The 72,089-nt window shown below is 39.0% G+C and overlaps 3 protein-coding genes across 3 annotated transcripts; 1 reads left to right on the top strand and 2 right to left on the bottom strand.

Moving 5' to 3' along the window:
• The first annotated feature begins 29,878 nt into the window (after nt 1-29,878).
• LOC111901895 (uncharacterized) lies at nt 29,879-33,003 on the top strand. Its single transcript, XM_052771205.1, has 13 exons — nt 29,879-30,055; nt 30,205-30,273; nt 30,400-30,474; nt 30,559-30,627; nt 30,732-30,875; nt 30,968-31,003; nt 31,076-31,200; nt 31,452-31,503; nt 31,597-32,175; nt 32,257-32,342; nt 32,455-32,604; nt 32,720-32,840; nt 32,944-33,003. The coding sequence occupies exons 1-13, from the start codon at nt 29,879-29,881 to the stop codon at nt 33,001-33,003; spliced, it is 1,743 nt and encodes a 580-aa protein (XP_052627165.1).
• Nucleotides 33,004-36,386: 3,383 nt separating this feature from the next.
• On the bottom strand, nt 36,387-40,184 carry LOC111901857 (uncharacterized). The gene is made up of 12 exons (XM_023897718.3): nt 39,668-40,184; nt 39,293-39,466; nt 39,143-39,211; nt 38,879-39,034; nt 38,621-38,671; nt 38,352-38,473; nt 38,176-38,238; nt 38,019-38,070; nt 37,330-37,922; nt 37,039-37,245; nt 36,699-36,819; nt 36,387-36,629 (listed from the first exon to the last, which is right to left on the bottom strand). The coding sequence occupies exons 1-12, from the start codon at nt 40,061-40,063 to the stop codon at nt 36,558-36,560; spliced, it is 2,076 nt and encodes a 691-aa protein (XP_023753486.1). The 5' UTR covers nt 40,064-40,184; the 3' UTR covers nt 36,387-36,557.
• Nucleotides 40,185-55,010: 14,826 nt separating this feature from the next.
• On the bottom strand, nt 55,011-56,069 carry LOC111901858 (uncharacterized). Its single transcript, XM_023897720.3, has 3 exons — nt 55,630-56,069; nt 55,335-55,556; nt 55,011-55,238 (listed from the first exon to the last, which is right to left on the bottom strand). The coding sequence occupies exons 1-3, from the start codon at nt 55,837-55,839 to the stop codon at nt 55,209-55,211; spliced, it is 462 nt and encodes a 153-aa protein (XP_023753488.1). The 5' UTR covers nt 55,840-56,069; the 3' UTR covers nt 55,011-55,208.
• Nucleotides 56,070-72,089: the final 16,020 nt, after the last annotated feature.

The following is a 72,089-nucleotide window of genomic DNA, read 5'->3' as shown; positions in this document are numbered from 1 at the left end:
AACTCACTATGTGACTTAGAAAGTGATTGAAAAATTAACTTTCTCAAGACTTTGACACCCAACTCTCTCGGCTTGTTAATATGTGACTTCATCTCCAAGATGTGAGCACACATAGACCTTGCTTGCCAATAGGGATTTAGCGACTTTGAACTATTCAAGAACTTGTAGGTTAGGGAGAATAATTGGAGGAGGTGGAGGAAGTGAAGTATGATTTCCATGCCTATTAATGCACGACAAAGGGATTGATCTTTCACCTTGATTGCCATTTGGGATATCATCTTCTTTAGGAAAGCTCTATCCAAAAGGATGAGGAAGACCATAGTTGTCTGAACTTTAGACATCTATGAGAGAGAAATTCAAGTTTCAGTTGATTTAAGTCCTTAACATAACACCCAATATGGAATATTAAGGCTATGACCCAACAAACTATTTTACAACTTGGAAGAGGGATGTCGTAATCCAAGCTACAAAATATTTGAAGGTAGGTAAATGAAGATTTACCAATTTCCACCATGAAAAACAAAATAAATTATTAAGTTTTAATTGGATTTGAAACTCCTAGATCTTTTGAGATTCATTGAACTTTCAATGGCATGTTTAAATCTCGATTGTGCCCTTTCAAGTTTGTGACTGGGATGCTGAGGATCACAAACAAGGTGTGAATAACCATGCAAATTGACTTGGTACCCTTAATTTTATCACCCAATCAATGTGTCGGTTAACCACACACACTCCACCGATCTATGATAAAACTTAAGTCACCCTTTGTCATGCATTGTCAGTCTCATGTTAGTGTGTCGGTTAACCAGACACGCTCCACTAACGACTTAACAAGGTGCAAAGTGTAATTTCATGGGATAGCACCAAATTCACATTTTCCTAAGTAACTAAGATTGGGAATTTATAAGTTTTTAGTTACTTAGTATTTATCATTATACTTTTAATGAAGGGACAATTATAGTCCTTTCCTACCCGTTCGGCTAACGACCCTCCACCAGTCAAAGAAGCGGTGGGTGATAGTGGACACCCACTAAACTGCCATTTTATAGGCAGTAACCTTATACCCCCCCCCCCTTTCCCTTAGAGACTGGCTTCATGAATAAGGCCTACTAACGGTAAGATTGACTTTACTCTTATACATATATATATATATATATATATATATATATATATATATATATATATATATATATATATATATATAATCATTAACTTTTAATATTATAATAATATAAGGGTCGGATTTTAAACTATTAAAATTCTAGGGTTTGATTTGGAATTAAAGTATACATGGGGAGGTAACTTTGCAAATTCCAAAACTTGAGGGCAAGTTTTGAAACTTTTCAAAACTCTTAGATTTTCATAACTTGTGAGTTTAATATAGGTTTTTAAAACTTTTAATGAAGAGACTCTTGAACATCCATAACTTGAGGACAAGTTATGGAGTTCATAAAACTATTTATGAAGAAAAGACTCTTGAAGTTTCTTAACCTATGGTTTTAATAACCTTTTTTAATGAGACTTTTCATATAAATTGAGGATAAGTTACAAAAACACATATTATGAATAACTTTTAGATTAATTTGGATTGAAAACAATTATCACAAACATGTTTAGCAATATTCATAATCTTGATTAAACGCATATGAATAAGACAATTCAAATCAAACAATTTTCATGTAATTAGCCTAATCATTAAACTAATACAAAACATGAAACTTTTGACAATTATCTTTTGAATTGGATTATAATGATCATTACCACATCAAAAACAGGTTTATATGTTCAAAAACAGCTTATAGTAATGTTCCTTGTCCAATTCCAGCCAAGAAACCTGAAAATATGCATTATGGGAGACAAACTCGTCGAGTTCATCAAGAAACTCGTCGACTTCATGCTTTAACACATGAACTTGTCGAGTTTCATGTCTGGGCAGATTCTTGGCGTCGAAAAATGTGTTACATCAAGTATAATTGAAAACAACCCTAGGCTCTGATACCACTGTTAGATTTTGAGCATTCTACAACATCCTATGGTGTTCATGAAACCCTAAATACCTTGGATCTATGTTTTCACTAATTATACATGCAAAGTGTTTCCAAGGTATTAAGCATATAACTAGCATACAAAGATGTAAACTACACAAGATACTAGTTAGTGTAACATACCTTTTCATATGGCAGGAAGTCTTGATGCATTTGGCCTTAAGAGCTTAGCCCCAATAGTGTGGAAGCCTCAAGTGGAATCACAACACATCAAGGAAAAAGGTAGGACTTGAGAGAGAATCTCCATGCACTCCAAGAACATGCACCCACACACTTGGGTAGGCGGTTTTTAGGTCATCATATATGTATGTATATGTGTTGAATTCTAAGAGTCATGGGTAAAACCCAAACCCATACCCATGGGTTTTATGATCCATGGTTCATTTGGCCCAACTCTTTATGTATCCATACATAAACTTGGTCCAACATGGATCATAAGCCCAAGACATATAAATATAACTAATTAACATAATTAGTCACCATACATTTAATTAGTCTCTTTTTGATCACTAAATCAATTCCAAATTAATTCTTGATCAATACTTATTAAAACCATATGATTTCATATTAATATATTAGTACTTATAATATATTAATAAATCATATATAACCTTCTCTCAAGATTCCATCCTAACAAATTGTCCTGATGATATGCAACCCAAATGGACCATGCTACTCTCGGGTCAAGTACATACCAATAACAGTTATGGGCTTAGACATCTAATCCAACAGATACCACGTAAAGTTTCTAACTTTATGTCTATACATGTCAATAAGGGGAAAAACACACAATCATAGCTTCTTAAGGGATTTAGGGCATGAAGGAAAGCCATAACTTGATAAAGATGGCAACTTTAATTCAAAGGAGGCCCTGAGATGTCCAGATCTGAAGTCATAGCTTCATGACATGCTCAAATCCAAGAATGGTCCCAAAATGAGCTAATAATGACCATAAATTCCTACATGAAGAGATCTAGAAAATAAATGACCAAGGTATTAACTTTATACCTCAATATGGCTGCCACAACAGTGAAAACTCCGGATCTACAGCCTCTCCCTTCAGCTATGCACCTCCTCCTTCAAGCCTTCTACAAACAAACACCAAAAATGCACTCTTTAAGCTCTCACACACTCAAAATGGTAGGAAAAGCACGAACTAGGGTTTCTCTGGACAAAGGGTGATGAGGGAGGCTAATAATGAGGTTTAAGGCCTTTAAATAGGGTACAAACCCTAAAAATTAGGATTTTCCTTTTCAGTGTCTACTCGTCGAGTTGGGGTTCCCCAACTCGTCAAGTTGAGTCCTTAAACCCGCATCCAAAAGAATTCCTACATGACGAGTTGGAGCTCCCCAACTCATCGAGTTCCGGCCCAAAACCCTAAAATATTGAGAAATAAGTAATACCTGGACTAAGTGTTAAAAATCTCCCCCACTTGAACTAGACTTCGTCCTCGAAGTTTGTTGATGAAAAAAGGTCCGGGTAATGCTCTCGCATCTCATCTTCCGGCTCCCATGTCCATTCCGAGCCTTTCTGGTGCTGCCATTGCACCTTCACTAGCTTCACATCTTTGTTACGAAAAACCTTAGTTTTCTTATCCAAAACTGCAACGGGCCTCTCAATGTTGTTCAGGCTCTCATCCACCTGAATGTCATCCAAAGAAATAACCGTGGCCTCGTCTTTTGTAACATCCACAAATAATCGGTATGACTTGAACCCCTTTAAATTAGATTTTTTGCATTATTAGTCCCTTAGTATGCTGGGCGTACTTAGGTGTACGCTTAGCATACTAGGACCTTTATTGGTCACGGATGTTTGGAGGTACGTTGGGCGTACCATGGATTGCGTGGGGCGTACGTGCCAGGGATCAAAAAAAAACCCTAATTTTGGACTTGAGGCCTATATAAACGACTTTAAGCCCTTGAGACTAAACCCTAGAGAGACTCCACTGCCCTTGAACGTCATTTCATTGCTGAAAGCCTTGAGAAATCATTTTTGAGCTTTAAAAGTGTGCATTTGTGATCTTTAGTGTTCATTTCAAGGAGAAGAGTTGGTCAAGCAAGCTTGGATCAAGAGGGTGCTTCAACATCTTGCATCATAATCATCTTACAAAGCTCTTAGAGGTAAAAAGCTTGCATCTTTCCTCTTTTCTCTTTAGATCTAGCTAGGGTTTTTATAGTTGGTCCCTTTGATGGATTTTTGGCCACATTTGTTGGCTAGATCATCCCCATCCAATAATAAGGTCAGATCTAAGGTCCTTAAGCCATTTAGGAGCGTAAAAATAAGAGCTTGGTGGAGGTCTTGACCTTTTGCATGAGTTAAAGACTTTGGAAAGGTCTTAATGATGACTTTGGAGGTTTAATGGATATGCAAAGGCATAAAGTTAGCAACTTTATGCCTTAGGTGGTGTTAATGGACTCAGATCTAGATTCTGGACGTAAAAGAATGGAATAATAATAACTTAAGGGGGAAAGTGCTTAACTGAGACTTACGTCGGGCGTACTCTGAGTATGCTACACATAACCCTTGAAAACCCGGTACGATGCGCATACCTGAAGGGTACGTTGGGCATACGCGGGGCAGTTTGGGCCGTTCTTGTTTTGGGCTATCAAACTTTTGGGCCTCTTTTGGGTTGTTGGGCCTGATTGGATTCTGTGAGTTAGAGGCCTTTTTATCGGTTTGGACCATGGACTTATTGATTGGGCCTTTTGGGCCAAGGGGGGCCATTAAGGATATTGGGCTTAGATATTGGGCTTAGATCTTGGGCCCATTTGCAATGAAAGGGTGATTAGGCCTTTAGGGTAGGGTTTAAAGGTTGGGACCTCCCTTCGGATAAATTTTGGACCAATCATTGATGGTATTATTATTGTTATTATTCAGTTCGGGAGGTTGCGGGTCATTAAGAGTGCAGTATTCGTATTCTTCGGACGGAGGTGAGTCTTCTCATCATACCCGTGGGTCTACGGCACCAAGTCCGGCCCATTATGTGTTTATGGTATATGTGCAATCACTTTGTGTTTTGATATGTAATGTGATCGTATGTTTTGCATGAAGACCCCGAGGAGAGCCCGTGGCATTGGATGTAAGACCATGTGGGGTAGCCCATGGCAGTCCTAGGTAAAGACCATGTAGGGTAGCCCATGTCATTGGATGTAAGACCATGTGGGGTAGCCCATGGCAGTCCTATGTAAAGTCCATGTGGGGTAGCCCATGGCATTCTTGTTGGTTCTATGTATGCATTGCCTATGTGATATGTTTGTAGCTTGATTTTGGTACTAGGATATGTGTATGTGTGGTGTGTAGTATGCTCTGGGGAACTCACTAAGCATTTTGCTTACAGGTTGTTGAATTGTTTCAGGTACATCGGAGTCGAAAGGCAAGGGCAAGGCGTGATGGCGCGGCGTGCACTCTATCTATCTCTCTTTTTCACTATTATGTTTGGGGACACACTTTGATAATTTATATAATGTAATGGATGATGTTTTAAACTAAATGTGGGGTTGACGGTTTTACGTCAATGTGTTATTTAAATTAAATGAATTTTTTTGTTGTAAAACTTGGGCTATTACAAGTTGGTATCAGAGCCTTGGTTTGAGGGATTCAGGCACACTCTCAAGTGTGCCGGGACTCAAACTAAGGAATGGTAGAAATGTTTTTAAAATAATAACCTAAAAACGAAAAGATGAGAGTGCAACGCGCGTGATCAGTAGAGCCAGGTAAGTAGTTCCCCTATATGCTTACCATGTTATACTAATTCTGAACCATGTTCATTATGTGGAATTTCCTATGTGTATGCTTTTAAAATTATATACGGTTAGGAGCTTATAGCCTCAAAATGATTGATTTGGCCTTATTTCCTGTTCCTTATTTGGTTGTGGTCTTAGGGTAGAATCTTTTATTTGAAAGTCTATTTGATCCCTTCTCTGTGTATAATTTGCATGCATAAGAGCAACCTGTTATGATGACGTGATTGCTTTGGGTAGAGGAACTTTTAGGATGGTCTGAGATGGTGATGTGCGGTAAATGCGGTGTATGGTTTGGTTATGGGACGAACTGGAGTTATCGGATTGAGCAGTGGAGAAAGGTACAGGTAGGTGTGGAAGGTAGTATTGCGCCCGTTCTACTGGAATCATAGGATGTGTACCCAAAGCACTGATGGATCCAACAACCCCAAGGTGGACCGGTGTAAGGTCAAACCTTGAAATATGATAATGTTTAAAACAGACTCAGCATCAACACATATCTAAGTATCAGCACCAGCGTGTCAACTGCTCAGTTTGTAATAGTTTAGTTTGTTTAGTGCATTGTAACAAATCTTGTATTTATCGTGTTTCCTTAGTTATCTTAACTAGTTAGCTAGCGTATCCCTGAATTGTAGGGATTGTCTAGAATAGCAGTATATAATCTCTTGTAAAGGTTTGTGAATGGTCACGCCTTTCACAAACCCTAATCGCTGCTTTGTGCACACGATAATCTCTTTGTGAGATTATCTTTCTTAGTGAAAGTTTTTCTTCGTGAATTTCTCTTGTTCTTGTTTACCATCATTGTTTGATATATTGATTGATCTAAAGGCCTCTTCAATTGGTATCAGAGCGGGTTTCTCTTATCAAACAAATGGCCTCATCTTCTTCTTCGTCAAATTCATCAAATCATCCTTCTGCTAAAATTCCTCCTTTTGATGAAACAAACTTTGCTATGTGGAAAATAAAGGCTCTATATGCCTTAGAGTCAGTAGATGAAGACATGTTGGACATCGTTGAGAATGGTCCTTATGTTCCGATGTATCAGCCCCTTAAAAATAATGTTCCTGATGGTACTATGAAGAAAACTCCCAAAGAAAACTGGACGGCAGATGACAAGAGAAAACATGGTCTAGATGTTCGTGCTCGTGCCGCAATCAGCTACTCTCTGCCATACAACATCTTTGGGCTAGTTCAAAATTGCATCTCAGCAAAAGAGATGATGGATACTCTGACTGTATCTTTTGAAGGCACTGAAGAAGTCAAGGCTACTCAAATAAATGATCTTAACTGAAGGTATGAACATTTTTTTGCTAAGAAAGGTGAAACCTTGACTCAAACCTTTAACAGATTCAATACTCTTGTTAATGATCTTCGGAGACTAGATCAGTTGAAGCATAGAACTGTCCTAGTGCAGAAGTTTTTGGATTCTCTGGGTGTAGGTTGGGATAATCATGTTGATGTGCTGAAAAACAGTGAGAAGATCAACTTTATGGACTTACAAAGTCTCTATGGAAATCTTCGATACTATGAAGAATCCAAGCTTCAAAGAAAGGAACTGATGAAAGATTCTCAGCGTGAATCATCTGTAGCTTTGTTCTCCAACAAAAAGCTAGTGTCAGATTTAGACACTGAAAGTAATTCAGATACTGATTCATCTAAAACTGACACTGATGATCTTGAAAAAGTTGTGGCTAGTGCAGCTTTGATTGTAAAGACTTTTGAAAAATCAGGTCGAAATTTCTCAAAGTTTCAAAAGAAGATGGGTGGAAAGTTCTCAAAAAGATCAGGAGCTGATAAAAGGCATGGTGCTGATAAGAAAGAGAAGGCTCGGTGCTTTAACTGTGGGAGCACTGATCATTTTGCAAAGGAATGTAAACAAAAGAAACAAGGCTCAGATGAATACTGGAAGCAGAAGTTCAACAAGCTGATTGAGAAGCTGAAAGCTGAGAACTTGGAACATAAAGTGCTTGTGGCTGAAGAAGAAAAATGGAAAACTGATGAAGAGTCATCAGATGATGAAGTCAAGTTTCTAATGGTAAAGATAGAAGACCCGTATGTTTCTAATAAAGACAAAAGTACATTTGATGCTGATATGTCTGATGCTGTTGAAAATTCCAGGAAGCACAACACTGACTCTTCTTCAATGTATCAGGTTAAAAACTTTGTTTCCTATTCAATGAATGAAAAAATCAAAATGTTTGAGTATTTGGGTGTCATTAATTCTAAGAAGAATCAAACTATAAGAACTTTGCAAAATCAAATTGATCTTCTTGAAACTGATATATCCATGAAAAATAGCATTATTGAGTCCACTCAGGAAAATCTTAGAATTACTAGTCTGTCAAATTCTTCTTTGTCTGCTGAAATTGACAAAGTTAAAAATCTTTTGATCAAAGAACAAACTGTGCTTCACACTTGGGCAAAATCCCATAAGAATGCAAATTATATTATTTCAGCTCAAATTCCACATTCATGTGAGAAAATTCTTGGGGGTAACTTTGCAGAAGCTGAAAAAGTTTTTAAATCACAAGAAAATGATTCTGAGTTCTATTCCATGAATGAGATGAAAAACAATTTCAAAAATAAGTTTGTCAGTAACTCTTTTATTAATCAAAGTTTAATTGATGAATACTGTATTACTAATTCTGATGGTATTACTGAGTGTAATGTTGAAATTACTGGAATTGATCCTACCTCTTATCCTGCACATCTTGTAAGACCAACTCCTCTAACTGAGAATATTATTGCTTTTCCTATCTCAAATGGTGTGTTTCATGCTGTTCATGAACAACTTAAGCATTTCCCTGATTGCAATCCATCTGTGAATGAGTCAAAATCAGACACTGATAGCTCATCATCTAACACTGATCAAACTCCTTCTGACACTGAATTCAGTTGTGACTCAATGATAAACAAAAGGACTCAAAGCTCTCTTGGTGAATCTTATATGTCAAAATGTGTTAAATCAAAAAATTTGCTCACCAAGAAGAACTTTGGTACTAGAGTTTGTTACAGATGTGGTGATTCCTCTCACAAGATCAGTGAATGTTCTTTTGATAAATCATCCTCAAGAGCTGAAAATATTAAAGTTAGAAATGAAAAATGGACTCTTAAATCAAATTCTTTAAACTGTCTTCCTAAGGAGTGTTATAATCTATTATCAAATAACTTTGTGAATGACCCATCTTCGAATGGGTCAGTGTGTTCTAACTAGTTTCTTAGCACAGCAGGGTCAGGAGCATCTTTGGTACTTAGACAGTGGTTGCTCAAGGCATATGACAGGATCAAAGTCTCTCCTGGAAGATTATGTCAAGAAAACTGGTCCTGCAGTTATTTATGGAGACAATGGAAAGGGGTTCACTAAGGGATATGGAAATATCAAATGCAATAATGTGGTTTTTCAAAACGTTTCATATGTAAAGGGTCTCAAACACAACCTTATTTCTATCAGTCAATTGTGTGATGCTGACTATGAAGTTCACTTTACAAAGAAGGAAGGCAGAGTTGTAAACACTGACAAGAACATCGTACTTTCAGCAAGTAGAAAAGATGATATATATGTTCTTGACATGTTCTCAAGTGACAAGGCACTGATGCAATGCTTCTTTTCAAAGTCTCAGACGAATCTTAGCTGGATTTGGCACAAAAGGTTTTCTCATCTGAACTTCAAGAATCTATCCAAGATATCTAATCAAGATCTAGTTAGAGGGCTCCCAAAATTCAGCGTTGTGAAAGACAAGATGTGCTCAGCTTGTGAACAAGGAAAACAAACCAAGTCCTCGTTCAAACCCAAGTTATGTTCCAGCATATCAGTCCCTCTTCATTTACTCCACATGGACTTGTTTGGACCTATTCCTGTTCGTTCACTAGGTGGAAATAAGTATACTCTAATGGTTGTTGATGAGTTCACTCGATTTACATGGGTAGTTTTCTTGAAGAAGAAAAGTCATGCTGCACAGGAAATTATCTCACTGATTCGTAAAAATGAGACACTGACAGGTCTCAAAGTTAAGAAACTAAGAAGTGATCATGGTACTGAGTTCCGAAACTCAACTCTTGAAGAATTTTGTGATCACAAAGGAATTGGACAAAACTTCTCAGCTCCTCGTACTCCTCAGCAGGATGGAGTTGCTGAACGAAGAAATAGAACACTGATTGAGGCAGGAAGGACCTTGATGATCCATGTTGGTCTTCCTATGTCATTTTGGGCTGAAGCTGTTAATACAGCGTGTTTTACTCAGAATCGATCTCTAATTCACAGGATTCACAAGAGGACACCATATGAAATGCTGAAAGATCGAAAGCCAGACGTATCCTTTTTTCACGTGTTCGCATGCATTTGTTATATTCTAAATCAGCGTGACCCAAGATCCAAGTTTGCACCTAAGGCTGATAAAGGTATTTTTGTTGGGTACTCATCTATTTCAAAGGCTTTTCGTGTTTTTCATGTGAACATGCAATGTATTGAAGAATCCATTCATGTGAAGTTTGATGAGGAATCATACACTAATGAAAAAGTCACTCATTCTCCTTCTATTTTTCAAGAGCTTCTCTCTTGTCCATTTGATGAAGCACCTTCTGCTGGAGATAAGACTGATTCCTCTGATTCTATCGTTCTAGTTCCATGTTCCTTGAATCAAGATATCGCAGCCAGATCAGCAGATAATTCATTAGGTGCTGATGAAATCCTTGAAGCTGAAGACTCTCCTGAAACTGATAATGTGTCAATGTCAAACTCTCCGGAATCAGCATCAGTCACTGAACATCGAGATCATCCCGTTGATCAAATTATAGGGAATATTCATGATGGTGTCCGAACCAGATCTAGTGTATCTAATAACTTTTGCATGTACGTTAACTTTGTTTCAATGATCTTACCTGACAAGATACACACAGCTCTTCAAGATGCTGATTGGATCAAAGCCATGCAAGAAGAACTGAATGAGTTTGAAAGGCACAAAGTTTGGACTCTTGTCCCAAGACCATCCGGGAAGACTATCACTGGAACTCGCTGGCTCTATCGTAACAAGGTTGATAAAGATGGAATCATCACTCGCAACAAGGCAAGGCTTGTAGCTCAAGGGTTTACTCAAATTGAATCCATCGACTACGGGGAAACTTTTGCTCCAGTTGCTCGCATTGAAGCTATCAGACTGTTTCTCGCATACGCATCATACATAAATTTCATTGTCTATCAGATGGATGTAAAAACAGCATTCCTCCATGGTGTGTTAGAAGAAGAAGTATTCCTCAATCAGCCCCAAGGCTTTGTGGACAAAGATCATCCTGATTACGTGTATCGATTAGACAAAGCTGTCTATGGACTGAAGCAAGCACCCAGGGCTTGGTATGAGACGCTGACATCGTATCTCCTTGAAAATGGATACAGATGAGGATCAATTGACAATACTCTCTTCATCAAAAACAAAGGCTCAGATATGGTTCTTGTTCAAATTTATGTCGATGACATTATTTTTGGCTCTCCAAATGAGACACTGAGCAAGGAATTTGCAGAGATCATGTCTCAAAGGTTCGAAATGAGCATGATGGGGAAGATGACCTTTTTCTTAGGTCTTGAAGTTCAGCAACAAAAGTCAGGTATTTCCATTTGCCAGAGTAAATATATTTCTCACTTGCTTGTTAAGTATTCTCTCAGTGACTGCAAACCAGCCTCTACCCAGTGTCTAAGACTGATAAGATACACGCTGATCCAACTGGAACTGATGTCAATCACTCTCTGTATCGAGGAATGATTGGATCTCTCTTATATCTCACAGCAAGTCGTCCTGATATCATGTTTGGAACCATTCTCTGTACTCGATTCCAAGCTAATCCCAAAGAATCTCACCTCATGGCTGTCAAACGTATTTTTTGATACTTGAAAGGGACTCAAAACCTTGCACTGTGGTATCCTCGCGACTCAGCATTTGAACTTTATGGATACACTGACTCAGATTATGCAGGATGCAATTTAGACAAAAAGAGTACATCTGGTGGATGTCACTTCCTTGGAAATCGTCTCATCAGTTGGTCTAGCAAGAAGCAAACATCAGTAGCCATCTCAACTGCAGAAGCTGAGTATGTTGCCGCTGGGAGATGTTGTGCTCAGCTCTTATGGATTCAAAATCAGCTTCTCGACTATGGAATCAAATTCTCAAAGACTCCCATATATTGTGACAACACCAGTGCCATTCAAATCACACAAAACCCGGTTCAGCACTCGAAGACGAAGCATATCGAAATCAGACATCATTTCATCAGAGATAATGTTGAAAAGGGAAAGATTGTTCTTGAGCATGTCAAGACTTCAGAGCAACTTGCTAATATCTTCACAAAGGCACTGGATTCTCAATCAACTGCTTACATTATCGGAGAACTGGGAATGATTACCTTGTAATTATTTTTGCTGTTTAATTGTGCTAATGTTTGCTATTGTCTTATAAGCTGATGTACATTGTGCTGATGATGACATACTGGTAATATTTGCTACTGAGCACCTTGGTTTGATTTCTTATCTTTTTCTCTTCTTCAAGTCTTCTAAACAAAAGTTGAATGATTCACTGTATTAAACCATACACTGATAACAACTTGAGACTCCTTGCCGATGGTTAGATCAAAAACACCAAGATCTATCACACGCAACTATCCTTTCTTACCAATATTACACTGATTCAATGATTCAGTGTGACAAAACACACGCTGATGAGAATCTAAAATCTTTGCCGATGGTTAGATCAAAACACCAAGATCTATCACACGCAACTACCCCTTCTTACCAATCTTACACTGACTCAATGATTCAGTGTGACAAAACACACGCTGATGAGAATCTACAAAATCTTTGCCGATGGTTAGACCAAAACACCAAGGTTTATCACACGCAACAATCCCTTCTTTACCTTCCTCTTATTCAGTGTCTAATGATTCAGTAAGATAAACCACTCACTGATAAAGTCACAACACTCTGTGCTGATGGTTAGATAATGTAACCAGCATCTATCACACGCACCAACCTCCTTGCTAGCCCCGTTTAAGCAAGTTGTACCTTGAATTGACGGCGAAATATCTTTCAGCATGTAACTTTTGTAACACTGATCTCAGCGCTTCCGCAAACACTGATTGACGTTTCACCTTCAGTCAACGGCTCTTTTATCCAACGGCTATTTTCTGCTCTGACAAGTTGTTACGATACACCGTTATTGTTAATAAAGATAATCATCACCTTTAATGAAGATAATCATTACCTTTTTAAACCTTTTTTCATTCCATATGTAAACCTCTCTCACCCTTGGTTTAACTTTTCCTTCCAAAAATTTGAACTTCCCTCAAAACCCTAGAACTCTCAAATACTCTCAAATGGCGGCATCCCTGTTCACTTATTCCTCCACCTCTCGAAGGGTCATTCCTGCCCCAAACTCTCCTCCACTTCCAATTCACATCAAGGTAACAAATGTCGTCTTCAACCCTGATATTCCAGAGGTTCATCGAGGTCTTGGACTCGATGATTTTGTCAATTTCTCAGCTTCTTGCCGCCTACGATACGTAATCAGTGATGTCCCGTCCGAGTTCTTCCCTGAACAAGTATGTGAGTTCTACTACACTGCAACTGTCAATGACGACAATAATGCCATCACCGGAACCATTGGCCATGGAAGACACTCTGTCTTCATCACCGCAGAACTTCTCAGTGCTGCCTTAAGGTTACCTATCTTTGAACCTTTCTCTGAACCTCCCACTATTGAAAGGTGTAAACGTATGTTTGATCAACTGGGTTATGATCACTCAAAGGCTGGTACTCGATCAGCTCTTATTTTGCGCCAATGTATGACCCCAGGTTGGAAATTTTTCACCGGTGCTCTATGCAAGTGTGTGGGTCACAAGTCTCGAAGTGGTGATCAGTTGAGTAATTATGAGCAACAAGTCGTCTGCTCCCTTCTTCTCAACAAAAGACTGGATTATGGGGCTCTATTCTTTGATCAGCTTGTTCAGCTTCTTCGTCCAAATGTGCGCGCTGATCATGTTCCGTTTCCACGCTGGATTGCTCTAGTGTTCGACAAATTCTTCGCTGCATATTACTTCTCTCACTCTGGCAATCCCATCCAATGCCCTCGAATGTCTGTTCGTATGTATCAGGATGATCCTTTGGATACTGACATTGGAATCTCCGATAGGATGAGAGAATGGATTGCAAATCCATACACTGTGCCTTCTCTCACCGTTGACACTGATGAAGGAGGTGCTGATGGTAATCATGTGGATCAGGCTGATCAAGAGGATGAACACCATAATGGTGGTCATTTCTCTCCTCAACTTTCTCATCACATCATCTCGGATACTGACAAAGCTTCCTCAGCACCAAAGGATTCCATGAATCAGGGGGAGCAACCATCTCAGGGGGAGCATCCCTCGCAGGGGGAGCATCCCTCGCAGGGGGAGCATCCCTCGCAGGGGGAGCATCCCTCACAGGGGGAGCATCCGTCACCAGCAGGTCACCACTCTTCTCCGAGGATGCCACCTAGCTTTCCAGTCGCTCCAGTTACCTCAGTTATTCAAATTCCGGCTTTAGCATTTACTGAACTTATGACACTGACTCGGGACATGAGTCAGCGTCTTCTTCATATTGAGGTTGATGTTCAACAGATAAAAGAGGTTCTCCTACTTACTCCTCCCTCTAGTCCCAAATCTGATGATGCTCAAAAAGGGGGAGATACTGATGATGATGTTGATGCTGATGATCATGCTGATGGTGAACCAAATGATCATGCTGATGTTGAACCAAATGAGAAAGACACAGAACCTTCTGACAACACCATTATTCAGCATGAATCACCCAAGCCCATTCCTGAGTCTGATTCTGCGGGGCATAATAGTCCAGCAGCTACTGAAAAGCTGATTGAAGATAGTGAGCATGATGAACCTGATGATGAATGTCAAATACTGGATATGAACTTCATTAATCCTCTTATTCCAGTTCAGCAAGAAAGTTCAGATGACCTTGAAGAGTCTCATCTGATATCAGTCGATCCTGTTGCTGATCCCATCTTTCTGGTCCAAGGAGAGGATTCGGACGTTGCCAGTGAAGAATCTCATCCGCTGTCTCGAAAGCGTAAGGTAGCAGATACTGACTTGGCTCATTCAGAAACTGATACTTCTCTGACTTTGAAGAAACCCAAGTCCATAGTCAGTATTTCAAACCTTGCCGCTGAATGGAACATGTCCCCTGATCAAGTCAAGCAAATTCTTGATGAAGCCAATCGAGCTCAGCTTCTAAAGAACATTGCTCAAGCTGATGAATCTCTTATTCAGCACAAACTTCAGGCCAAGGGATCTTTTGAAGCTCAGATGCAGAAATTCCTGGAATTTCAGTCCAAGGCTCAGTCTTCTCAACCTCCTCCTGGCCCTAGTAAGCCTAAGACTGACAGTGTTCTTGACCGGATTGATCGAAAGAGATTTGAAGACGTTCTTAATCAGTGAATGTGTGGTGATAAGATCATCAAAGTCAAAGCTTCCAAACCTCGAAACGAGAAAATCCTTACGTTGCTGATCACTCGTCAAGGTCCTCAGCATTCATATACTGAAGTTTTCAAGAGGGATGAGCTGATCAGATATGGATATTCGGAATGGATGGAACTGCTCGATCTAGCATCCAAGCAAACCTCAGCTCACTCTTCGGAACTGATTTACGCTCTTCATCTGTTGATCAAGAAAGTTCAGCGTTTGGATCTTGTTCCTAAAGAACGACCTCAGCATCAAGGTCAAAGGTCGTCTGTTCCTAGATCTCGAAGAACCAAGTTTCAAGTTGATGGTGAAGATGTATTGGTTCTAGACTTTGGTGCTGGTGAAATTCACAATTCTCTTCCTCTTAGTGTTGATCCGGTTCAGCATCAATTGATCTCAGCTCCTGAACACGGGATGTTCTATCTTGATAAAAACAGGAGGATGTGTTTTCAGCGAACTACTGAGATCCCAAAAGCTCCAACCACTCACCTTGTTGGCTTAAGGCAAATGTGCATGAGTCATCAAGATCTATCCGGAGAATTTCACATTCTTATTGCCACGGAGCTGCTGAACAGAAGACAGGAGTTGCTGGATAGTCCTTACTGGCCAGTCAAAATTGAAGCTGAAGCTGAGTATGAAGAATTCCTTTCCAGAGGTGTCTTAATTTAGTTTGTTTTGAACATCATCATATTGGGGGAGATTGTAAGGTCAAACCTTGAAATATGATAATGTTTAAAACAGACTCAGCGTCAGCACATATCTAAGTATCAGCACCAGCGTGTCAACTGCTCAGTTTGTAATAGTTTAGTTTGTTCAGTGCATTGTAACAAATCTTGTATTTATCGTGTTTCCTTAGTTATCTTAATTAGTTAGCTAGCGTATCCCTGAATTGTAGGGATTGTCTAGAATAGCAGTATATAATCTCTTGTAAAGGTTTGTGAATGGTCACGCCTTTCACAAACCCTAATCGCTGCTTTGTGCACACGATAATCTCTTTGTGAGATTATCTTTCTTAGTGAAAGTTTTTCTTCGTGAATTTCTCTTGTTCTTGTTTACCATCATTGTTTGATATATTGATTGATCTAAAGGCCTCTTTAACTGGTGTGAAAATATCCCTTATATGTAAATCCTGATCTTTGCTATTTATGAAATTTCAGTTAACATGGTGGTGACACGATTTGGAGCAGGAGGGTCAGGATCGGGATCGGGATCTGGGGCAGGATCAGGAGACACTACTGATGTCATTGATGAGAGATTGTGAGAACTCATTGCAGCTAAGGTTACCAGGGGAATCCTTGACGCGACCCCAGTCATTTTTGGGAAGTTCAAGGAGGGTATTATGGGGATTATGGAGGAGAGACTCGGATCTTTTAGGACAGAGTTGGCAGCGGGACAGATTGGGACCCAAACTCCCTCCTTCCGGGAGTTCAAGGCGTGTGGAGCACCGGAATTCTTCAGGGTCAGGGACCCCATTGTCAGTCTTCGCTGGGTGGCAGATATTGAGAACGCCCAGTGTACGAGTTCATGCTCGGAGGTGGCAAAGGTTGGGTTTGCTTCGTGTATGTTGAGAGACATGGCTCGCGACTGGTGGGGCAAGGTTACTAGCCAGGTGGGGCCAGCCAGAGTGGCTGAGATGTCATGGGATGAGTTTGTTTGACAGTTTGATTTGGAGTTTGCACCGCCTATATAGGTGCAACAGCTAGTAAGGGAGTTTCATGATTTGCAGCAGACCACCGAGACTGTGGCGGAAATCACCGCCAAGTTTCGGCAGCGAGCCTTATTGATTCCGCAGTATGCTACCAATGAAGAAATGAGATGGAACCAATATCATTCCATCCTGAGGGACGATATCCGGGAGTTTGTGAGTTTTACAGGGTGCAAGACCCTAAACGAGATGGTGGAGAAGGCCCGCGAGAGGGAAATAGAGTTGGATACTCGCACGAAGCAGAAGACCGATCAGGAACAGGCAGCGGGGGGGTCAGGCTAAGAAGCCTAAGACTTCTGATTCTTCGAGTAAGGGCCAGCAAGGCCGGGGCCAGTGTGCCAAGTGTAAGAGATTCCATAGTGGGACGTGTAGGACGGCTGGGACGACAGGATCTTACTCTTGTGGCCAGCAGAGCCACATGAGTAAGGATTGCCCCAAGAAAGGCTTGATATGTTTCCACTGCAATCAGACAGACCATAAAAAGGCTGAATGCCCTAGGTTGCAGGGAGGAAGAGAAGCGGTGGCAGTGCCCGCACCCGCCACCCTGAGGATCACTGATGGCCGCCCTGCCAAGGCAGATATCCCGGCGGTGAAGAGCTGCGCATTCCAGCTGACTACTGAGGAGGCTCGGGCTGCACCAGATGTTTTGGCTGGCATGTATCTATTACTTTACTGCTTATTGTAATTGTATGGCTTATGTTTATATCATGGTTGTTAAGGGACCTTTTTAGTCAATGGTATGACTGCTCATGTTTTGTTCGACTCAGGTGCAACCTGATCATTTGTGTCTCTTGCGCTTAGCAAGAAATTCCGGGACACGCCGGGGATCTTGGACTCCCCACTCGAGTTTGAGATTGCAGATGACCGCACTGTTAGTGCTGCGAGGGGGTATCGGGACTGTGTCCTGAATGTACTTGGGGAGAGATTTTGAGTCGACCTAGTTCCGATACCGCTACGGGAGCTGAAGGTGATTATCGGGATGGACTGGCTGGGGGCTAATGGGGCCATGATCGATTGCGAGCGACATTTGGTTCGGGTTCGAACCTCCAGTGGGGGAGAGCTGGTTATTCATGGTGAGGGGGCCTCGCAGGGACCGATTCTCTGTTCGGCTGCGAGGGCGAGGAGGTTTCTCTAGTGGGGTTACATGGGATTTTTGGCTTATATCGCGGATACAAGGGTAGGGACCGCGACGGATGTGGGCAGTGTACCAGTTGTTCAGGACTTTCGGGATGTCTTCCCCGAAGAACTACCGGGGTGCCTCCGGAGAAGCAGGTGGAGTTCCGTATTGACTTGGTGTCGGGTGCCGCCCCAATAACAAAGGCACTATATCAGTTGGCACCAACCGAGATGCAAGAGTTATCTACGCAGCTTCAGGAACTGTTAGACCGAGGGTTCATTCGTCCGAGTAGTTCACCGTAGGGTGCACCGATCCTTTTCGTGAAAAAGAAAGACGGGACGCACCGGATGTGCATTGATTATAGGGAGCTGAAGAACCGCTATCCTTTGCCAAGGATAGATGATTTATTTGATCAACTTCAGGGTGCATCTTGGTTCTCCAAGATTGATCTCAGGTCCGGGTATCATCAGATGAGGATTAGGGAAGAGGATATACTAAAGACAGCTTTCAGAACTTGTTATGGGCATTATGAATTTGTGGTGATGCCATTCGGGCTCACCAATGCTCCGGCGGCATTCATGGATCTTATAAATAGGGTATGCAGACCGATGCTGGATCGGTCAGTGATCGTTTTTATCGACGATATCCTGGTTTACTCCAAAACCAGAGAGCAGCACGAACAGAATTTGAGGGAGGTACTGGAGAATTTGAGGGCAGAGAAGCTTTATGCAAAGTTCTCCAAATGTGATTTTTGGCTACGGGAAGTGCAGTTTTTGGGGGATGTCATCAATCAAGAAGGTATTTCGGTTGATCCAGCAAAGGTGGAGGCTGTGATGCGATGGGGGGTACCGAGAAACGCCTCGGAGATTCGTAGCTTTTTGGTTTTAACGGGTTACTATCGGAGATTTATACAGGATTTCTCCAAGATTGCTATGTCATTGACCCGTTTGACCAAGAAGAATGTGACTTTTCGGTGGGATGAGGGTCAGCAGAGGGCTTTTGAGACTCTGAGGCAGGGTTATGCGAGGCTCCATTCCTAGTACTGCCTGAGGGGTTGGATGATTTGGTGGGATATTGTGATGCATCGATTTTAGGGTTGGGTGTAGTATTGATGCTGCGAGGGCATGTGATTGCTTATGCCTCGAGGCAGTTGAAGCCTCACAAGGCAAATTACCCCACGCATGACCTGGAACTGGGGGCGGTGGTGTTCGCCCTCAAGATTTGGAGGCACTATCTGTATGGGGTGTGGTTTACCATCTATACCGATCACAAGAGCCTAAAGTATTTGATGGATCAGCAGAACCTTAATATGCGACAGAGGGGATGGTTGGATGTACTTAGAGATTATGATTGTGAAATCTTGTATCACCCAGGGAAGGCCAACGTGGTGGCTGATGCCTTGAGTCGCAAAGCGGTAAGGTCCCCGGTTAGGGACATTTGTATGAGGATGACAGTGATGTCACCTTTGTTGGATATGATCAGAGGGACTCAGGTTGAGGGGTAAAGAAGGAAAACTGGAAATCAGAGAAAATACGGGGCCAGTATCCATTGTTTGTTAAGGATAGTCGCGGCCTTTTGACTCAGTGTGGGTACCTTTGGAGGGGGGTGAGGAAAAGACTGTTAGACGAGGCTCATAAGTCTAAGTTCTCTATACATCCGGGGGCAACAAAAATATACAGGGAATTGAGGCTTAGTTACTGGTGGCCCTGCATGAAGCGAGAAATCGCTTGGTTTGTGGAGCGATGCTTGACCTGCAGGAAGGTCAAGGCCGAGCACCAGCGGCCTCATGGCAAGATTCAGCCGTTACCCATTCCCATGTGGAAGTGGGAAGAGATCACTATGGACTTCATTACGAAGCTACCGAGGACAGTGAGGGGAGTGGATGCCATATGGGTCATCGTAGACAGACTGATAAAGAGTGCCCACTTCATTCCGATCTCCGAGAGCATACCCACAGAAAAGTTAGTAGACATCTATGTTCAAGAAGTGGTGGCCAGGCACGGGGTGCCGGTGTCGGTGGTTTCAGATAGGGATGTTCGGTTTACATCCAGGTTTTGGAAAAAGTTTCACGAAGAACTGGGTACTCAGCTACATTTCAGTACAGCATATCACCCTCAAACTGATGGACAGAGTGAGAGGATGATCCATACATTAGAAGACATGCTACGAGCATGCGTGCTAGATTTTGGAGGGAGTTGGGATACGTATATCCCACTGGCAGAGTTCTCATACAATAACAGTTATCATGCCAGTATCGATAGAGCTCCATTCGAGATGTTATATGGTCGGAGGTGCAGGACCCCCGTACGATGGGATGAGGTTGGTCATCAGGTCATAGGAAGCATGTAGGTGGTGCTCAAGACCACCGGGTTGATCCAACAGGTACGCGACCGGCTGCGGGTCGCGCAGAGCCGACAGAAGAGCTTTTCCGATCGACGGCGATCGGATCTTGAGTTTCAAGTGGGGGATTTTGTCTTATTAAAGATGTCACCCTGGAAGGGGATTATCAGGTTTCGTAATAGAGGCAAGTTGGGCCTTCGATTTATAGGTCCATTCAGGATCCTAGCCCAAGTAGGCAAGTTAACCTATCGATTAGAGCTCCTTGAGGAGCTTAGTCAGATTCACAACACCTTCCACGTATCTCAGCTTCGGAAGTGTATTGCTGATGAGTCTGCAGTGATACCTTTGGATGACATTCAGGTGGATGGGGGCCTGAATTATGTCGAGAGGCCGATTTCCATTCTAGACTGGAAGACGAAAACACTTCGGAATAAGGAAGTAAAGTTGGTGAAGGTGCAATGGCAGCATCGAAAGGGCTCTGAGTGGACTTGGGAGCCAGAGGAGGAAATGCGGGATCATTACCCTGATCTGTTTTCAACCATGGACTTCGAGGGATAAGTCTAGTTCAAGTGAGGGAGAATTGTAACATCCAGAAATAATCGATATGACTTGAACCCCTTTAAATTAGAGTTTTTGCATTATTAGTCCCTTAGTACGCTGGGCGTACTTAGGTTACGCCTAGCGTACTAGGACCTTTATTGGTCGCAGATGTTTGGAGGTACGCTGGGCGTACCATGGATTGCACGGGGCGTACGCGCCAGGGATCAAAAAAACCCTAATTTTGGACTTGAGGGCGTACTTAGGTTACGCTTAGCGTACTAGGACCTTTATTGGTCGCAGATGTTTGGAGGTACATTGGGCGTACCATGGATTGCGCGGGGCGTACGCGCCATGGATCAAAAAAACCTTAATTTTGGACTTGAGGCCTATATAAACGACTTTAAGCCCTTGGGACTAAACCCTAGAGACCCTCCACTACCCTTGAACGTCATTTCATTTTTGAAAGCCTTGAGAAATCATTTTTGAGCTTTGAAAGTGTGCATTTGTGATCTTTAGTGTTCATTTCAAGGAGAAGAGTTGGTCAAGCAAGCTTGGATCAAGAAGATGCTTCAAGATCTTGCATCATAATCATCTTAGAGAGCTCTTAGAGGTAAAAATATTGCATCTTTCCTCTTTGCTCTTTAGATCTAGCTAGGGTTTTTGTAGTTGGTCCCTTTGATGGATTTTGGGCCTCATTTGTTGGCTAGATCGTCCCCATCCGATAATAAGGTCAGATCTAAGGTCCTTAAGCCATTTAGGAGCATAAAAAGAAGATCTTGGTGGAGGTCTTGACCTTGTGCATGAGTTAAAGACTTTGGAAAGGTCTTAATGATGACTTTGGAGGTTTAATGGACATGCAAAGGCATAAAGTTAGCAACTTTATGCCTTATGAGGTGTTAATGGACTCAGATCTATATTCTGGACATAAAAGAATGGAATAATAAGCACTTAAGGGGGAAAGTGCTTAACTGAGACTTATGTTGGGCGTACTCTGAGTACGCTACGCGTAACACTTGAAAACCCGGTACGCTGTGCATACCTGAAAGGTACGTTGGGCGTACGCGGGGCAGTTTGGGTCGTTCTTGTTTTGGGCTATCGAACTTTTGGACCTCTTTTGGGTTGTTGGGCCTGATTGGATTCTGTGAGTTAGAGGCTTTTTTATCGGTTTGGACCATGGACTTATTGGTTGGGCCTTTTTGGGCCAAGGGGACCCATTAAGGATATTGGACTTAGATCTTGAGCCCATTTGCAATGAAAGGGTGATTGGGCCTTTGGGGTAGGGTTTAAAGGTTAGGCCCTCCCTTAGGATAATTTTTGGACCAATTATTGATGATATTATTATTTTTATTATTCAGTTCGGGAGGTTGCGGGTCATTAAGAGTGCAGTATTCGTATTCTTCAGACGGAGGTGAGTCTTCTCACCATACCCATGGGTCTATGGCACCAAGGTTGGCTCATTATGTGTTTATGGTATATGTGTAATCACTTTGTGTTTTGATATGTAATGTGATCGTATGTTTTGCATGAAGGCCCTGGGGAGAGCCCATGGTATTGGATGTAAGACCATGTGGGGTAGCCCATGGCATTCTTGCTGGTTCTATGTATGCATGGCCTATATGATATGTTTGTAGCTTGATTTTGCTACTAGGATATGTGTATGTGTGGTGTGTGGTATGCTCTAGGGAACTCACTAAGCATTTTGCTTACAGGTTGTTGAATTGTTTGAGTTACATCAGATTCGAAAGGCAAGGGCAAGGCGTGATGGCGCGGCGTGCACTCTATCTATCTCTCTTTTTCACTATTATGTTTAGGGACACACTCTGATAATTTATATAATATAATGGATGATGTTTTAAACTAAATGTGGGGTTCACGGTTTTACGTCAATGTGTTATTTAAATTAAATGAATTTTTTTGTTGTAAAATTTGGGCTGTTACATCTTTGACACACTTCTGCAGCTGAGACACATAGAAGGTGTTATGAATTTGGCTAAGCTCGTCCGGAAGATCCAAATGGTAAGCCACCATGCCCACCCGGGTGGAAATCCTGAACGGTCCAATATATCGGGGCCCTAACTTTCCCCTCTTCCAAAACCTAATGACACCCTTCCATGGTGACACTTTCAGCAAGATGAAGTCTCCCACCTGGAACTCAAGAACCAAGCGACATCGGTCAACATAGCTCTTCTGACGGCTCTGCACGACCCGCAGCCTGTCGCACACTTGCTTGATCAACTCGGTAGTCGTAAGCACCACCTCAGTGCTTCCCATGACTCGGTGCCCAACTTCACCCCCAAAAAACTGGGGTCCTACACCTCCGACCGTACAACATATCAAACAGGGGTCGGTCGATACTAGCATGATAATTATTATTATATGAAAACTCTGCTAGTTGGAGGTATGTATCCCAACTCCCTCCTAAATCCAATACGCATGCTCAAAGCGTATCCTCGAGCGTCATGATCGTCCGCTCGCTATGGCCGTCTGTCTAGGGGTGGTATGCAGTGTTGAAGTGTAACTGTGTGCCCAGTTCATCGTGGAACTTCCTCCAAAATCTGGATGTAAATTGGACATCCCGGTCAGAGACCACCGAAACTGGCACCTCGTGCCTAACCACCACCTCGCACATAAATGTCTACTAATTACTCAACAGAGATGCTCTCGGGGATTGGAATAAAATGATCACTCTTCGTCATCCTGTCCACAATGACCCAAATCGAATCCACACCCCTCGCTGTCCTCAGTAACATTATGATGAAGTCCATGGTGATCTCTTCCCACTTCCACATTGGAATGGGTAGCGGCTGAACGTTGTCGTGAGGACTCTGATGTTCGGCCTTGACCTTCCTGCAGGTCAAGCACCGCTGCACAAACAATGCGATCTCCCGCTTCATGTAGGGCCAACAGTAACTCAACCACATATCTCTATACATCTTTGTGGCCCAATGGTGAATATAGAACTTGGATTTGTGTGCCTCCTTCAAGATCTTTTGCCTCACGTCCCCGGATACCGGTACCCACACCTGGCCACACTGTGTCAATAGAACCTGACTGTCCCGAAAAAATAAGGGAATCTGACCCTGGATCCGCTCTATCTTCCAGTTCTCTTTCTTCAAACCCTCCACATGAGCCTCCTTATTCATATCCAACAAGGGGGAAATCATCATAATACTCAAAAAGACATCTCCAATCGGAGTACTCGCCGCCTTGTGGCTCAAGGCATCAGCCAACACATTGGCCTTCTTGGGTGGTACAAAATCTCACAATCGTAATCTTTCAGTACATCCAACCACCTCCTCTACCACATGTTGAGGTTCTGCTGATCCATCAAATACTTCAAACTTTTATGATCAGTAAAAACGGTGCATTAGACTTCGTACAAGTAATGCCTCCATATTTTGAGGGCAAACACAATTGCCCCCAATTCCAGGTCGTGAGTGGGGTAGTTCATCTCATGAGGCTTCAGTTGCCTCGAGACGTACGCGATCACGTGCCCCCTATGCACCAAAACCACATAATTTTAACAAGTACAGTGACTATTTTTGCAATTTTGTCTATCAGATGTTTGAAACTAGAGACAAAATTGCAAATTTGGTCCTGTGGTTTGTCAAAAATTGGAACTTTGATACAAAATGTTTTGAAGTTACTCCATTGGTTCAAAATGTTTATTTTGTTGTAAGTTTGGTCCAAAGTTATTTGAAAACATTTAAAATGATGAGTTTTTCCTTTTAATATGATTTTATATTTCTTATTTATTTTTCTTCTTTTATTTAAAAGAAAACACAAAATAAAATATTATCTTACCACATCCCTCTCCCTATCTTTTACAATACTCATCTTGAAGAGACCACCACTGGAAAACGTTAACGCCACTACCGGTCAACGATGACGCTGCTGCCATCGGTCAACGGCATCGCTGCTAGTGCCACCATTGCTCAACATCGTCACAGCTATTTGATGGACTCAAAAACAATTTTCCATATCTCAAGCTCAAGAATTATCAGATTTGTAAACCTCCAATTCTTTTTATGATTATTACACATACATACAAGGATGAACAAGATGAAGATTGAACCAATTGATTCAATACTAACACACACACACATACACACACACCCAATCCAAATGAAGATTTTTTCCAATCTTTCATGAAGATTTAACACAAAAACTAGAAATCGAGTCAAAGAAATATCAGATAACATACAAATCCCAGATTTTCCACATTTAAACTTGTGTTCATCTCAGAACTAACACATAAAATTAAAAAATCAAGGGAAAGAAATATCATAAATATACATGGTGAACAACAAATTTTGGTTTTTCATTAACAAATGAAAATCAGACCTACCACGCAAACCCAGATGTAACGAGGTCTCCATAAATCGACACATGAATATAGAGATATGGAGAGGTAGAGAGATACATAGATACAGGAAGATATGATGAGGGTTAGGTGTAACACCCCAAAAATTTTTCAAAATTTTTCATACTTTAAAATGTTATGGTTTTAACAAAATCTTTACGGGTATTAACCCACATTTAACAAAAACTAGTCCCACGAAACATTTATGATTAAAACATTCAGTGATACCATTAAGAATCATATAATCCATAGCAAGCAAATTAGAATTACATCAACAAAATACATAAGGAACTTAACAAGTTCCACTCCATTCTCTATCTCATAACTTCTACTTCCATCTATCATATTTATCCTTGAATATAACCTGGGACACATGACAATAAAAAGAGATATGTAAGACAATATTTTCTCTTGAGCTATGCGGGTTTATGATCCATTCCATATCAAACCATTTCATATTTGTAAAACATATTTCAAATTGACATTTTTTCCACATTCAATTCCATATCATAACATTTCATTAGTCATAACATAATTCAAAAGTGATTTCTTTTCACATTCCATTCCTTCTTTCATTAAGGGCTAATTCTGATGTGAACCGTTGCCATTTTTAACTAGAACCTAGAAATATCCCCAAGTATATACCAAGGTGGAAAGAAAAAAATCAGTCCACCAAGGCATCATTTCCATTAGGACATCTATCTCATGAAGGTGAGGCGTCACCCCGATAGATTCCTCTGTATCTCGTTACGAGGACATCATGGCTCAATCAATATATTCTATTCATTACTTTCAATTTCTTTCCATTCTTTTAATTACTTTCCATGATTTACATAGTTAATACTTTAGTATCAAAATGTTCACTTCAAAAGTAAATCATTTATATTTCAAAACATTTCAAACACATTAACAAAACATTCGTTCTTCCAAAACTTTCTTTCTTTCAAAAACACTCTTGTCTTCAAGGCGTTCTTTCAAAACATTATTTCCAAAAACATTTAACACTTTCTTTTCAAAACATTTCATATATCAAATCATTGCATTTCATTATCATAAAATCATTTTGTCATGTACCCCACAGTAGGAAAAATGCTAACACGTACTCACCTCAATCATACATAGATTAGCTAGTCCTCTTCTAGCTCATTTCCTTAGAGCAAAACTCTCAATCATCACTTATATAACATGGAAATAAGTCATTAAAATGACCAAAATACTGCTCATATGTTCCATTACTAAATTTTATTGTTTCATCTCATTCCTTACGCAAAAATATTAACGTAGGCAAAAACCACATGTAAAAACGAGTCTATATGCAAAAGTTACGGAAAATTACATAGCATTGATCAGGGTATTCCATGCCTGTGGAATGATTTTCCTTGCCATTCCACGTTTTTGGAATGAGGTCTTCATACACAAATTTCTCAAATTTTATCAATATAACATCATACTTTGCATGGTTCTTAAAGACCCTTTTCCCATTCACTTTGTACCATTTGTTTAGGTTCTCACACATGATTAAGTGCTCATTGAAACCTTTAAGATCATGATGATCCTTAGAATTTAAATGAAGGGTTAATTAGTCCATTTTGCACTTGAACATTCCAAAGTCCACAAAACTTGTTCTCAACTTGTTGAATACTCAAGAGGATGTTATCAAGTGCATAAAACCATAACTAATCCCATTTTAAACACCAAATCTTACTATGGAATCCTCAATTCCATTTCATATTCCCAAATTGCCCTATGGGCCAAAACAATCACTAGAGCTAGAACCTTACTAGCATCTTCATGTTTATGTTCCAATATCATCCCTAGAGTGTCAATTCATGTTCCTGAATGTCATTCACTTCTTAGATATCAAAATTTATGTAGTAATCCATATATTTCCCAAAATACCCTTATGACTAAATATTCCATAAATTCAACTAGGAATCATTCAAGTCTTCATGTTCTTGCATTCAAATCATATTATTAGTATCAACTCATATTCATGAGTATCATATACTCATCAAATGATCATAAACAAAGGATTCCATTATTTTTATCATATTTCAATCAACTCCATTTCAATTCTAGCATAAACATTATTCTACCATCATTGATGAATTTAAGCATTCTAATTGTTTTTGTTGATATAAAATAACATCTAGATCATAGAATCAAATCCCATTTCATTATCCCCAATTTAAGTTTTCTAAGGTTCGTGAAGGTTTACATCCAAATCACCAAAACAACAAAACCATCAATGAAATGATTGGTTTGAGATTGGAACCAATGAAATCAACTAAGGGAGGTTAGAAACCAAAACCCTAATCAATAATTCTCATCAAAATCGACTTTGGGGTTTCACCCACTTCTCAAATTCGAATTTCTAGGATAGAGGGGAAGAGATTCTACCTTGGAAGCCTTTGTTCTTCACTTTCTTTGCTTGAATGCTCACTTTCCCACTTGAATCAAGCCTTAGACGGTGAAAAAAAAAGTTAAATCGCCATTACTCCTTGTTCTTCCTCTCCAATCAAACCTGGTTCTGAAATAGAAGAGATTGTGCTCTTACTCAAATTTCGCATTTTTGGTAAAAATGGTCCACTCTTCTAATATGTGGGACTTTTCTTTGAGAATAGGCATCCTAAGTCCCTTTTCATACTTTATATAAATTTTGTAGTCCCTTCCATTAATTTAGTCAACCATTTGGTCAACTCACTTTGCTAATTTGACATTTTTGGCCTTATAATTTTTAAAAATGTTATTATTTTCACTTCTAACTTTCTAAACTTCACAACAACTAATGATATGATTATTTCCTAATGAATTAATTAAATAAATCATTTTTGGTTTATTTACTTTATTAATTTAAGAACTTAGTCTTAAATTTTAGGATGTTACAATTATCTACCCCTTTAAATGATTATGTCCTTGGAATCTCGTCATGAGCCATCTCAATGGAATTTTATCCCATCACTTTTCAATTTCTTCGATGACCATATCATCTTGGTCATTCCATCACAATTGCAATATGTTTTAATAATTAATAATACATCATCAAGGTTTATTAACCCCATTGGACACTTTTACCCTTTTGTCCCTTTTTGAACTTTTAACAAAATCATGCAATAAGGTTATCCAATCTTAAGTCAACATTTTTCTAACTCCTTATTTAGGTCCCAATTTGCCTAAGTGTGACCCTTTATACTAAAGCACGTCACCAACATTCCATTCTTTACTAATTCCATTATTAGCTTCTGATAGATATTTTCATCTTGCCTTTTTCGACCCTCTCTGGTATTAGAGTCTCACACATAACATAATATCATCAACTTGACCTGAACGGCCACCAAAACAAGGTTTCATGGTATATACACTACCATCATATGGACAACATGCTAAAACACATTATGGTACACATACTATTTCATTTATGTTTCTATAATCGCAGTTAACCTATTGTTGGGTTTTATACTTAGAGTTTAAGCACTCTTCATGACTTCATGACTTCTCACTTCTATACTTTCTTTTCTATAGGTATTGATTTCCAAATCACAATACCAATACTTTACTTTGAAGGTATCTTGTCAGTTCATCCATACTAATGATTTTAACCTCCTACGTTCACCCATAGGATAACGCAACCATATGTATATATATATATATATATATATATATATATATATATATATATATATATATATATATATATATATATATCGCTCTAAATCTTATACTTTTGTACCAAATGGTATCATACCACCCAAGTTCATGTCTTCTTATTGACCTTTTATGTATCTCCATTTATTCACTTTAACTGTCATGTCAACCCCAAAATCTCATTTCATGGGTTAACGCACTTCTTAGGCCTGCAATCCTCATCACACCATGACAAGTAGATCTAAAGCACATGTTGTTTCAACTCACTTTGAAAATCTTGTATGTGTCCTCAATTTGTGTCTTTCCTTCTCCGGCGAGGCGTCAATTTAGTCGGAGCCGAAAAAATGCTTTCAGGTTGAACCTAATGTAGACGGAGGAGTGGTGGGGGATAAACACTCAAAGAATTTTCTAATAGTTTTTTCTTTTAATTATTGTAATATTAAAAAAATAGAAAAAGAAAATATCAGGAACATATCTGTCATTTTAAATATTTCCAGACCAAACATGCAACAAAATAAACATTTTGGACCAGTAGTGCAACTTCAAAACATTTTTGACCAAATTCTTAATTTTTGACAAACCACATTGATCAAATTTACAATTTTCTCAAAGCTAGATAGAAATTACATATCTAACTAAACCACAAGGACTATTCCTGTAATTTTGATTTAGGAAAAAAAAAAAAAAAAAAAAAAAAAAAAAAAAAGGTTGTAAAATAAAAATCGCAACCGAAAATTTTGGTTTGAGAAATAACAAAAACCCTACGCGGCAATTCCGATAAACCCTCCGTGTCGGTTCTTTTACAACACTATCTCTTCAAACGTGAGCCTGAAGCATCGTATCTTCATCCCAATCCAATCCAATCAATCCCGTCGCTGTTCTTAGATGGACTTGGACGATGCAAAGCCGCCGCCGGTTTCCACAATGTACACTGTTCCTCCTCCTCATGATGCTAATGGCAATGTGAACATGGATACTCATGCTACGCAACTAAATGCAGGAGATCAAGTTGTTCGTGAAATCGATGTTTTGCATACATCTTCGGCTGATGTCAATTCCAAGGTTAATTAATTAACCATTCTAATTCTATCAGTATAACAAAAAAAATGTAATGCAGATCGACGTATTTAGTTAGTTTGTATTAATAAATGGAATTGTCATCAAACCAAGTTCTCTATATAATTAACTCTGATTTGCTACTCTTTCTACAGCTATACGTTTTGCAATATCCTTTAAGGCAACAATGGCGGCCACACAATCTACAGGAGAGGTGTAAGAAGGTAGGTATATGTATATGTTCAAGACTTGATCTTTGCATACACTTTTTCAAAGGGTTTTTGATGTTAAATGAATTATACTTTCGATTTATTTAAATGCTAATGGAGTTGGATAATATGTTTTTACAGGTTAAATTGAATCCACAAACTGCTGAAGTGAAGATTGATCTTAATGTCGATGGTGACAAAGCAATGGCAAACCAGGTCTGTATTTGTTTCAGCTTCTTCTTCTTCATTCTTCTTCTAATTCCATGGTTGACTTATTGACTTGTGCTTAATTATATACAGGTATTGTCAACTTCATGGAAGCCACCATCAATAGCTGATTATGCTGTAGGGATTCTGAAGGGCAATGAGGTGTTTTTTTTTTAATATCAATAAAACTATTTAGTAAATGGCTTGTTTTAATGACAATTGATGCAAATTGTTTTTCATACTTCCTTTCTCAATTTCTTTTGCAGTTGCACCTTAAATATGTTAATGCAGTTGTTAAGCTCCGACCATCAATGCAACATCTTAAGCCGTTGAAGAAGATGAACACTAGTCATGCTGAGGTGGACATGATCGATTCAGAAGACATCAAGGAGGAAAAGGATATAAAACAAGTTCTGTATCTCTTAAAAACTCATTTTTTATCTTTGACGTAATTAATATTTGTGAGGTTAAATTATGGTTTTTATTTATTTTAATTATCCAGAGGAAGCTAAACGAGCAAAACGAGGACACTAAAGAGGTATTAGACCTTTTCTTTACATTTATATTTATTTTGTAAATTTACTTTTTTAGCCAGTATTATTTTTTTCAGGAGTTGATTTCTCTCAAATACCATGGTGAGTCAAGTCAATTGTCACATAGAACCATGCAAAATATGGTTAAAGCACAAGAAGCTTCCTCTCAAATACAATTTTCCATCAATGCTCTATCTGTAAGGTATATATATATATATATATATATATATATATATATATATATATATATATATATATATATATATATATATATATATATATATATATATATATATATATATATATATATATATATATATATATATATATATATATATATCCTCAGTTCCTTTTATTATATACACTTGCTTTTCATGAGGACATTTATGTCTTTTGCAATTGTATCAACTTGTGAAATAATGTTTCTCCAATACTTGTTTGATGATTTTTCAGTGCTTTGCTCAAACTTCCTCTTGAAGAACGTTATAAGACTATGCTATCTGAGGTTGGGGACTCAAATCGTCAGATTTTCATACATATTTGTTTATTATATTAATGAAAAGTTATAAATTTGTTGATTTTTTTGTGGTTTTAATAGGGGCGTCCACTACAATTTAATACTTTTAAACACATAGCTCCGGATTCTAATGTTGAAGATATATTTAAAGTCCTACAGAGTCATGCTCAATTAGTACAAGGATTATGGGTTTCAAAATGCAAACTTAAATATGATGAAGATGGAGGAAAAAATGTATTAATCAGAGATTACATGATGCTTCTATTTAGCAAAAATCCTATTGTTCGTGACACACAGTTACCCGAAGCACCTGAAAAAATGAAAGACATATTGCATAAATTTGCTTCAAGAAGGGAGTGCTTCAAGGATTGGAAATTTAAAGAACTTAGAGATGATTTATTTATAAAGGAATACCCAAATATTGTTGAGGAACAAAAAAAGATTTGGGATCACATGGAACCACAACTAATTGAGTGTTTAATTTCCAAAAATTTGAAACATGGTATTGATCATATGCGGACTACATTAACTATTAATAATAATAATAATAATAATAAAAATAATGTTGAAACAAAAACCACAAGTGTCTCAACACCTTCAAGAGGAGTGAAACTGGATGAAACCCAAGAAGCTTTAATAAAGGTTTTCAAATATCAAAAGGTTTGCAGGTGTGTTCATTGTCTTTCATTTTTTGATATTAGAAATAGTAATGTGCTTTCATTGATTTTTTTATTATTATAGCATATTACTTTCACTTTTCTTTATAAAAACCAATTGGGAAGAATTTTCAAAAAATATTTTCTAATAGAAAAAAAAAGTACGATGATGTAATAGGAAGAAAAGAAAGTAAGTTAATATTTCTTGTACTAAAGTAAAAGAAAACAGTTCATTTATGTCATAATACAACTTATACATGAGGATTGTATTTTATGATGTCAGCTTGAACAAAATTCATCAAAGATTGCGTGTCATGAATGTAAATACTTCTCAAGAGGAGCTTCTGAAAACTTTAAATCAAGTTGCTGTTAACATACATGGTGTCTTTGTTTCCAAATCATCCTCAGATCACCCTCAATATGATGATTTCAGGTTATTATTATTATTATTATTCATGATATGACTTATTTTAAGTTAAAAAGGTTAATTATTTGGATTACTATATGCTTAAATGTAATGTTTTACTTTGTGTTGTTATAAATAACAGGAATGTTGTGATCAACCTGTTAGTTGCTCAAGGACCGAAAGCAAGGCTGAGAAGGGGGTCCATTGAAGCAGCTGCAAGTATGCAACTGAAAAGGGTTCCAAATAACACCGAGTTTAGAAAGGTCAGATTCTTTCATTTCATATTCTTCTTGTTGTTTTTGTCCTATTCATCACAACCTGTTATGTTCTTTTTATGTGGGGCCTCATGTGTGTGCGAATTTGCAGGTAATAACTGAGATGTGCACTTCTCAAAGTTCTAGATGGGTCTTGAAGAGCGGGGACTGAAGTCAAACATGAATATCTATATTTTTTTTTTTTCTAATCTCCGGTAAGATATGGATAATGTGATAGATACTTGAAATTACGGTTTATTTCTTACAATCGAAAGTGTCTTAATTTTTTAATGTAAATCTTGATTAATGTTGATTATATGTCTCGTTTGGTGTTTAATTTCTAGGTGTGGGGCTATGGACATCTTGAGCATGCTATAGCTGGTTTATGAAGAATTCATAGGATTTTTTTCGGGGTATTAATAGAAAAAGGAGTAAATATAGTTTACTTTACTAGTAGATGGTTATCAAGGTGTAGGAAAATAAGTTATTAGTAGATGATGAACGGATGGAGCTTATGAATACATGGAAAGCTTGGAACGTATAGATGCATTGTGGTAAATTTTAGATAGATATATAAAACTTTGAAGTTTAGCTCATTAACATGGTTGGTATACGTATTAATTACAAGTCTTTTAGTCATATATAAGTCCTTTAAGGTGGTGTTCGGCAACGAGATTTTAATTGTTTTTAGCTTTTAACTTTTAAGAAAAAACCAAATTAAAAAAAATATATATATGTTCGGGAGTACGAGCTTAAAACGTTTATTTTAAACGAAAAGCGCATAATCCAAAAATTATTTCAAGTAGCGTTTAAGAAAAAAACTCATTTCTGTTTGTAATCCTTTTATTTATTTTACACATTTCAAAAGTTTCAAGCTATTTTTGCGTAAAACCCATATACAAGTAAAAGTTCCACCTTTCGCCTATCAACTTTTAGCATCAAGCTACTTTTGTCAAATACGTTATAAATGTCTTGTAGTTGAATGTAATTGGATTATGTTAGTAAAATGGATTTTATGAGCATGATGTTAAGTAGTGGAAGTTGATCTCATGGGTGAAGTTAGTCGAATAAAGCTTCAGCAGGAAGCACAATCTTGGCTTTGGCCAAGAATGAAGTAGGGGCGGATTTAGGGGGGTTCCGGGGTGGCACCGGCAACCCCTAACTTTTCCGGCAGCAGTGGAAAATTTTTCGAAATTTTTTAAAATTTTTATTTTTTCTACAATTATGCAACCTCTAACTTTCTCGTGCAACCCCTATTATGAAATCATGCGTCCGCCCCTGGAATGAAGTCTCGGCCTCAGCCGAGAAGCAAAGCCTACTACTATAAGAGTGAAGTAACATGGCGAAGGTCGTTGAGTGTTGCTTTTGAGGGGAGACTATGAGCAAGACCAGAGCACAACCTAGAAGAAGATTCTTGAGGCAAATATTTAGTAGCGAAGGCTGAACACTAAAGCGCAACTTCGCCTTTGGTGTATTTTCCATTCTGACCTTTTGTGGTTAACTGCATATCTCAATGGCTAAATGGTGATGATTTTGAGACTTTAAAACTCAAGTGCGTACTCCCACCGAGGGTGCGGTTATTATAAATGCCACCAATTATATTCATTCAATTTTTTCACAACACAAATACTCATAACTTTTATGTTTATTTTAGCAATGTTACAATGTCATCATATCATCTTCTACTTCGTCAAATAGGTTGGCATTACGAGAGTCAATATTTATTTGAAAATGGAAAAACGATGGAGTATTATCAAGAACAAGAAGCTTAAATTTCACGTTTTAGAATGAGAAGATGTCCTCTAAAGAGAAATTGTGAAGTCGGACAGAATCGTCTCATAGAATATTGTTTTGTCGATGGTGGCATGTATATTGAAAAGTTTAGACGACGGTTCTGAACGAGGAAATAATTGTTCCTACGTATTGTTGATTACTTAGAAGGTATGAAACATTTTTCTCCAATATAAAAATGCATAGCCACAATCTGTCAGTGAGCATACGGCATGTGAGGACACTCTTAGGATGAGTATTTGAGGATGTCTAAACGGATCATACAGGATAGTGCCTATAAGTTTGATAAAGTTATGGTTTTAGTTTACTGTGAACGATATTGGCATAAATCTAATTATATAAAGTTATGGTTTTAGTTTACTATGAACGGTATTGGCATAAATCTAATTGTATATGAAACATGAAAACAAGCATGAGTTCCTTATAATTCTAGGTAGCATTGATTGTATACTTTGGGTGTGTGCATTGTGCCCTAATACATGTCGCGGTCAATACACGCGTGATCATAAAGAACCGACGATAATTCTAGAAGCAATCGCATCCCACGGTCTTTGGGTATAACATGCATTCTTTGGTATTGCGGGTTCAAAAAACGATATTAACGCTCTTAACTAATAGTTTGTATTCAATGTTTGTCTTGGAAAGGTGTACCATATAAGTGCGTGTACTAGCTTACCGATGGGATATATTTTGAGTTATTTGTATTTGTCAAATCATTGACATGTCCAAATGACGAAAACCATAAAGTTTAAGATTTCCCAAGAAGCTGTTAGGAAGGATGTGGAACGAACATTTAGTCTCTTTAAGAGGCGTTGACAAATACTTCAAACTTCCAGCACTCTTGATTGATATCAGAAGGTTGCAAAGCATATATGCATGCATCATATTATCTTATATGCTTTTAGAATATAAAGGAGAGCAATATATGACTATGATGGAAATGAAACTTTTCAGCCTTTGAAGAAGTAGATGTTGATATGCCACAATACGCGACATACATAAATGAAGTACATGATCGCCATATTCATCACAACTTTTGCACTAATTTTGTGAAATATATTCACAAAGCTAACGTACATTTCGTCGATGAGAATTTGTAAGGTGACTTGTTCGAAGATACTACAAATGAAGATTCAAAATTGTTCATCGAGGATATTTGGTGTGATGTATTTAATTATTTTTATGCTTTAGTTTCATTTTAATTTAATTATGTAATTTTTATTTTGGAGCAATGAAATATGTCCAATTGTATTAATTACATATTTATTAATTTTTTTTATTACTTTTATTTAGCTATTAATCTATATTATTTTAGAAATAATAATAATAAAGTAAAGTGAAATAAAATGAGTTGGCCTCAAGGTACCATATTAAGTACATTCTTGAGGACTTAATTAGCATGATTTGAACTTGAATGACTAAATGGTGACGAGTTTGGGACTTCAAACGGTCGATTAAGTCAAGACTCCATCTTTAAATGAATATGTATACTAAATTAAAAAGATTTCATAACTTTGCCGAAGCTAAATTTACCCAAAAAAATTAATCCCCAAAAGGTAATTCTGTAAAAATTTTGCAAGACCTTAAAGATACCCATAAGAGTAATTTCATAGATTAAAGTAAATTCACAGGCCTTTTAATTTTATCCCTAAATGGATTATTATTTCATAATCAACGTGAAAAACATGGGCGATTTATGATAAAAACACCTTATTTTGGTTATCTTGTTGATTGAAAAACGTCATAATCCATTTACTAACATAGTTAACGACATCATCTACTAATATATTGCGCCAAGTTTTCTTACGTTCTGATAAGTGAAGTGATAACATTAACACCAGCATCTACTAGTAAAATAAACCATATATTTACTTACTTTACTCCTTTCCAATTAAAACCAAAAAATTCTATGAATAAGAAAAACAGATGTTCTCTCTATGTTGGACTTCCATCCCCACTCTTCAAGACCCACCCAGAATTCTGAGTAACGCATATCTCAGTTAATACCTGCACAAACAACATGAGACTAGACCCTACATATCTGTTGATAATGTAATTAATAAAAGAATGTGTCACCTTTTTAAACTCGGTATCAGATGGTTCCCTTTTGAGCTTCATTTCTGCAGCTGCTTCAATGGAGCTCCTTTTAAGCCTTCCTTTCGGTCCTTCCGCAATTAAAAGCTCGATCACAATACTCCTATTATTATTATAAGAGTAAATTACATTTTTGATCCCTTAGTATAGCTGATTTTTTCATTTTTGGCCCCATAAAACTTCTCTTACAATTTTGATCCTTATTTGAGGTTTCGTAACATTTTTGGGCCTTGCAATGAAGGACCAAAACCATAAGGACGAAAATTGGAAAAATCCGAGGGGGCAAAAACGTAATTTAGCATAAAGTAATAGAAATAATAACCTGAAATCATCATATTGAGGGTGATCTGGGGATGATTTGGAGACAAAGACACCGTGTATGTTAACAGCAAGTTGAGTTAAGGTTTTGAGAAGCTCCTCTTGTGGAGCATCTGCTGCTGCTGCTGCAGCTCTCGCCTCTCTTGTCCCCTTCCTGAGTGTGTTTTCAGACACTGCCATGTCACGCAATCTTTGACGAATTTGGTTCAAGCTGTCATAATAATAATTTTAAAAAAACAAAAAAAGTCCATGTAAAGCTTTCTATTATTTATATAAATCATAAGGAAGAACACACCTGCAAACTTTGTAAGATTGGAAAAGTTTCTGAAGGGCTTTTGGTAACGCCTCACGGGTTTCATCCAGCATCACACCCTTAGAAGGTTGTACAATTGGAGGTTTTGTTTCAACATTATTTTTATTATTATTATTATTTAATATAGGCCTTTTATCACCAATCCCATGCTTGGAGCTCTTTGGAAATAAAACCTCAATAATTTGTGGTTCCACACGATCCCAAATCTTTTTTTGTTCCTCAACAATATGTGGATATTCTTTTATAAATAAATCATCTCTAGCCTCTCTAAATTTCCAATCCCTGAAGGAATCTCTTCTTGCACCAAATTCATCCAATATGGTTTTCATCATTTCACTGATGGAAGATTGTTTTGGTAGCTGTGATTCACGAAAAATGGGACTTTTGCTAAATTCAAGCATTACATAGTTTCTAAGTAAAAGCTCTTTTCCTGCATCTTTATTGTATTTCACTTTACTTTTTGCTACCCATAATCCTTGAACCAATTGGGCGTGAGTTTGAAGGACTTTCAACATTTCTTCCTCACTACAATCTGGAGCTATGTGTTTAAGTACATTGAATCTTACTGGAGCCCCCTATTTAAAATCACAAATAAATACTGAATCACTTTTTTTTTATAATTAAATTTATGTATAATGTATAACCTTCTTATAAAATTGGGGAACACTAACCTCAAGAAGCCGCTTCTTATAACGCTCTTCTATTGGAATTTGAACCAAAGAACTGAAACATCATAAACAATAAAAAAATTTAAAACAATTTTTCCCAAGTTTATAGTTTTATACAATTACAATTACACATTAAAAAAAAACAGAAAAGAGCACATGCCTCACAGATGGGCGTTTAGGTCTAACACTAGTGGCAGGACACAAGGAGTCAATATAATCAGACCTGTAATTACAATTTGCAAACAATATTAAATAAAACAAACTGTGAAATTGAAATGCAGTTTCTGATTAAATAGGATAAAATGATTCGAATGAGGATTAAGTTGAGTTACATACTGATTCATGGAAAACTTTATTTGAGCATCTTGGATTTGAGAATCTTGGCTTTTAACCATGTTTTGTAGGCATTTATTTGACAATTGACTAGCCTCACCATGGTACTTGAGGGGAATCCACTCCTGAAGAAGATAATTCATAATACATGAAAAGCATTACAACAAAATAGTGAAAGGATGTTTTGCTTTTTTGTATTTTGCAACTAGATCAATATATAAATCAAGGGAAAATCATAATAGCAATAAAAATGTAAAAGTAAGAACTAATACCTCCTCTTTAATACCACCATTTTGCTCAATTGGAACCCCTGGCACCTTGCTCTGTATAATTAACATTAAATAATCAGAAATTTAACCTCATAAAGGGTATATCAGAGACATATTTTAGTATAACCTTCAATTAGTCAACCATTAGGTCATTTCCATTGAAACAATTCTCATAAAACCATGATTGTAACTTGTACGAATGTTTCATACTAGAACTACAGAGATTGGATGAGATTTTAAGAGATCTAAGAGATACTGAACCTGTTTCTTGGGTTGTTTTATAGTTTTTTCATCCTTGATGTCTTCTGAATCAATCATGTTTGTGTCAGCATGAGCTGTGTTCATCTTCTTCAATGGCTTAAGATGTTGCATTGATGGCCGGAGTTGCACAACTGCATTAACAGTATTGAGGTGCAACTGCAAAAGAAATTGAGAAAAAAGAAGTATTAAAAAAATTAAATCAATTGTCGAAGAAACAAGGTCATTAGGGCAAAAAAATTGTATTAAAATGAACAGAACACATACCTCATTGCCCATCAGAATCCCTATAGCATAACCATTTGCTATTGGTGGCTTCCATGAAGTTGATAATATCTAAAATTGATTGAAAACATCAGATTGTTGCATACAGATTTTGACCTTTACCACTATAGAGAAATTGAAAAAGAGACAGACCTGCTTTTTCATTGCTTTGTCTGTTACATCAGGATCAAAATTTTCAGAATTAACTTGAACAGACATTTCAACCTCAACTTCAGCGGTTCCTGGTTTCAATCTAACCTTCTCACACCTGTCATCAAGTTCGTATGGCCTCCAGCGTTGCCTTAAGGGATATTGCAAGACGTATAGCTGTAGAAAGTAGAAAATCATCATTAAACACTCATGTGTCTCGATAACCTAATACCCTACTCCAATGGGTGTGAATATGCAAAATTCGTCATTTGTATATTAGTTTGTAAGAGATTATGATACAAGCCGATAACATAACTCTGATTTGTGGAGATATAAAACGGATTCGTAACAGAATTACAAAGTAAGTGGATGGTTAACCTTGGAATTGGCATCAGCCGAAGAATTAAAGTAAACATCAATTTCTCGAACAACATGATCTTCTTCATCTTGTTGATCATTGTCTATTTCCATCTCGGTCGCATCAGTATCCATTGTCACATCACCATTATCATCATGAGAAGGAGGAACAGTGTGCGAGGGCTTTTCAATTTCAGCCTTGGAGTCTACCGTTGCGATTGGCGGTGGTGTTGGCGGCGGCGGTTTTAAATCTTCTAACTCCACCTTAGGAACAGTGACTGGATTCGATACGGAAGAAGGAGCCGGTGCTTCTGGTTCCCGTTTGGGTTTTAACTTGGAGTTCTTGGGAGCAAACCTTGTGGACTTCGTCGCCGGTGCCTTCGACGGACCGTCGAGGTCGCCGAAGCCGAAATCCATGGCGTGAGAAGAAGATCGTGGTGGTGTACGGAAGAATGAATTATATTAATACGGTGGTGTGCTGGTGGTGTGGGGTTTAAAACGGAAAATGATGGTTATATACACCAGTTGACACCTAGGGTTTTGTTACTTTACAGTTTTCACACCTAAATTTGCTTGCTTAAACGTAGCCATTATTTTACGATATTTACAAATGAAAATTGACCATGTCACTTTTTAAGATTATAAAAAGACAAAAATGCAAAAATGGTCCCTACGGTTTGTCATTTTTTGTGGATATGGTTCAAACCTTTTGAAAATTGGGATTTTGGTCTTTACTGAGAGGTTTGTGTGTAGAACAAGTCCCTGGAGTTAATAATTGTTTGTTTTTTGTTGTTAAACCCCTCACGTGCATTGCACACGAGGGCATAAATATCTTTTTACTCGAGGGACCATTTTTGCAATTCCTAAAGTAAACCCAGTTGTGACCATATTAGCGTCATATTACACAAAAAATATTTTAGTTACCTCTTTCACTTCCATCTTCTTCGTCATTCATTGTGAACAAAAAAACCCTAATCAAGATTTGGTCAAATGTGTATACTTGTTATTGCTTTTCAGCTGTAAATGGTGTTCGTAATGTAGGCGATTAGGCCAGAAGGCGAGACGTATGACATCACAAATGAATATGGTTAGTTTCACTTATCCTCTGTTTACGACATTTTCTGGGATTTCTTGATGATCTGAAGAACAGAGTCAAAAATACAAACATCTGACAAATTTTTATCTAATGTTTTTTTGTATCTTGTAGAGCGTGTACCAACAATGTTCACCATAAAGCTACACCATGGTGAAAATTTTACCAAGCTTCCAAACACGAAATTTGTTAAAGCTGAAGTGCGGTCAATTGATTTATTAGACATTGATGAGTTCTCAGTTTATGAACTAGACGCAATGATGCTAGAGCTAGGTTACTCCGTACCCCCAGTAATATATTACCATTTTAGGATTCCTAATGAAAACTTGGATTTTGGTCTTAGAGCTTTAGGGAATGATAATGATGTCTTGAATTTGGCTCAATATATTGGAGATAACAAGGTCATTAAAGTGTATATAGAACATGGATAAACTAATTTGATGACCTATTTTATGTCTCCAAAAGGAAAGCAAAAAGTTATTATTAAGGAGCTCTGTGATGATGATCTTCCAAAAGAAGAAAACGTACCTCAAGTACCAACAAAGGATAAAACCCCAATAATAGATGAAACTAATGATCAAACATAGTTGGCAGGGTATGTGTCCTTGATACTCTTTGACAGAGTCCCTCCACAAGTTTCACCAGAGTATAGAAGAATTAGAAGGGTAAACTCAACAATTGGTCAAAGTTCTTGTGCCAAAAAGCTTCATTTAGTTGAATTGGATGATGTAGTAGAAGATCAAGGTGGTGGTCATGCTAATTTGGATGATGTGGTACAAGATCAGGGTGGTGAGAATCCTAACTTGGATGATGCGGTACAAGATCAAGGTGGTGAGCATGCTAACATGGATGATGTGGTACAAGATCAAGGTGGGGAGCATGCTAACTTTGATTATGATGACTTTCATTATGAAAACTTTAATCATGATCACTTTGATCCTTTTGGTGGAGATCATTATCAACAACCAGAAGATAAGAATGTTGAAGACCATCACTCTGAACATGAGAAGTTTGTTGACAGTGATGATATCGGGCAACAATCAGAAGAACGGTACAATGAACTTGTAGATGATGAAAACAATGTATCAGAAGTGGAGGTGTATATGACTTAATTTAACCTCAATCTTGATAGGGATGATGGTTTTGTTCAAATGGATGGGTTTCATAATGGGGTTGGGACAAATGATGAAAATGAGGACATAGAAGTCATTGACAATGATAGATGGGATTCTTTGGATGAAGGGTCAGATGATGATAGGAAAAGAAGATGTGTTCTTAAGAATTTGGCTAAGGAGAAAAGATGCAGTCTTGGAAATGTCCATAAGGCCAGTTTTTATGTTGTGCAAAAGTTTAAATCAAAGAAAGATTTGAAAGAAAAAATTGACATGCACGCATTAGAAACTAGGAGGAAATTGTATTATAAAAAGAAAGAAAAATTTAGACTTCGAGCATTGTATATAGGAGTACTCCCTGTCATGAATGCAAGTGGGGTGGTGGGCCTTAATACCAAAAGTAAAAGCAAGGACAAAGAGGTAAATTCAGATAAAGTAAACTGTAGTTGGTTCCTTCATGCTTCTAGGTCAAACATAGAATCTCCCTGGTTTGTAAGGACATTAAATTACAACCATACTTGCCTTCAAATCAGGAAGATTAGAGCTTGCATTGCTACTTTTATATCCAAGCGAATCATGGACCAAATTGACACGAATCCAGGGATTCCTCTTCGAGCATTGCAGGAACAACTTCAAAAGGACTTCGAGGTTGGTGTTTCTATTGACAAAGTATTCAGGGCCAAGGCTATTGCAACTAAGATTGTGGAAGGTGATTATACGAAACAGTATGAGGTCTTGAGGGACTATGTTCTTGAATTGCAGGCAACCAATGTTGACATAACTATCAATATTGATGTTTACAGTGAACATAACCCATCAAACCCAACTAGGAGGTTTAAAAGAATCTACTGAAACATCCCAAAATTCATGACCAAAAATTTCATTTTTAAATCATAAATAAATCTTAGCTATTAAAATCATTTCATCAAAAACATGAGTCATAGTATCTCAAAACATCATAAACGATATCCATATGTAACGCCGTAAAAATTCAAACAATCTTCACATTTTAAAAACAATTCAATTCATAATATTGTAAAACACATTGTTCTTATATTCCACATAAGTCAAAATCCCAAGATCATAACATATCAACAAAACTTCGCGCGTGTGTGTGTACTGATCATGCCGACGCCTTCCCGCGATCCTCACTGGTACCTGAAACACATAACACCAAACACTATAAGCACGAAGCTTAGTGAGTTCCCCAAAATACCACACATAACACATACTAGCCACTCAAGACTATAACTCTGCGGGCCCTTGGGCCCTAACTCTATGGACCCTTTGGTCCTAGCTCTATGATCCTTCCGGTTCTAACTCTGATATACTCTAATATACACACAGCATAGATCACATAGATATAATGCAGTGCAACACATCACATAAATAGCATATAATAACTCTGTCAAGTAACTCTAATTACCACTCAAGGTAAAGTAAAGTGAGAAGACTCACATCGGATGTCTCGGTAATATCTCGCTCGCGTAACACTGATTTAGCCTCTGCCTAATCACATAAACGATCATCTTAATTAATAACGGCTCTCCATGCTAGACTAAATCCTCACACGTCCTCTAAGAAGGCTAAAAGACCATTTTACCCTTCCAACAGTCCACAAGTCTATTTGTTGACCAAACCCTAAAAGTCAACAAAAGTCAACGGTCAACCCTTTGACCAGACTCGCCGAGTGCACAATTGTGACTCGGCGAGTTCAGCCATGAACTCAAGTCCTCAAAATCCCCAATGGCTTACCAAGTCACTTCCCCAACTCAACGAGTCACCAACTTAGTGATTCTTGGGGAAAAACTATCCTACTCGTCGAGTCTGTTCTTGGACTCGGCGAGTTCATGCCATGCTCAAACTCAAATAACCTCCTGAGGTCAGATCCGTTCCTCTAACCCATAGATCTGGCCTCCTTAAGCAATAAAAACACATAAAGTCTGGATCTTGATGCCCATGCAAAGACCTAATGGCTCTATTTGAAGAAATGGCCTCAAAATGCCACCCCAAGCTCATAACTCCCAATGACACCCATAAAGATCAAGGAGTTAAGGTCTCTGGACCTCTTTGGATCCAGATCCAAAGTCTCAACACAAGAAGGGACCAATTGCTCCACAATCCATACTCTAAAGGGGCTAGAAACCCTAACTCTCAAAGATTAACACCAAAACTGAAGAAGGATCGAATATATACCTCAATATGAAGTCTCTAGACTCTAAAATCCACAAAATAGCACCCTCTTCAGTTCCCTCTTGCCTTGGCCACCTTATTCTTGCAAAAACACCCACACAAGGATCAAAAATGGCCTCTTCTTCCTCACAAACGCTCTAGGTCTCTTAGGGTTTCACTCAGGGGTCTGGTAGCCGCAAATGGTGGCTATAAGCCCCTTTAAATATGTCCCAAACCTTGGGAATTAGGGTTTCATTAAACAGCGTGGACTCGCCGAGTCCGCCATTAAATCAGTCCGACCATGCGCGATCCTACTCAGCGAGTATGAGCGCCTAATCGTCGAGTCCCTCTCCAAAACTCAATATAAATGCATAAAATAAGATACCTGGGAATCCGGATGTTACAATTCTCCCCCACTAGAATTAGACTTCGTCCCCGGAGTCTCATTCCGCAAACAACTTTGGATGTTGCTCACGCACCTCTTGCTCCGACTCCCAAGTCAGCTCGGACCCCTTTCGATGTTGCCACTGGACCTGCACCAGGGGCACTTCCTTGTTCCTCAGAACTTTGATCTTCCAATCCATAATCGCAACCGGTCTCTCAATGTAGTTCAGGCTCGCATCCACCTGAATATCCTCTAATGGTACCACTGCCGACTCGTCGGCTATACACTTCCTCAGCTGCAATACGTGAAAGGTGTCATGAATCTAGCCCAACTCAGCAAGTAGCTCCAACCGGTAGGCTACCCTGCCTACTCTTGAAATCACTCGGAATGGACCAATATATCGGGGTCCCAGCTTGCCCCTCTTCCTGAACCGGATCACTCCTTTCCAAGGAGATACCTTCAGGAGTACGAAGTCACCGACCTGGAACTCGAGGTATGACCGTCGTCTATCCGTATAACTCTTCTGACGGCTCTGGGCCGTCAGTAACCTCTGTCTAACCTGCTGAATCTGCTCGGTCGTCTGGAGCACTATCTCTGTACTGCCCATCACTTGTTTCCCTACTTCTCCCCAGCAGATGGGAGTCCGACACTTCCTCCCATACAACAGCTCAAAAGGTGGCATACTAATGCTCGAATGATGGCTATTGTTATAGGAAAACTTAGCCAAGGGTAAATACGTGTCCCAGCTCCCTCCGAAATCCAATACACATGCCCGAAGCATGTCCTCGAGCGTCTGAATCGTCCGCTTGCTCTGTCCGTCAGTCTGTAGGTGGTATGCGGTACTAAAATGCAGCCTCGTTCCCAACTCCTCATGAAATTTCTTCCAGAACCTGGAAGTGAAACGTACATATCGATCTGAGACGATCGAGATCGGTACTCCATGCCGCGATACCACCTCCCTCACGTACAACTCTGCTAGCCTTTCAGCAGAAGAGCTCTCACTGATAGCAAGAAAGTGAGCGCTCTTCGTCAACCTGTCCACAATCACCCAAATCGCATCGACCCCTCTTGCAGTCCTTGGCAATTTGGTGATAAAGTCCATGGTAATTTGTTCCCACTTCCACTCGGGAATCTCCAAAGGCTGCAATTTACCCTGCGGACGCTGGTGCTCGGCCTTAACCCTGCGACATGTCAAACACCTCTCTACGAACCATGCGACATCCCTCTTCATACAGGGCCACCAATACTGTCTCTTCAAATCTAAATACATCTTAGTGGCCCCGGGATGGATCGAAAACCTCGATCGGTGTGCCTCCTCCATCAAAATGGTACGCATTCCTCCCACAAACGGTACCCAAATCCGACCATGAAATGTCATGAGCCCCCGACTATCAATGACGAACTCCGATATCTGTCCAATAACCCGCTCCCTCTTATGGCTCTCTGGTCTCACGGCCTCAGTCTGGGCCCCACGAATGGTGTCTAACACCGGAGTCATCACTGTCAATCTCAAACAAACATCTCGTATCGGGGCGCTCTCTGCCCTACGACTCAGGGCATCGGCTACAACGTTAGCCTTTCCCGGATGGTACAGGATCTCGCATTCATAATCCTTTACCACATCCAACCACCTTCTTTGTCGCATATTCAGGTTGGGCTGATCCATCAAGTACTTCAAACTCTTGTGGTCCTTGTATATAGTACACCGGACCCCATATAAATAGTGACGCTAGATCTTGAGGGCGAATACTACAGCCCCCAACTCTAGATCATGGGTGGGATACCTCATCTCATGAGGCTTCAGCTACCACGATGCGTATGCGATCACATGCCCTCTCTGCATCAACGCCGCACCCAAACCCGATACCGACGCGTCACAATATACCACAAAAAATCCTACATCCCCTCGGGAAGGGCTAACACCGGATCTTCGCATAATCTCTGGCGAAGAGTCTCAAACGCGGTCTGTTGCTCCGGACCCCATGCAAAAGTAACACCCTTCTGGGTCAACCTGGTGAGAGGCACAAAAATCTTGGAGAAGTCCCTGATGAATCTCCGATAATAACCAGCCAACCCTAGGAAACTCCTGATTTCGGTAGGTGACATCGGCACCTCCCAACTCATCACCGCCTCAATCTTGGCCGGATCAACCAATATCCCATTCTGGTTAACGAGGTGTCCTAGAAACTGAACCTCTCGTAACCAGAAATTGCACTTGGAGAATTTGGCATAAAGCCTCTCCGATCTCAGAACTCCGAGGATCTCCCTCAAATGCTCCTCATGCTGCTCCCTGGATTTTGAGTACACCAATATGTCCTCAATGAACACGATCATCGAACGATCCAACATCGACCCGCACACTTTGTTCATGAGGTCCATGAATGCGGCTAGTGCATTGGTGAGCCCGAAAGGCATCACCACGAACTCGTAATGCCCATAACGGGTCATGAATGTCGTCTTCTGGATATCCTCATCTCGCACTCTCACCTGATGATATCCAGACCTCAAATTGATCTTGGAGAACCAAGACGCTCCCTGTAACTGGTCGAACAAATTTTTGATCATCGGCAAGGGGTAACGGTTCTTGACCGTCAACTTGTTCAACTCCCGGTAGTCAATACACATCCGGTATGAACCATCCTTTTTCTTGACAAAAAGGATCGGAGCTCCCCACGACGAGCTGCTCAGCCATATAAACCCCTTCCCCAGCAGCTCCTGAAGCTGCGAGGATAACTCCTGCATCTATGGAGGCGCAAGGCGATAGGGCGCCTTGGCGATAGGTGTTGCCCCCAGAATCAAATCAATGTGGAACTCTACCTGCCTCTCAGAAGGCACACTCGGTAACTCCTCGAGGAAAACATCCGGGAACTCGCGCACTATCGACACCTCATCGACTGACCTCGGTCTCTCTGAATCAACTCTCGTATCCATCACGTAAGCCACAAACCCACTACAGCCCCGCCGTAGACTTTGCGTCGCTCTAGCAGCCGAACAAAATGCTGAACCAGTACGGGTACCCTTGCCGTACACCGTAAGAACTCCCCCACTAGGGTCTCGTATGGTCACCAGCTGTCGCTCGCAGTCAATAACCGCCCAGAATCTGCTCAACCAATCCATACCCACGATAACATAGACGTCCCCCATCACAATCGGGACCAAATCAATAGGAAACGCAACACCGAAGATCTCGAGTACACATCCTCGAATCACCTCAGTGGCATACACTGCTCTCTCGTCAGCTATGGAAACTCTCAGAGGTCGACTCAACGCCTCTCGACTAATACTGATGTGCTGACTAAAGGCTAAAGATACAAAAGACCGACTCGCACCCGAGTCAAATAACACCAAAGCAGGCACATAACATACAAGAAATGTACCTACGCATATCATAATATAAGCATATCATCATAAACTCAAAATAAACATGAGAAAGAATACATACCAGCCATAACATCGGGCGCAGCGCGGACCTCCTCCGCGGTCAACTGGAAGGCTCTCCTCCGTGCCTTCGGTGCCTCGACCTTCACCGGCCGGCTCTCTGTAGCTCTGATAGCAGTACGGGTAGATCCTTGTGATGCTCCCTGCGCCGACCCTCGCAACTGCGGACAATCTGCCTTCCGGTGTCCGGTCTGGTTGCAGTGGAAACATACTGCAAACCCCTTGGGGCAATCCTTGGCCATATGCCCCTCCTTGCCACATTTGTAGCAAGACCCTGCTCTGCACACCCCGTCATGACTCTTGCCGCACTTGCCACAAGTGCGACCCTTCTGATTCACTGTCCTCGAATCGGCGGGCTTGGCCCGATTGGCTGCCGGCTGGGACTGTGCCGGTCGCCTGTCCCTCCCCTGAGACTCCACCTCCTCCCTAACCTGAGTCTCCAGTTCTATCTCCCTCTTACGAGAATTTGCCTGAAGCTCAGAAAATGTCTGGTACGTGGAGTTCACCATGAACTCCCGTATATCCCTCCTAAAAATACTCAGATACCGACTCATACGTGCCTGTTCGGAAGACACGTGCTCCGGGCAGAACATCGCCCTCTCGTGGAGCATCCTGGTGATCACTGTAACAGACTCAGTACCCTGTTTGAGGGTCAGAAACTCATGTGCCAAATGCTCCCTCTCCACCAGGGGAACGTACTCATCATGGAACATAGCGATGAACCTCTCCCAGGTCACCGCATAAAGTTCAGCAGGCGAATAATGCACCGTCACAAACTTCCACCAGTCCTACGCTCCCAAGCGAAGCTGGTTCAGCGCAAACTGAACCCTCAAATGCTCTGGACATGATCATGTGAAGAAACACCCCTCAATTTCCGAAATCCACCTCATCGTCGCGATCGGATCCTGCGTCCCATCAAACTTTGGTGGTTTTGTGTTGCTGAACTCCTGGAACAGCAACGCATCACCACCCTGCGGTCTAGCGGCAGCTACAGCTGCAGTGGCTGCAGCAACAACAACCTCAGAAAGAGCAGCATATCTCTCATCGAAAGTCTCTATAACGTGGTCTTGATAGACCCAAACATCTCTGGTATCTCTGCCCTGATGGCCGCAGCCACCTCCTCGTGAATGATCCTACAAATCTCCAGATCACTAGCACCACTGCTCTCAGGAGTAAGGCGTGTCCTGACTATGATGTCTCTGAAATACAACATAAGAAAATATCAGGGACTCGTTCAAGTATACTCGCACTCGATAACTCTACCCTACTTGATCTTTGATGCTCCATGGATTCTTACTTGGACTGTGCACCGCTCCAGTGTCTTCAGTAGTACGGGCCCAATACTACTATCCACACTACATCAGTATACACCCCAAGTCCTCCTCCAAGGATCCCAGATTCCAAGTAATCTACTCTCACTAAGCATAGTCTACTCTCCAGCAGATCTCTCAAAAGCCTCTCGCTGCTATCTACCTCCTCTGGAGCATCTCCTAGCAGCAACCCCTAAGCTAAGGCATCACAAATCAGGCCACTCTAGTATTAATAGAACACCTAGCCTGCTCTAGCATGAAAAACATATCATATTGTCTCATAGCATATAACATAAGGGTATTTTGGGAGATCACCGTTCGGGCGCTGGCTGATCGTACACACGGCTCTGCTCTGCTCTTTTTCAAATTCTTTTACTCTTTTAGAAAACTTTGTTTCACTTTTTGAAAAATATCTCTCAAATCCTCAATTTGAGTTCAGATACGCCCGAAGGTGTACCCGAATCCCTCAAACCAAGGCTCTGATACCAACTTGTAATGCCGTAAAAATTCAAACATTTTTCACATTTTAAAAACAATTCAATTCACAATATTGTAAAACACATTGTTCTTATATTCCACATAAGTCAAAATCCCAAGATCATAACATATCAATAAAACTCCGCGCGTGTGTGTGTACTGATCATGCCGACGCCTTCCCGCGATCCTCACTAGTACCTGAAACACATAACACCAAACACTGTAAGAACGAAGCTTAGTGAGTTCCCCAAAATACCAAACATAACACATACTAGCCACTCGAGGCTATAACTCTGCGGGTCCTTGGGCCCTAACTCTGTGGACCCTCTGGTCCTAGCTCTGTGAACCTTCTGGTTCTAACTCTGATATACTCTAATATACACACGGCATAGATCACATAGATATAATGCAGTGCAACACATCATATAAATAGCATACAATAACTCTGTCACATAACTCTAATTACCACTCAAGGTAAAGTAAAGTGAGAAGACTCACATCGGATGTATCGGTAATATCTCGCTCGCGTAACACTGATTTAGCCTCTGCCTAATCACATAAACGATCATCTTAATTAATAACGGCTCTCCAGGCTAGACTAAATCCTCACACGTCCTCTAAGAAGGCTAAAAGACCATTTTACCCTTCCAACAGTCCACAAGTCTATTTGTTGACCAAACCCTAAAAGTCAACAAAAGTCAACGGTCAACCCTTTGACCAGACTCGCCGAGTGCACAATTGTGACTCGGCGAGTTCAGTCATGAACTCAAGTCCTCAAAATCCCCAATGGCTCACCGACTCACTTCCCCAACTCAGCGAGTCACCAACTGAGTGATTCTTGGGGAAAAACTATCCTACTCGCCGAGTCTGTTCTTGGACTCGGCGAGTTCATGCCATGCTCAAACTCAAATAACCTCCTGAGGTCAGATCCGTTCCTCTAACCCATAGATCTGGCCTCCTTAAGCAATAAAAACACGTAAAGTTTAGATCTTGATACCCATGCAAAGACCTAATGGCTCTATTTGAAGAAATGGCCACAAAATGCCACCCTAAGCTCATAACTCCCAATGACACCCATAAAGATCAAGGAGTTAAGGTCTCTGGACCTCTTTGGATCCAGATCCAAAGTCTCAACACAAGAAGGGACCAATTGCTCCACAATACATACTCTAAAGGGCTAGAAACCCTAACCCTCAAAGATTAACACCAAAACTGAAGAAGGATCGAATATATACCTCAATATGAAGTCTCTAGACTCTGAAATCCACAGAATAGCACCCTCGTTGGTTTCCTCTTGCCTTGGCCACCTTCTTCTTGCAAAAACACCCACACAAGGATCAAAAATGGCCTCTTCTTCCTCACAAACGCTCTAGATCTCTTAGGGTTTCACTCAGGGGCCTGGTAGCCGCAAATGGTGGCTATAAGCCCCTTTAAATAGGTCCCAAACCCTGGGAATTAGGGTTTCATTAAACAGCGTGGACTCGCCGAGTCCACGAATGGACTTGCCGAGTCCACCATTAAATCAGTCCGACCATGCGCGATCCTACTCGGCGAGTCTGAGCGCCTACTCGCCGAGTCCCTCTCCAAAACTCAATATAAATGCATAAAATAAGATACATGGGAATCCGGATATTACACCATATCAAAACATATGTCAAATATATCAGAGTAAACATCCCATGCTAAAACATCATGGTGTGTGCAATGCAGTCATCCCGAGCTTTTCCCTTTGCTACCGGTAGAGTGGGTGAATACTCGACACATCAATAGGGTCTTGTGCTTCAGGAACTGTCCTTCGAGGACCCATTTTTCCTGAAATAACAAACAACAAACAAAACTAACCAAGAAAACCAAGAGATTAAATATCAAATCAAAAAAGAAACTGGTCGCCCAGATTCCACGTCGTGGAACCAGTCCGTGTCGTGAATCTGGATCGGTCCAAATATGGCCAAAACTAACCAACAAAAGCACTTAGGGTTTGTTAATTTCATCAATCTAAGGCCTTATATCACACATGAAGTGGGAAATTGTCATTCAAACTACTCAATTTTGGGTATTTCATCTCTAAATAAACCCTAACCACCAAATGCATAAAATGGGAAGAAAGTTATGAGATTAGTGGATGTAATGCTTACCAATGTTGTTAGGAGACAAAGAATGCAAGAAATCATGGAAGAAAATGATAGAAAATCGGATGTGGGGATATTGTTCTTCGTCCGTATATGTGGAGAGTAAACAAATAGGGATGGTCAAAGGGTTTAGTGTAAACTGGTCCCCTCCTGATGACTTTTTAAAGTCCACGTCATGTATTGCAAGGCAACTTCGTGGGCTTGTTAGTTGGGCTTAGAATGATCGGGCTAAATGAATTCACCACGAAGTGGCTTTTGGGCCACGAGGTGGTGTCGAAGTTTTACACATAAAATGTCATTTTTCTATAAAAAAAAAAAAACCTTAATTTATTTTACCACTCAGTTTTTAAGGACCCCACACTTGATTTTCACCAATTTCTAAAGTAATTAAGATGACTAGATGATTAATTATCCTAAAAATCAATTAAAATGCAAAAATGAAAAGAAATTGCAAACCAAGCTCGTGTTACCTCCCGAGAAGCGCTTCTTTTTATTGGAGTCATGAGCCGGACTCCATGCCACCTCACGTTGAACTTGTCTGAGTGTCCCCCACCATTTGTATCTTTTGTTCCTTCCACCTTCTTTTGTACGCTTGAACTCGTCTAATATATGCATTTTTAGAATTTTCTTTTTTAACCCTTGCATCATTCTCTTCAATCTTCCTCTTAATTCCCTTATTTTCCACCAGATGAGGTTTTGCTTTTTCTTCATTTTTTAGCTCCATGGGCACCATATGCTTATCCATGATTAGTCTATTTTCATTGGAAGTAACTTTATCCTCGTCACTTGATACCAAGTCTTCAATTTCCTCACTCACCTAAGATGTTGGTGTTTTATAAGCAATCACTTCAAAACCAAGTGGAACAGATGCTCTTGGTTTGGTGCGTTTAACTTGTTGAATCTCTTTCTCCATTAATTTTTCCAATTCTTCAAGTTCATTTTCTTCGTCGATATTGAAATCTTCACCTTGAACATCATTCCCTTGAAAACCATCTTCTATTCCAAAAGTAGCTTCATCATCTCCAACTCTCAAAGTAAGCTTGGATTCGTGAATGTCAACCAAGGCTCGAGCAGTATTAAGTAGAAGGCGACCAAGAATGATTGGGACATTGGCATCTTCTTTCATATCTAAAATGACAAAATCAATTGGAAACATGAATTTCCCAATTTTTACCAAGATATCTTCCACAATGCCCCTTGGATGAGTCACTGAACGGTTAGCCATGTGAATTGTCATTCTTGTAGCCTTCAAATCCGGAAGATTTAGCTTTTGGTAGAATGAAAAAGACGTTAGATTTATGCTAGCTCCAGAATTAGCTAGAGCATAAGTATTCAAATTATTCCCAAACTCACATGGAAGAGTAAGGCGTCCAAGATCTCCCATCTTCTTTGGTAACTCTCCCATAATCACTTTAGAACTCTGCTCACTAAGAATTACCTAGGAATTCTTCTCTAACTGCTGGCGAGTATTGATTAAATCTTGTAAAAACTTGGCATATTCGGGAACTTTAGATAATGAATCAATGAAAGGAGTATTTATTGGAATACCCTTCACTTGTTGCATAAACTTCAAATGTTATTGCTCTAGTGGATGGATATTAGCTCGTGACGGGAACGGAAGCGGAGGACGATAAGCTTGCACATTATCAAAGCTTTTCTGATCAGACCCTGCCCACGTCGTGGGTTCAGTGTTTCAGCAACAATTTTTTCTTCTAATCGTGACTTCTTCGAGCTTGGTTCGGTCTGAGATGGATCGACTTTTAGTGCTTCAAGGAACTCAGAGATGGTATCCTCTTCAGTTTCTATTACCATTACATGTGATTGAGGCTTTGTCTCGGAAATCTTTGGAGATAATTTTTCTTGTACAAAAGTAATTAGTTTTTTTTCTTTTCTTTAATTCTCCAAGCCTCCAAAATTCAATATTTTGTCGCTTTTAATCCTTGTTCTTCAAGAATGCTCATTTTAGCTACAAAATACAATTTTAATCTTATAAGTACCAGTTACCCATGCAAATAACTAAAATATTAATCAAAATGATTTAAAATATTACCTAAAAATATGTATAAATATGACAATATCAAAATTCCAGTTCAGTTCTTCGGGTTTTTTCTCATCCATACTAATAAATACCGTCAAAACTCATAACATATATTGGAAAAGACAATAATTTAAGCCCAAAGTCATATATGTTAATTATTTTAATAATTTTACCAACCAAACACATAATATTATCTAAATGCTTTTAAATCCAAATCCATCTACATCCAAAACTCTTGTAGACATCCAAAGCTGCATATAAAGAATCCAACAACCAAATGCCCTCATTTGCATAGCTTTTTATTTTATTTTATTGAGGCCTATAAGTAAGCTTTATTAAAAACTTTGCTATTGTCAAGAGAATTTGAGCTTTATAATTTCATGATCACGCATAAAAATGATTAGTGAAAGATTCTCTATTGTTGATACAACAATTTTATGAGTTGAAACAATAAAAAATCATCTTATAGTCTTAATTTGAAACTTTCTCATTGTTCTTTAAGCCTTTGAATTCATTTGTTTTCCCATATTACATGTTGCTTCTTATATGTAATTCATGATTAAATTTAGATAAAGCGTCCATTGTATTTTCATCTATTTTCATCTATAAATGTTAATCTACACGTGAATCAATTTAGGAAATGGTTAAGTAGTTTTAACATTTGCCTCGAGGGTTATATTTTCTCATGCATGATGATGGATTTAGAACAAATAATTTGTACATGTGTTTATATATAAGAGGATGTGTTTACGTATAAGAGGATGTTTGATATCATTCTTATTGGGTCTAGTAAGAGACTGGATCAACTTGTTCATAATCAAACCGTTTTATACCATAATTAGAAGCCTTTAATTCGGTGATATACTTTTAGTATGTCTTTTACTATGACCGACTCAACTAAGCATTGACTCGATCGATCTTACTCAATCAACAACTCGATTCATCTCACTCAATCAACAACTATCAAACAATTCTTAATATTTTCAAATAATATACATATAACATTTTTCAAATAATGCACATATGATTGATTCCTTGACCCTAACTTTAGGAGATATAGAGTTAGTTAAAAATGGAGAAGGAATTGCAATTATATTCTTACTCTTGGTTCCATTATATCATGATTGATTCCTTGACCCTAACTTTAGGAAATATAGAGTTAGTTAAAAATGGAGAAGGAATTGCAATTATATTCTTACTCTTGGTTCCATTATATCAGGAAAAATGTTTTTTTTTTTTTTTTTTTTTTTTTCAAGTTGTAATTACAAATTGTTCTTTACACAAAAAAGATACAAAATTTTCCATTACCCAAAATACAAAATTGTATAAAACTTGCTAAGTTCTTCAGAAAGTGGGGAAGCTCTTCTTGAATTTGATCCTATGTTCTTCTTCAAGTCATACCCTAATTTCATGCGAGTAGTTCTTGTAGCTGTAAAGCCTGTTGCAAACAAAAATCATAACGTATTCAAGTCTGTGTTATTAATTCAACGTCATCCTGTTTGATAATTATGATCACATGCACAAGAACACAAACCGTTGATTCGATTTCGAGATCCGGAAGACGAATATCGGTGGAATAGAAAGACATCTTAGCAATCTCTGATATCGCAGCTTCTCTCACCTCCGCCACATCACCGGACAAATCCTCATAAGCAGCCACAAACGCCGCCTGCCAGAACGGTTGCAATTTGATTCGCCGGTCATTGATATACGCATCCCACATATGCTTCACCGCCTTCTCCCGCGCCTCGATTTCCTACTCAAAACCAACAATTAGATCAATCAATCAATCAAATTAAAAGCACAAATCGGTAAGGGAAAAAACGGACAATGATGTCGAAATCGTCGAGGATAAGGGAGCCACCGGCGATGTCGTCGGAGAAATTGTTGAGACTGCCGGCGGAAAAGCGAAGAGTAACGGTGCTTGTAAGAATTGACGAGAGAGCAAGGAGGATAATGGCGGTGAGTGCCAGGAACTTGTAGCGATTTCTACCGAATACTCTGGAATCAAGGGTTTCGTTTGGGTGATTAACACTCATTTTATCGACGATTTGAACAGAAGAGTAGACCTGAAGTGTATGAATTCGAAATCGAACTTGTTTGATCGAAACAAATTGTTGTTGTAGAGTGTTAACTGAGCTTATAATCAGAAATGGGTTTTGAACGGGTGTTGTGTTGACATGCCAACCAACGATTTGTGCTCAGATAAACATGAAATGATTGAAGCAGACGTGCGCCAGAACTGTGGCTTTGAGGCTGCCATGACTTCAAGGAAAAAAAAAAAAAAAAAACACCTCGTTCCAACATGTGGATACTAAAAACAATATTTTAATAATAAAAAATGGAAATGAAAAACAAAGATTTAGAAAATTAGTTAAATTATATATTATATTATAAAGTATATTGGATATTTTTTGAAAATTAAGAGGTACAAATATTATTACATCATGTACAATCCTTTTAGCTTAATATTAACATCCCTAAAAAAAACTCAAACAAGCTCCTTGTCTTTTGAAGCCCCTTTGTTTCTAAATCCTAGATCTTCTCTATCTACTTCTCCAAAAATGAAAAATAAACTATCACCAGGAAACGGTGTTACCTGTTTATTTCTCCGCCACCACCACCCACTCTCCGCCGTTGCACCACTGACCGCCAACTGCACTTACATCTCCTCCGTCTGCCACCATCTTCAATCATTGCTACCAGAAGAAGAACCAGGTAGGCTTCTATGTACATTTTTTACACATAAATCTTGACTATCTGTTACATCACAACCAAATCTTATTGATTTATACTTTCTCCTTCCAATAAAACTTGATTTTGATTTTTAGTTTTAGTAGAAGAGTAACTTTGAAGGAGAACAAGATATGAGTTCTATGAGAGGTTTGAATTTCTTTGCTTTCCTACCCCGTATCTAAACTCACACCCATCTTTGTGCTTCAATTCTCAGTCTCAGATTTGAATCTCTCTTTTTTGCTTCATTGCTCAATCTCATATTCGATCTTATGATTTTTTTTCCTTTAGTTTTAATTTTGTTTAATCAATTCTCAGTTTTTATCAGTCTTTGTGCTTCAACTCTCAGCCTTAGATTCAATCCCATCTCAGGTTAGAACCTTCACGGGAATATGTTTCTTGCTGAGCATTGATAATGATCTGTTTCTATCTATATATTCTTAAGATATAGTCATTATTGATAAATTCTTTATTTTCATTTATATTTAATCTATCATTAATAATGTACAAATGTTTGCAGAAAATCATCTATTCTTTTTGGATTTTCTTTGACTATACCTCTCATGGTAATAAAAAGACATGTTGCTAACTCAAAGGTTTACTCTACATGGTATGAATGGGTTGTTGATTTAGTTCAATTCACACACACATCACTGCATTCTAAATTGATGGTGTTGTAGAATTTTATATGATATTTGTTGTTTTGTTTGCAGGTTACATACTTTTTCTTCATGAAACCTACACATTTCCCCATGACCAGAATTGACATATCTTTGCTATTTTAGTTATTCTTTTTAAGCTTATTCAAAGTTTTGATCCATGTTACAAATAAAAAGTTTATCTTTGGGGTTGTGTAGGTTAGGGTGGTGGTGCCATATAAACCTAATAAAAATAAAAGAATGAAATAAATGTTTATAAAAGGTGTATGTTTAGAGTTCCTGAAGGTGATTAACTATATAACTTTTTGTAACAATTGGTAAAAAAAAAAAAATAGGAACGATCGTACGATGCTATGTTTTGATTATTAAGCAATATGAGTATTTTATCAAGAATGGTTGAAGAAATTTAACCTCTTTTATTTAAATAAGTTCTTGTGAAATATAAAACAAGTAACTAATGATAATTTCGTTATGATGTATGACTACGAACCATCATCGGTTTGTGAAAATTAGCATATAACATCATTTGAACGCAACAAACTTAATTTTTGTATCAACATGTATCTAGTTGATAATTAAGTTAGGTTATATGTAAAACGTGTGCTTAATAGTTGTGGATGATCTAAATTTGACAAATATACGAACCAAAGTGACAAAACGTGTTTAACGATATGGTTAACCGGTTAAATGTCACGAAATTATACATTGGTCAATAAATTTTATATTTAAATAAACTAAAATATAAAATGAATTATTATAAGGTATAATTAAAATGTATTTAAGTGTTTTTGAATAAAAAGAATAAAACATAAACATTAAAGTTCAAATACACAAAAACTACATTGTTATTTTATACTAAGTATACATGTATGTATTGTATATATGTATTATTATCTAGTGAATGACTAGTTATGGGTCATGACTTAAAGTGATTTCGTGTAAGTTTTATGATGTCTAAATCAATTAAGATAAGAGAATTGGTGGAGATAAGTGCCAACTTAACTAATAAGTGCTTAATCACTTAAGAAATTTTACTATGAATGCTTCTTAATCCCTCTTCTAGTTTTCGAGATTAATACATTCCCTCTCCTTAAATAGAACTCCTAACTAACTAAATAACTAGTAGTTAGTTAGTTAACTAACCCAATCTCTAAGCAACCACCCAAGCAAGTGGCTAGACAAGATCACATCACTTAAACTCACATCCCATCACAAGCTAGTCTAGGTTTTGTCCCCTTATCCTCTTCCACTCTTTCCTCCTTCATATCCACGAAATTTCCTCTTCATTTTACCCTCATTTGACCAGCCAATACTCCAGGGAATTACTCTCAACCTTCATCTCATTTTCGAGCACAAGAACTTCCTTCCAAAGCCATCAAAACCATGAACTAAAGGGCTGCTGTCCCTTTTGTGTTTCAGCCACCATTTCATCCATCTACACCTTCCTTTTGATTGATATTTTTACCACCAAATACCCCTGGAAGTTACTTGTTATGATACTCAAAATTATTGATTCAAAACAGTGAGTAAACTACCCTTTTTCTTGCTCTTTTGCTGTGAAATTTTCGTGACAGCAACATAGCCAAAATAGTGGCTGTTTTGGAGCATCAAACCAACAACCAAAAGTTCATCTTCAACCTTCTATTCTTCAATTATTCACATAAGGTGAGTTCATACCCCTACATTTTCATGTTTTCTTTAAGTTTTAAGGGGGGGGGGGGGGGGGGGAATACAAGTTAGAACACTAAACATAACTTAAATTTAAATGACAGCTTTCTACAGAAAAGTTGAGTCCTGTTCACGGACTGTTTTGACCATCTTAAAGTTAATATCATTCAAAACTATAAAATATTCAAATAGTTCAAGTTTATACCTTTCTAAGGACTACTCGCACGCATTCATATGATTTTTCTACAATTTATGGCGATTTTTAAAAACTGCCTGTCATTTCAGAAGTGATTTCGGACCAGTCTGTGAAGATGTTCATTTTCACACTAGTTTGAGACCACTAAAAATCATAATAAAAATTAGGAACAAAGTATACTCATTTTATAAACTCTCAGAGGTGACGGATTCAGTTTTTGACTTACGATGATTTTTCTATGATTTTTCTAAAAACAGGGACAGTAAAGGGTAAAACTGTCAAAAGTGGTTTATAGATTTATTAACACCTTCTAACATTTTTGAGCAATGTATATACATTGAGGAAGTTAAAACACAATCATTTAAATATGTTTAATTACCATTTTTGCAAAAGTGATAAGTACAAAAAGGTCTTTAGTATCAAACTTAAGGATTATTTCATGCAAAGTTTCTAATAAAAACGTAAGAATATGAACAACAATTACGAAACATACCAAATCATCTTTTAAAATTGATACATATATATAACCATATACACATATATGTTTTGTTTACAAACTTGTCTTCTACATCGAAAATATACATATATATGTTTTGTTTACAAACTTGTCTTCTACATAAAAAATATACATATATAGTTTACGAAACTCTACTCAATTTGCATCCTGTTGAGCAAAGGATAAAATATTGTCAAATGCATATCTAAAGATTTCACATCGTTTTTCATAGCTATCCCAGTCTTAGGGGATGATCATTTAAACGAACATTTTCACACGTAAATCTGTTTTATACTAAGTTTTGTGAGATATCAACTTCACGTACGTCCGAGTATGCATTTCAAGTCCTGTATTATATACCAGAATCCCTTGGAGGGGGAGCATGATGTTTGTGTATAGATCTATACGGGCTTGACAACCCGCGCCCTGACTGTTAGCTACAGTCCACCATTTGGGGTGACAAACGTTAGAACATTCCAACGCCTGAAGAACGTTGTGTATAGGCATTTCTAGTCAATAGCATGGTTATAAAACTCACATAGAGTATTAAAAACACATTGATTTACGGGGTTTTTTAGACGTATTGGAAATTTTATACGTACATACATTTTCTAGAAACAAACATTGGTCTTGAAAGAAGGCTACATTTATGCTAGTAGAAAATATAGAATTTTCTAGGAACAAACAAACACGAACAAAACATTTCATTTCATACAAACATTGTCATTTAATACTTATGAAACTCACCAGCTTAAATGCTGATCTACTCTTTCAAAACTACTTGTATGTCCTAGGGATTCAGTAATTATAGGTAATAAACAGCTTTTGAAGAAGGGACGTTGCAGCGCCAGTTTAAATTCATATTTTGGCATCATATTGTAATTAGTTTTGAACATGTACCTTTTAACAATGTAAACTTTCAATTATATATATGATGGTTGTATTGTTTTCTTTACTATGTATTCATTTGTTACGTTACCACATGAAGTCATTCGCCCCCGAACGTTTCCGCCGTTCCGATTTGGGGGTGTGACACTTTTCACTAATTTTCTTCTTCGTTTGGCTTGGTTGTAGGTTTTAACATTGATTTCTCATATATAAATTTGATGAATTCAAGTTATTTACTGTACAAGCTTCAATGGTTAAGTTGATTTCTTAATTTTTGCGACCATCTAAAGTCAAAAGGAAAATGTTGGGGTTGCTTTAATTGTACTCTATATTTTTAATGTTTCTATATATTTAATTATCTCATACAAATTAAAAGAGAGTTTTGGATGATTTTTCATTCATTGATGGTCCCTGTAGGTATGAGTGTAAAACAATTAGAGTTTGGTGCTGCATTTTACTGGTTTGTTAATTAATCCTTTAGTTGGTCATTTTGGACAAATTTACCCTGATGCAGGTAGGTAGTAAATATTGAACCTGCTTATTACTTATTGCGTTTGGAGTTTGGTAATAGTGAAATGTATAAGCTCTTGATAGTTAGGTTAGTTCCTACCTTTGTCGAGGGACAATTTTGCATTTCTTGACGAATTTACCCTTGATCCGGACATGCCCCTAAAGTGAGTAATTTCACTCTTCTCGTCTGGTGTTGCACACCAGTTCAATGACATACATGGTTAATATTTATCTCATAGTTGCTTACATTGGTTTTTCATTCAAGTAATTTATTTTATATTCATTTCCTACTCATTTATGTTCATTTATTAGTTGTGAATCTGATATTGTTTTCCAGTTGAATGGAAATTGATAATTGACAAAGGGCCTTAATCTCATTCGCAACTTAGAAGTAAGTTTGATGTAGGGCCTCTCAAGGTTTGCTGCAGGTGTTGGCGTGTGTGTGTATATATATATATATATATATATATATATATATATATATATATATATATATATATATATATATATATATATATATATATAAGTTGTTATGATTTAGCTTCAGATCCATTTTTTTAATATCTCGTAGCTAGCAATGGTCATTGAAGCAAGAAGTTTTGAATGCAGTTAAATTTGGCTTTGTTGTTTGTTGAATAATAAGATGAACTGGGAAAAGGTCAAAACAGTCATTTATATTTATATACATATTAATTTCGTGTTCCTCTAAGCACAGTATTATGTTCTTATAGGTCTATTTTTTTTAATGTGTTTTAACCCCGAAGCAGCTTGAGAACCTTCTGGAATAAGGCCTCCTTGGACGAAATTAGAGTGGGCTTCCACTCCTAATTTCGTCCCCCTTATATCCAAGAGAGTTCACAACCCAAAACCAACTATCACACAATTGACAATTCCAGTCCCCTTTATTTAATTAATCTCTTTTAGTCACAAAATTAATTCTTAATTAATTGTTGACTAATATTATTTAAACTATATGATTTCTCATTTAATATATTATTCATATAATATATTAATAAACCATAATAACCTTTCTCTTTCCGTAAATCATCCTGTCAAGTTGCTTTGGTGAAAGCAACCCAAAAGGACCATGCACAACCAGGTCAAGTACATACCAAATATAATTACAGGCTTAGACACTAATCCAACAAGGTTAACATGCAAATTTGTCAATTTTACTATAGTTGGAAAACGTAACGTTTATTGGTTTAATTAATCGATTAATTGTTTAATTAAAACATCAAGGAATTAGATCTTGTTAATTGAATGTATTAATTATTGGTATTGCATCCTTGTGTATCCAATTAAAATTAATAGACATAAAACTTAGATGGTTTAAATTACGTTATATGTATGGTAAAATTGTGTGTGTGTGTGTCTATATATATATATATATATATATATATATATATATATATATATATATATATATATATATGACAAAACTACAAACATTGCGTCATCGCATGTTTGAAAGCATTGTCGGTCTCACCGCGACTAGGCTCACCTACTAAACGCTAAAAAGGAAGGCTTAAGGAGATCTCTCCGATTCCGAATGAGGTTGGGTCTTAAGTAACATTTAGTGCTCGCCACCTTCACCGCCTTCTTGCATTTTGAGTAGAGTTAACAAAAGGTTTTCATAAGACATTTTGATTATTAAAAGTATTAGCATTATAAGTATTAATATAAAATCATGTTTTATAAAATGTGAATCTTATGCTTCCCATAGAAATTACGTCTTGTCGTATATTCTTTTTGGCATTATGCATGTGTGGTTTACCGACACGTTAAGTAAGAATATTATTGAAGTAAGGTATATGGTAATCGTGATTGTCAAGTGTTACTTGAGCCGAACTGAAACATCCCAAAAATACGGTCCAAAATTTTCATTTTAAATAATTATAAAATCATAGTAATCCAATTATCACATAAAAAACATAAGTGGTAATATCTCAAAACATCATGTCAAAACACTATATCCAAATAATATTTCAAAACATCATAGTAAATCCTCCCAGACTAAAACGTTGTGGTGTGTGCAATGCGGTCATCCCGAATCCTTCCCTTTGCTACAGGAAGTACTTGAAACCAAAACTGTAAACTGTAATCATGAAGCTTAGTGAGTCTCCCCAAACTACCACATACCATACACATAGCATATAACATAAAGCTAGGAGATACGAGCCTCGCCCACACTCAAGGAGATACAGACCCCTGCCCATACTCGCTAACTATGAGTTACGGGCCTCGGCCACACTCAGTTATCTCAGAGATACATGCCTCACCTACGCTCTACTAACTAGGAGATACGTGCCTCACCCACACTCTTCTATCTGGAGGATACGGGCCCTTGCCCACACCTCGCTACCTAAACATACATACAAGTATCACATAGACAACAAGTAAACCAAAATCTACCAATTCATAAACATACTTAGATAATACTAAGATACGGGCCCTGCCCACACCTAGCTACTAATCATAAACAATTCTTAGATACAGGCCCAACTCACACTTAACTACTAATCATAAACAATTCTAAGATATGGGCCCAACGCACACTTAGCTACTCTACACGGGCCGGCCTTGGTGCCTTCGACCCGTTCCTATTGAAGGAAACTCACCTCGCAAAGCTGGATGTGAAATCTCATGGTGAGAAATCTCTGACGGCTGCTCCAACAACTTCTCGACTATCATTATCACAATAACAATTAGTCAAAATTTGATAATCCTGCTTAAGGTAAAATGACCATTTTACCCCTGGTAAAAGTCAACATTCTGGTCAAAGTCAACGTCTTGGGCTGACTCAACTCGCCGAGTTGATTCATCAACTCACCGAGTTCTATAATTCAAAACCCTGAAATCGTGATCCAACTCGTTGAGTCATCCCTATGACTCGCCGAGTTCCCTCTCCACTCATATTCACGATTTGGCGAATCAACTCGTCGAGTCCCTTCGCAGACTCGTCGCGCTCTACCTTGTACAACATCGGGACAAAACGACTCAACTCGTCGAGTCCGTCTCTGGACTCGCCGAGTTTCTTAGTCTATTTGAGCCATCTTAAAGGATTAAGCCCCTACTCTTCAGATCCAAACTCCATATTTCATCTACATACTGGAAATGCCCTTTTAAGGTAAAGTTTCCAACTTTACCCGTTATTAGTCCTTCTTAATGGGATTAGCAAAAACCCTAGTTCTATAGGACGTAGATCTTGGTCCAAAAGCCATAATTCTCCAAACTAAAGCATACTAGCATAGATCTAGGCCTTAGACATCATTTGAACACGTAATGCTCTGAACTTTCCTTCCATGCACCACCTTTTGGGGCTTAAAAGCCATAATAACACCTTAAAGCTTGTATGGGGCTTCCATGGTCATCAAGTTTGCACCTTTATCCCTTGAAACCCCTTCTAGACCCCAAATTTGAAAGGTAGATCACTTGGGACGTCCATATCCCAAGGACTAAGCTTTTTGGACCAAAAACCCCATGAATATGATAAAACGGAGATCTAACAAACTACTAAGCAAGGTTATGGCTTGCTTACCAAAAAGTGAAGAAGATGAGATGTTGCTTATGAATCTATAATCTTCTCCTAGAATCCTCTAGCTTCTTCTTCTTCTACAAGCTTCAAATCACACAATGTTCACTCAAAAATGGCTCACAAACTCACATAAGGCTCTAGGTCTTGTGGATTAGGGTTTGGGACTTGGAGGCTGGAAATGAGGCCATAAAGTGGGGATTAAGATGCTTAAATAGGGTGCAAAACCCAAAAATTAGGGTTTAATCCTGACAGCTCTATTCGTCGAGTCGAGGCTTCTCAACTCATCGAGTAGGCAACTTAAATCCCGTGTCCAATCTCGTTTCTACTCGACGAGTTTGGGGCTCCCAACTCGTCGAGTAGCTCTTCAAAAATGAATAAATTAGAATAAAATGCGTACCAGGAATCAGGCGTTACAATTCTCCCCCTTTTGTCTTAGACTTCATCCTCGAGGTCTGCTGCATCGGGAAACAACTCTGGGTAGTGCTCCCTCATCTCCTCCTCGTGATCCCAAGTACACTCTGAACCCTTGCAATGCTCCCACTACACCTTCACCAGCTCAACCCTCTTGTTCCTCAGCTCCTTCGTCTTCTTGTCGAGAATAACTACGGGTCTCTCAATTTAATTCAGGCTGTCATCAACCTCAGTGTCCTCTAGAGGCACAACCGCTGAGTCATCCACTAAGCACTTCCGCAGCTAAGAAGCATGGAAAGCATAGTTGATCTGGCTGAGCTCTACTGGAAGATCCAATCGATACGCAACCTTGCCCACCCGGTCCATAACCTTGAAAGGGATGATGTACCTGGAGCCCTGCTTGCCCCGCTTCCTGAACTAGATGGCACATTTCCAAGGTAACTCCTTCAGGAGGACCATGTCGCCCACTTGAAACTCCAAGTCTGAACGTCGCTTTTCAACATAGCTCTTATGTCGACTCTGAGCAGTTTGGAGCTTATTCCGGACCTGCTGGATCCTCTCTATAGTCTTGAGTACTACCTTAGTACAACCCATGACTCTCTGGCCGACCTCTCCCCAACATATTGGGATCCTACACTTCCTCCCATAGAGTATCTCGAAGGGAGGTTGGTCTATGTTGGTGTGGTAATTGTTGTTATACGAAAATTCCGCTAACGGAAGATACATATCTCAACTGCCACCGAAATCCAATACACATGCACATAGCATGTCCTCGAGAGTCTTTATCATCCTCTCGCTCTGTCCGTCCGTCTGAGGGTGGAAATCGGTGTTGAAGTGAAGATGAGTACCCATCTCATCGTGATACCGCTTCCAAAATCCGGAAGTGAAACGAACATCTCAGTCTGATACCACCAAGACAGGCACTCCATGTCGTGCCACTATCTCACGCACATAGATCTTGGCTAGCTTCTCAACCGATATACTCTCCTAGATTGGGATGAAATGAAAACTCTCGGTCAACCGATCCACGATGACCCATATCAAATCTACTCCACTATGCGGTCCTGGGAAGCTTGGTGATTAAATCCATGGTGATATCCTCCTATTTCCACATGGGAATATCCAACGATTGCATCTTGTCGTGGGGTCGCTGGTGCTCGGTTTTGACCTTCCTACAAGTCAAGCATCTCTCTATATACCACGCTATGTCCTATTTCATGCAGGGCCACCAGTAATCAGGGTGAAGATCCCGGTACATCTTCGTTGCTCTGGGATGGATGGAGAACCTCGAATTATGGGCCTCATCCATCAGAACCTTTCATACTCCGCCCCAGTACGGAACCCATACCCTCCTATGCAGGGTCAACAACCCACGACTGTCATAATCAAATGAGGCCACCTGGCCTATGATCCGCTCGTACTTTCCGCGCTCCTCCTTCAGGCCCTCAACTTGTGCCTCTCTAATTTTCTCTAGAAATGGAGTAATCACTGCCATCCTTAGACATATATCTCGAATTGAAGCCGCCATTGCCTTGCAGCTTAGAGCATTAGCCACCACATTGGCCTTGCCCGGGTGGTAAAGGATCTCACAGTCATAGTCCTTCACCACATCTAACCACCGATGCTGCCTCATGTTTAGATTCGGCTAATCCATGAGGTACAGCAAACTCTTGTGGTCTGTGTAAATGGTACAACAGACCTCATAGAGGTAATGCTTCCAAATCTTAAGGGCGAAAACCACAGCCCCTGGCTCTAAATTGTGTGTCGGATAGTTATCCTTGTGAGGCTTCAACTGCCTCGAAGTGTATGCTATCACATGACCCCGCAACATCAATATCACACCCATGGATGTGATTAAAGCATCACAGGAAACCACGAAGTCATCGACTCCCTCCAGCAAAGTCAAAATCAGTGCCTCACATAACCGTTGTCTGAGAGTCTCGAAGGCTGCCTGCTGCTCAGGCCACCAACAGAATGTCACCGACTTCTTGGTTAGTCAGGTCAAAGGAATAGCGAACTTGGAGAAGACCTGGATGAATCTCCGGTAATAACCTGTCTTGAACTCAACCTGTCTCTCCGGAGGTATCCCAGGAAAATCCTCTAGGAATACATCCAGATACTCTTGCACGACCGGTACATCATCCACTGTCGCCTTACCCTTATCCCGAGTATCCATAACATAGGCAACATACCCTACACAACCCTGCTGAAGGTAGTGCCTCGCTCTCGCTGCTGAACATACAGTCGGTCCACTATACGGCCTCTTGCCCTGGATCACTAACCCTCCCCCACTAGGAGTCTGAACTCTCACTAGCTACTACTCGCAGTCTATCGGTGCTCTATTAGGGCTCAACCAGTCCATACCTACTATAACCTTATTCCCTCAAAGGGGAATAGGGACTAAATCCACAGAAAACTGCTCATCAAACAATTATAGTGTACATCCTCAGTGAACCCTCGCAACCCTGACGGTCCTTGATGTGCACGAAAGTACCCACTAATTTTAATATTTATAACCTAACAAACTTAAACTAACTATGCACTTCTAGGCAATGTACCTAGTCAGATTACAGTATAGCTTAGGTAAGTCGGGTGTCGATCACAGGGAACGGTGGTGAATTAATTTAAAATATTTGATTATAGGTTATAGGACACTCGAAAGAAATAAAGAAATGATTATTGAATCTCAAACGAACAATTAATTAAGAATTCTCGATAAACTAACAGGAAAGCAAATCTCTTCAGGTACTTTGGTTTAGATAAATTACACCTTAAAAGTATAGACAATTGCATACACAAATCCATTTACTCATGTTCACCGATTCCTAAAATGATTAGATTCGTGTTCACTATAACTAATCCTTTACCAAACAAGTCAATTCAAACAGTAATCAGTTGATTAAACTAACATGCTTCCTAGTGTTCAGTTCGTATCGAGCAAGACTTGTAATAATAGTTAATCAAATTGGTCGTTCAATTAACCTCTTGTTGATGGTCATCAAACAAGGCTCACACATTAACTTACTTATTTCCAAGTTAACCCTAGTTTCGCATTCGCTATTTCTAGACATATAATCTTGATGGTCATCAAAATAATAAGATACAAGCAATCAAGCAGATGTTCATACAACTTAATTTACTTGACAATTAACAGCAAATAATTATCATTAACGCATAAGGATCTTTTAACAAGCTTGACAAGATAAATTAAAATAAACAAACAATTCAATATAGCAATTAGTCCAATAATCAAGGTTTCATTCAATCATAAACAAAAGGAAAAGGTTTTTACACCTAAATCAGAAGCTAAACACATAATAGTATCACATTGGAATGCTAAACATGGTCACGTTAACAACCCATATGATTACCGACATGTATCCGCTCTCCAATCCTTCCGATCTCCGTTGCCGTTAGCTTAACGGCCTTCCGGCCGCCTTCTAGACCCTCAAAACAGCTTAACAGAAGTTAATTATCGACTAAATTAGGTTAGAAGTCGAATCCCCCCTTCTGGTTAGCTGATAATCGCTTTTTATAACCCTTGTAACCGACTTACGTACGCTGGGCGTACTGAGGATTAATGCGCGATGAGGAAATCCGGATGCAAGCAGTTACGCTGGGCGTAACCATATATTACGTTGGGCGTAACTCGTATTTGGCTATTACGCTTGGCGTACATGTCCATTACGCTGGGCGTAATCGGCTCCTCCAACATTTTTGCTTTCTTTTAGCTTCTAAGTCCTAATTCCGCTCCAGTCTTTTCTTTTGTGATCTTTTGACAACGAATAGCTGCAATTCATAATTCAAAGCATTATAAGTACTTTTTAGTTCTAAAAGAGAATAATAAAGGCTAAAATATTAAGATATAATGCATAAAAATATATATAAAAATACACATATCAAAATACCCCACACTTAGCCTTTGCTTGCCCCCAAGCAAAAGTACTTTTACTTTACCAGTATCGCACTAAACAATCCATTTTAAACTCAGCCATTATGTCAAGACTGCAACGCATGCATTTGTGTCTAAAATTTTTCCTAAAGAACCCCCCATACTCTAAATACTCACAATCCTCATAAACATTCGCCCACTCACCCCGAACTATGCTCATTTTATGCATCCCTCCGAATCCATCCTCAGAAAACCTCTTAACCTCAAGGTATTTTTGGTTGAGCAACCCAAGCATAAATAATCTAGAATTACAATTTATGATACCACTATGGAGCTCTTTTGAATTCTTCACTTCCTTGATAAATTGATCTTTGATTTCTTTGAATTCACCAACTTGTTTGATTTTATCTTCAACTTTTTGAATTTCTTTGAATTTTGATCTTTTGATCTTCACTTTAGTTGCTCCAAAATTCTTCAAACTTTTCTTGCAATTCTCTCTCTCTCTCTCTCTCTCTCTCTCTCTCTCTCTCTCTCTCTTTTTTACATGTACCTCACTTTTTTCACTCAAAACCCTACATGCTTAAGCAGGGGCACTCAACTTCAACCTTTATTGGTTAACGATAATAATTTTCCTGGATACATTTCTGGTACACGATGCTAAACATATTGCATCCCTCAGGCTGAGCGAGGTCGTGTTTTTGTCTCATGATTTCACTAGAATAAGGAGGCCACAAATGCACTATAACGTATATAGGCTCAACTAAACATTTGAGTTCTCAACGGATCATCTCATACAATATTAGCAAAATTTTAAATTATCACTAGATTTTTCTAAATTAAACTATTATTTCAAGTTTTTAAATATTTAAAATTTCCAAATTTTCTACATCTAGCAATTTTCAAACTATTATTTCCTTTTGTTTTAATTTTAATTTACTTTTACCGACCCCCTACCCCACACTTATTTCATACAATGTCCTCATTGTATGCATAAAACTAATTAAGCACATAAAAAGGGAGAAAAAGGAGCAAACTCCCTTGGGTAGTTGTGGCGAGATTGAATGGGGCTGCTAGAAGTTGCTCCAAATATTAGTGAAAGACTGAAAACTGGAACTGCTGCTTCTAAATTTTCCGAAAAATACAATCAAGAATGCCAACTTCGAAAATATGGTGCAAAAGATTGCAAATAAATGCAATGTATAGTAACCATGACGTGGGAAAGTGTCAACCACGTTGTCTCGTCAAGAATGACAACCTCTTCTCGCGATGAAAACTCCCCCACAACATAGGAAAGTGTCAACCATGTCGTGGCAGCCGGGATGAGACTTCTTCCTCACGTCGAAATAAAACTCTATGGTGTGGGAACAGCTCATCCATACCATAAGAGTTAAAAAATAAAATGTCATTCTTCTAAACAATCGTTCACGAAATCAATATGCAGCCCACACTTATGAAAAATTGTGGGTCTTGACTATAATCTTCGAACTCTCACACGGCTCTCTCTAGCAACAGTCGGACCTAGCTGCTGAACTTACTGCCAGCTTTCTAAGGGTAAAAATTCTGCAAAGATCTACAACCAAAGAGCATCAACATGGAAAACAAAAGTAAAACACCCTAAATTAAACTTAATTGCATACCAAATAAAAAAAACTAATACTAAGCAACACAAAAATAAACTAAAAATAACACAAAAATAAAAATAAAAAGGATAACTAAATCACTCGTCATCCCCGTCATCATGCTGCTGTGTCCCAGAAGTACCGGCCCCATCAGGTCGTGGAAAAGGAACCGAGTACTGAAACCCCTGGTGGGCAAAGAATGCGGTCAAAACATCCCCATACCACTACTGTTGTCTCTCCACTCCCTAGTCAATGCGGTGAAATCCCTCGTCCATGCGCTGAGCCAGATAACGAATATCAATCTCCGGCTCAGGTCCCTGCTACGCTCCCCGAGGAGCGGTCTACGCCGCTGGACTAGTCTCGACTGTGGCTCGACTGCACCCTCCTCGTCCGCCACGTCATCTGGTCGTACCCAGTGTTCTAAAAGGTGTGCCATGGCGCGCGCCAAGGCGCACCATGGCGTGAGGCGTGGCTCCGCCGTTACGAAAAGCCTCATAACGTTGCTGTTAGGCGTGGAGCGTGGCAAGGCATGATATGGCGCGCCATGGCGCGTTATGGCGTGTTATGGCGCGTGTTTTTTTTGTTTGAGACACAGTTTTTTGCTCTTTGTTATGTCTTTTCTAATCGGAGATACAAGTAGTGTGGTTTTTGTTAAAATTTTGTTACTAGTTATTGATGTAACACTTCTAAAAAGTAGTTATATTTAATATAAATTTATATTTATGTGGTAATATAATTTTAAATTAATACAAAATCGCCGCCTTACATCACGCCTTGAAAAACGCCATGGCTCGCCATGGCTCGTTAAGCTTGAGGCTTGACCTTGCCGCCACGCCACGCCTCACGCCATTTAGAACCTTGGTCGTACCTGCAAGACACCATCCTCACCCCGCTCCAGTACACGCATCGACTCTAATAACTGAAGGCTCATCGGCCTCATATCATGCAACACCATCGATCTCATAATCTCACGCGTCAACAACTGATATGATCGAGCTAATCACGTGATAAAATGCCCCCCGCAAATTGGGCTATCCTACCAAAGTCCCCTGGCCTTCCTACCCAAATACGCGGCTAAAGCAATTGGAAGGTTCAGGTGCCTCCCTGGAGTAACAAGTGCCTATAAAAAATACAAGTCTGTCGAAGGCACTCTCTCACTGTTCTTATGGTGCGTGAGAGATATGGAAATCAAACGGTGCAACAATATGTATGTGGTAGACCGAATCATCCTCCCTCGTGCAGTAGATGGCGTGTATACTCCCCAAGTAATCTTGGCCCAAAAAGTGTTTTCATTATAGTCATCTGGCCTGCTCGTGAGACAATCAGCAAGGAATGTCGGGAAGTGGACACTCCTCGTCTCGTCTGCTGTGTATATACCAACTCGAGTGGCAAGCTCTATGACACTGCACTACCGGCTCACACCACCCAGTCTGAAGGAAAAGGTTGTCCTATCATCGGGTGTCTTCCTAGGGTCATAGGAAACTATAGCATAAAACTCTAGCAAAAATTCCTGATATACAAGCTCCTGGATCCTGAACAGTTGTGCCCATCCCTGACATACGAACAAATGCACTCCAATCGCGTCCGAGTGCGTGTATTGCAAAAAATCCTGGATCAGCGTAGCAAGTCCAATCTGGGTCTCCAATTCCCAGTCGAATGATGGTGCTATGTCGATCTCC

The sequence above is a fragment of the Lactuca sativa genome, chromosome 4 (assembly GCF_002870075.4).
Source record: "Lactuca sativa cultivar Salinas chromosome 4, Lsat_Salinas_v11, whole genome shotgun sequence".
NCBI classification, from domain to species: Eukaryota; Viridiplantae; Streptophyta; class Magnoliopsida; order Asterales; family Asteraceae; genus Lactuca; species Lactuca sativa.
This window is presented reverse-complemented; position numbering and strand designations above follow the sequence as displayed.

Coding starts and splice junctions, on each gene's coding strand:
- LOC111901895 (XM_052771205.1), top strand. CDS start 29,879: ATGGACTTGGACGATGCAAAGCCGCCGCCGGTTTCCACAATGTACACT. Junction 30,475..30,558: donor ACAAAGCAATGGCAAACCAG/GTCTGTATTTGT, acceptor AATTATATACAG/GTATTGTCAACTTCATGGAA. Junction 32,841..32,943: donor ATAACACCGAGTTTAGAAAG/GTCAGATTCTTT, acceptor GCGAATTTGCAG/GTAATAACTGAGATGTGCAC.
- LOC111901857 (XM_023897718.3), bottom strand. CDS start 40,063: ATGGATTTCGGCTTCGGCGACCTCGACGGTCCGTCGAAGGCACCGGCG. Junction 39,035..39,142: donor GGATTCTGATGGGCAATGAG/GTATGTGTTCTG, acceptor TTTCTTTTGCAG/TTGCACCTCAATACTGTTAA. Junction 38,474..38,620: donor ATGGTGGTATTAAAGAGGAG/GTATTAGTTCTT, acceptor TATCTTCTTCAG/GAGTGGATTCCCCTCAAGTA.
- LOC111901858 (XM_023897720.3), bottom strand. CDS start 55,839: ATGAGTGTTAATCACCCAAACGAAACCCTTGATTCCAGAGTATTCGGT. Junction 55,557..55,629: donor TCGACGATTTCGACATCATT/GTCCGTTTTTTC, acceptor GGTTTTGAGTAG/GAAATCGAGGCGCGGGAGAA. Junction 55,239..55,334: donor ATCTCGAAATCGAATCAACG/GTTTGTGTTCTT, acceptor TGTTTGCAACAG/GCTTTACAGCTACAAGAACT.